At 30.3% G+C, this 71,468-nt stretch overlaps 8 protein-coding genes, 1 long non-coding RNA gene and 1 pseudogene across 14 annotated transcripts in view; 7 read left to right on the forward strand and 3 right to left on the reverse strand.

The window, feature by feature from the left end:
- The window catches only part of LOC100775682 (BEL1-like homeodomain protein 7), a 4,474-nt gene extending 2,383 nt beyond the window's left edge, over positions 1–2,091 (forward strand). For both annotated transcript variants that reach the window (XM_006595855.4, XM_006595856.4), the window contains exons 3-5: positions 278–630; positions 717–777; positions 1,121–2,091. In XM_006595855.4, coding sequence (XP_006595918.1) covers positions 278–630; positions 717–777; positions 1,121–1,756 — 1,050 coding nt within the window. In that variant the 3' untranslated portion in view covers positions 1,757–2,091. The remainder of the gene's footprint in view (positions 1–277; positions 631–716; positions 778–1,120) is intronic.
- Positions 2,092–7,361: 5,270 nt separating this feature from the next.
- LOC121173488 (uncharacterized) lies at positions 7,362–7,679 on the forward strand. The gene is made up of 2 exons (XR_005888496.1): positions 7,362–7,454; positions 7,599–7,679. It is a non-coding gene; the product is annotated as an uncharacterized lncRNA (long non-coding RNA).
- Positions 7,680–11,793: 4,114 nt separating this feature from the next.
- Positions 11,794–14,098, forward strand: LOC100795020 (peroxidase 9). The gene is made up of 4 exons (XM_003545217.5): positions 11,794–12,057; positions 12,381–12,572; positions 13,257–13,422; positions 13,527–14,098. Exons 1-4 carry the CDS (start codon positions 11,794–11,796, stop codon positions 13,937–13,939), a joined length of 1,035 nt encoding a protein of 344 aa, XP_003545265.4. The 3' UTR covers positions 13,940–14,098.
- An 821-nt stretch (positions 14,099–14,919) lies between these two features.
- On the forward strand, positions 14,920–19,119 carry LOC100796076 (uncharacterized; annotated as a pseudogene).
- A 2,221-nt stretch (positions 19,120–21,340) lies between these two features.
- On the forward strand, positions 21,341–24,625 carry LOC100785863 (26S proteasome regulatory subunit 10B homolog A). Its single transcript, XM_003544264.5, has 10 exons — positions 21,341–21,634; positions 21,779–21,898; positions 22,186–22,322; positions 22,462–22,623; positions 22,789–22,875; positions 22,966–23,052; positions 23,127–23,264; positions 23,886–24,077; positions 24,152–24,250; positions 24,362–24,625. The coding sequence occupies exons 1-10, from the start codon at positions 21,532–21,534 to the stop codon at positions 24,434–24,436; spliced, it is 1,200 nt and encodes a 399-aa protein (XP_003544312.1). The 5' UTR covers positions 21,341–21,531; the 3' UTR covers positions 24,437–24,625.
- A 327-nt stretch (positions 24,626–24,952) lies between these two features.
- Positions 24,953–28,495, reverse strand: LOC100789395 (TLC domain-containing protein 5). 2 transcript variants are annotated; one of them, XM_006595858.4, is made up of 6 exons: positions 28,118–28,495; positions 27,687–27,827; positions 27,033–27,152; positions 25,559–25,654; positions 25,434–25,457; positions 24,953–25,332 (listed from the first exon to the last, which is right to left on the reverse strand). In XM_006595858.4, the coding sequence occupies exons 1-6, from the start codon at positions 28,334–28,336 to the stop codon at positions 25,231–25,233; spliced, it is 702 nt and encodes a 233-aa protein (XP_006595921.1). In that variant the 5' UTR covers positions 28,337–28,495; the 3' UTR covers positions 24,953–25,230. The 2 variants fall into 2 exon arrangements, with proteins under 2 accessions (XP_006595921.1, XP_025981260.1); XM_026125475.2 differs by having other exon boundaries at positions 24,963–25,457; positions 28,118–28,491.
- Positions 28,496–30,221: 1,726 nt separating this feature from the next.
- On the forward strand, positions 30,222–34,044 carry LOC100796605 (protein YeeZ). 2 transcript variants are annotated; one of them, XM_026125558.2, is made up of 8 exons: positions 30,222–30,585; positions 30,668–30,760; positions 31,089–31,167; positions 31,288–31,366; positions 32,220–32,259; positions 32,354–32,488; positions 32,780–32,917; positions 33,670–34,044. In XM_026125558.2, exons 1-8 carry the CDS (start codon positions 30,425–30,427, stop codon positions 33,890–33,892), a joined length of 948 nt encoding a protein of 315 aa, XP_025981343.1. In that variant the 5' UTR covers positions 30,222–30,424; the 3' UTR covers positions 33,893–34,044. The 2 variants fall into 2 exon arrangements, with proteins under 2 accessions (XP_025981343.1, XP_025981342.1); XM_026125557.2 differs by having other exon boundaries at positions 30,237–30,585; positions 31,062–31,167.
- A 1,501-nt stretch (positions 34,045–35,545) lies between these two features.
- Positions 35,546–39,544, reverse strand: LOC100795191 (uncharacterized). 3 transcript variants are annotated; one of them, XM_003544281.4, is made up of 6 exons: positions 39,187–39,544; positions 38,422–38,489; positions 37,961–38,296; positions 37,188–37,219; positions 36,119–37,078; positions 35,546–35,989 (listed from the first exon to the last, which is right to left on the reverse strand). In XM_003544281.4, the coding sequence occupies exons 3-5, from the start codon at positions 38,289–38,291 to the stop codon at positions 36,137–36,139; spliced, it is 1,305 nt and encodes a 434-aa protein (XP_003544329.1). In that variant the 5' UTR covers positions 38,292–38,296; positions 38,422–38,489; positions 39,187–39,544; the 3' UTR covers positions 35,546–35,989; positions 36,119–36,136. The 3 variants fall into 3 exon arrangements, with proteins under 3 accessions (XP_003544329.1, XP_006595923.1, XP_040865225.1); XM_006595860.4 differs by lacking the exon at positions 38,422–38,489 and having other exon boundaries at positions 39,187–39,525; XM_041009291.1 differs by having other exon boundaries at positions 35,546–37,078; positions 37,961–38,489; positions 39,187–39,525.
- Positions 39,545–42,187: 2,643 nt separating this feature from the next.
- On the reverse strand, positions 42,188–43,729 carry LOC100101889 (bZIP transcription factor 11). The gene has a single exon (XM_003544287.5). The coding sequence runs from the start codon at positions 43,162–43,164 to the stop codon at positions 42,664–42,666; it is 501 nt and encodes a 166-aa protein (XP_003544335.1). The 5' UTR covers positions 43,165–43,729; the 3' UTR covers positions 42,188–42,663.
- A 22,254-nt stretch (positions 43,730–65,983) lies between these two features.
- Positions 65,984–69,131, forward strand: LOC100797134 (alcohol acyltransferase 9). Its single transcript, XM_006595861.4, has 3 exons — positions 65,984–66,082; positions 66,220–66,816; positions 68,095–69,131. Exons 2-3 carry the CDS (start codon positions 66,373–66,375, stop codon positions 68,995–68,997), a joined length of 1,347 nt encoding a protein of 448 aa, XP_006595924.1. The 5' UTR covers positions 65,984–66,082; positions 66,220–66,372; the 3' UTR covers positions 68,998–69,131.
- Positions 69,132–71,468: the final 2,337 nt, after the last annotated feature.

Below are 71,468 nucleotides of genomic sequence, written 5' to 3' on the forward strand. Positions count from 1 at the left end.
TATGTTATTTTTTTCCCAGAAAAAAGTATGTGTTGAAAGTGCTATATATTTACTAAGATTCCCAATACACTACTGTGAGTTGTTCACAGAGTAAATACTTTCTCCGTGGTTGATCTTCAGTTATGCAATTTAGTTTTATGCAAATCCTACATTAGTGTTTGATTGAACTGTGTCTACTTAGATACTAAAACAAAGATAGTACTAGTGATGACGGTGATGTGATGAGAGTGTTAACTAGTGACTTAACTCTTAATCCTTTCTTTTGCTCTTCTGGCAGGTGGATAAAAGATACAGACAGTACTGCCACCAAATGCAGATTGTGGTGTCATCTTTTGATATGGTTGCTGGATGTGGAGCAGCTGAACCATACACTGCACTTGCCTTGCGCACAATATCGCGCCACTTTCGGTGTTTGCGCGATGCCATTAGCAGCCAAATTCAAGTGACTCAAAGGAACCTCGGAGAACAAGAGGGAATACCTCGTCTCCGCTATGTTGATCAGCAGCTTCGGCAACAAAAGGCCCTTCAGCAACTTGGTGTAATGAGACAAGCTTGGAGGCCTCAGAGGGGACTTCCTGAAACCTCTGTTTCAGTACTCCGTGCATGGCTCTTTGAGCATTTCCTTCATCCGTAAGTTCCCCTCCCCTGTTCTTATTTTATTTTTAACTTATGATATTAGATCTAATAATTGTTTCCCAAATTTCATTTGCTACCAGTTATCCTAAGGATTCAGAGAAAATTATGCTAGCAAGGCAAACTGGCTTAACAAGAAACCAGGTACAATAATTAGTGTTTTCTAAATTGTAGAGCATTGTATGTATAAGTGCATGTTTGTGAATGATTAATTGTGGGGAAATAATAACTTTTTCTTAAACTTTTACAAAGCTGATTTGCACTGTCATCTAATTGTAAATTGTTATGTACGACAAATTTGTTAACTTTTACAATAACTGTTTTATAAGTTATATTAACGATGATTTCTAATTGATTAACATTGCAAAATGTTTAAATGTATTCTGTGAAAATTTGTTTTTGATGGGGATCAAACAGTAAAAATAAGTGACTGCCTATAGTTTTAGTCCTGTGACATGTTTGCTAATCTTTATTTGATTCATTTCAGGTGGCAAACTGGTTCATTAATGCAAGGGTGCGTCTATGGAAGCCAATGGTTGAGGAAATGTACAAAGAAGAATTTGGTGATTCTGAGATGAGCAGCAATCTATTATCATCAGAGAACACACTCAAAGCTCCAAGAGATGATGTTCAAGCTTCTGACAATAAAAGGGAAGAGTCCCAGGACAACTTAATAAACGTTGATGATAGTGTTCAGCATCATGGGTTGAAGTTAGATCATGCCTCGGAATTGGACAGAGGGATCCAAAGCAGTGATCATGGAGAAAATGCCATGGATCCTAGAATTGGAAAATTGCAAGGTGACCAAAGGTTCAACATGAACAACAGCAATAACAATAGTCCTTATTATGGTGATGGCTGCGTAATGGCTTCTACTCCTGCCACATATGATTTACCAGAGTTAGGTAACATTGCTGTCGATGGCCACGTGTCGCTTGCATTGGAATTGAGGAACTGTGAAAGCCAAGGATTTGGTGTGTCAAATGATGACATGCATAAACGACATAAGAAAACATTGGCTTCTTCCCCAGAGACTGATTTGCTAGATTACCATTTCACAGACCCAGGAAAGCAACAAAACAAATTTGGCAATCCTCACCTATTGCACGAGTTTGTTGTGTGAAGAAGGGTTGGAGAAAATTCTAAAGTTTTCAAGGGAACTAAGGAAATGTGTACCACCAAAGTAGTAGATAGATAGACAAAAGCCTATGTTGTTGTTGTTAACTTGGTTGCTCATTCTTGTTGTCCACAGTTCATAAAAAGCGATGTAAATCATGAACCGTACAAAAAATATACACGTAGGTATGTGTAGATATATTCTCTTGTAATATCGTGGATGGATGATTGGTTGTATCATGTGCAGGCAATTTTTGTAAGGACAAGGAACTTATCTTGTGCATCATGATGTATAAGGGAATCTTGTCAAAAACGTAAAAGGAGTACTACCATCTATCTGAATGCATTGACTCTTGTGCACATTATTGTAGTTCGTGTCTTTCATGAATGACGATGCTTCACAATTACATGAGGAGTACAAACACATTAATTATTAATATTGTTAATACTATTTGCCATTTGGTTCAGCAGTTAAGGGTGTTTCTGGAAGCCTGATTGATTGGTATTGAACCCAAGTTTTACATTTTCTAAGCAATGAGAATTATGGGCAGGGTTGATGGAATTGATATCCAAAACACTCGGATTTGTTTTAGATTTGTTATGCTCCTTTCGTTCCTTTCATCCGTGTAAGATATCAAGAAATACAATAAATTTTATTGATCTTAATAAAGTTATGAAATTTTTTATTTTAATGTTTTCATTTCTATCTCATAATAGATGTATGTGTAAATTAATTATAGATTAGGTGAAAAATAAGAATATAATTGACAAAAGAATAATTAATGTTTTCTTAAACTTTAAAAATGACAAATAAATTGAACAATTTTTTCTCCTAAAAATCCAACTATTAAAAAGGAACCTAGAGACTAATGGCTTTCATAAGTCTAATTTTGAATTATTAAACTTGATGTAGACGTGTATCTAAATTAATTTTAACCAAAGATTTTGCATTAAAATATCTGTGGCATGGTGAAATTGATTATGGATGCAAACAAATCAAATAGGTATTTCACAAATCATAAAAGAAATTCTTTTGGGGGGTGAGCAAAATATCCATTAATCTCTCTCCTAATGGAAAATCAAATGGACATTAAATCAGCCTCAGCTAATCTCATACTATATTGAAATTGGATTGAAATTTTGGGCCAATATAATCCTAGCTAGGAAGATTAGTAAAACCAACACCTCATGGAAGAATCAATGTTTTCATATTTTCAAGTGTTACAATGATGTGGTGCAATGATATTTGAAAACAATGTGCGTTAGCACGGTTCAGTTAGTGTGTGATTGAGTACAAAGTGAAAGCAGGTGCCATAATTTAAGAAACAAACTAAAAAGGTTGTTTTAATAAAGTAAAGTAAAGAAAGCATTTTCTTTCTTATTCTGCATCCATATTATCTATGAAGGTTCACAGTCACAGATTGACAATCCTAGAGTGAAGAGTGTGCAGAAGCCAGACCAAAGTTTTGACCTCTGCTTTTTGCATGGCACAGAGATCAAATGAACATAGCACAGATTTACTCTGTTCCGATTCAACTTTTTCAGTCTTCAAAAGCTGGAAGGTTGATGCTTTCGCTTGTTGTTTTATGGTCGGGGAAGGTTGGGGACCATGTTGTTTTTCTGTCATTTTCTACGTTGCCAATTTACTTGGCTTCCAAGATAGGGCAGAACAGAACACTGCAGCCTCATAGGTCTGAAATGTAGCTGAGAAAGAGAGGACCCCCTATTGCTATCTTAGAATTATTTAAGGCATGTCAGCATCCTATTGAACTAGTGCCAAAAAAGTTAAGCCTACAAAACTTCCGTATTAACCTAAACTAAGTATAAAAATAATTCACCTATGCTATGAAAAAATTACAAAGGGTAAGTTTTTGAGATAACAGAAGGCATGATTTTACTAATAACACCGAATTGTCTTGGCTATCCACTAATATAAAGTAGCAACATTTATTTTTGTTGTTTCAATCAGGATATTCAAGATTAATCGTGAAAGATAAGATTCATTTAATTAATTAATCTTTTATGATATATATTTTTTTATACACGTCATAAATTGAATTTATGATCACATAAAGGAATAAGATTATGAGTCATGTCTTATTATATTTTATACATCACTTTTTTATTAAATTATATCAATACACTTTTATATATGTGTCTAACCCAATGATTATATTATGTGATTATATATATATATATATATATATATATATATTTTTTTTTTTTTTCTTTCTTTTTTTTCTTTCATATCTAGCATTTGTATGTCTGACATGTTTACTGGTGTCAGGGGACCTGCAGTTTGCAGCTAGCTTGGCATTCATTTGTTTTCTCATTAAAGAAAAGTCGGGTTTTATTTTTGTCATGTGAAAACTCTCATTCCCTAAACAGCCCTGTTTTCAAGTTTTCACTGGTATTTTGAAATAAACTTTCATTTTTCTTATGTACTAATTTAAAAGAAAACTTATATTTCTTCGTCAATTTTGTACATTTTTTTACAAATAAGAAAGAGCTAAGAAGAAAAGAGAGAGGAAAAAAAAAATCTGAAATAGTAAGAAATATGATGTAATAGACTAAGAAAAAAGTCAGTATTGGTATTTTTTTTAATCTTTTTGTAGGGGAGTGAGAAAAAATGTGTTTTGCGGTTAAAAATGGTCTTAGTTTGTACTAGTATTTTTTTCCCATTTCTTTAGAAGGTAAAACCTTTAACATTCATTAAAACTAACAAGATTTTTTTTTATATATTTCTGCCAGTAATGGGAAAACGAAAAAAAGTAATTTTCATTTATGATTTTTTATGAGAAATGCTAGCAAGTGTACACTTTCTAACAAATTATTTATAATTGATTGAAATTTATCAAAAATTATAAAATTTTGTTAGATTTTTTCTTATTTATTAAGTCATTCATAATTTTGTAATTTTTAATAAATATTAATCAATAATAAATAATGCATAATGCATAAAAAGAGTTTATTACTAAAAAAAATTATTACATAATTGCTATGAAGCTATGTATTTAGTCCACAAAACAAAGGTCCCCTTAATCAAATCAAACTGCTTTCTTTATCCGGAAGCAAACTCTCCAGAATGAAGGACAGGATGTATCATTTATGTGTATTAAAAATGGGTATAATTGTCAAAATATGTGAGCTAGATCAACAAAATTAATTTAATAGTAATATTTAATTTAGTCTGACTTAGCAATTGGAACAATTCAATTTGATCTACCCAATTCGGTTTGAAATAGATCTTGGTAAAAAAACCTAACTTGTGTACTGTATCATTCTACTGCTCTTGCTTCCTACACCTTCTAGTTTTGCTTCCTGCACCCTGTTAGGACTGAAACGGACAAAAATACCCCCTCACCCTCTTAAAGGCACCAGGCATCCCACAACCTTGGCATAGTGTTATGAAAAGTGACCCAATCATCGACTGATCGAGGCATTGAGTCAATGGATCAGAGGTCGAATCAGTAAGTCACTTATTATATATATATATATATATATATATATTAAAAAATTAAAAATGTATAAATATAGTTAACAAAAAATGTGATCAATCCATAGTCTATATTTCAATATTACATAATTATTTATTAACATAAATTATTTTGTTGGATATTATCATTAAATTATTAGAGAAACTCTTGTTATTTTTTCCTGTCGAGTACAAAAATTATCAAATGATCATGAACAAGTATGATGAAGATGTACAAAAGACATAAATATTAAATCATATCAAGATCTAGATAATAATGATTAATTATTATATATTTTTATCAAGATCAAAATAATATTATAGGAGCATATTATATGCTAGTATTCAATAATTAGCTAATAGCTCAACATGTGTTTAGAAATTGTAAAAAAGCCTATAAAAAAGGAATTGAAAAAAAAATGATTGATCGGATCAAATCAGGTTAATCTGATCTGGTTCACTAGTTTTTGTCAAATCTTATCAAATCAAACCGGGTTAATCAGGATCAACTATATTTTCGGTCTGATGACTTAACCGAACTGATCAAGTCATCGCCTCCTAATCCGATTTTCACAACTATGCCCTAGTCTCCTCTTCCTTTTCTAATTAGTAATAATTGGTAATTATGAATTGCCCAAGCACCTCATTCTCCTTCTGTTCTTCCACCTCCCTACTTGTTTTTTTTTTCATTATTTGTCGCAATGCATTATGTAATGTTTGTTTTGGAATGTTAAAAACATATTTAGGAACAAGCATTATGTAAAGGAAAATTATTTTTTTGTGTTATGGATTATGTAATCCGAAATTATGTTAACATAGTTCCAGAAAAGTCTATCCGTAAGGAAAAAATTATTTCTTGTATTATAGAAAAGCTTATCCATAAGGGCTTTGAAGCATGATATGTTATGGAAAAGTCTAACCACAAGCCAATTGAAACTATTTATAGGCTAATCTGGAATATATTCCAAAATGTCAGTTATGGAATATTAAAAATTTATTCCAGAACAAGCATTTCGTAAGAGAAAATTTATTGTGTTACGGATTATGTAACAATTTCAGAAAAATCTATAAGCAGGGATTGATTTTTTGTTGTTATGAAAAAGCATATCCATAAGGACTTTGAAGCATGATGTGTTATGGAAAAGTCTATCCATAAAAGCTTTGAAGCATGATGTGTTATGAAAAAGCCTATTCATAAGTCAAGTGAAATAATTTATTATAGACATTACAAACAAATTTACACCCGTAGAAGACGAATATGAATACGGGTAATACCCACTTTTTTTTAACGGGAATAGAGAATATATAAGTCTTGCTACAACGAGTAATAATACATTGAAAAATACACATTCATTTTCACAATGATTGTTATAATGTTCAATTCTAACATTTTGTTACTATTTCAACAGCCAGATAACAATTAATAAGATATAGTAAAAATGGGACTAGAATCTCAATTATTAGAAAAAATCTTTCTCAATCAACTAAAAACTATTTTTTTGATAATTTATCCCTTTCAATTTGCATTTTTTTATCTCTATTTTTAAATTAATTTTTAATATTTCAGATGATCAATACTACTATTTAACACGATTCAGGAAATTTGATTTGACATTTTGAGGTAGTGAATAAAAGTATATTTATAATTTTTAACCAAATAATTGATCGTAATTAATATATCGAAATTAAGATTGAGTACTATTAGTATTAATTAGAATTTTTGTCTATGGATGAGAGGGTTAAAACCAAATAAAATATTCATAATTTTTTTTTCTCTTTATATTTTTAATTTTTCATATCTCACTAAATAATTAACATCAATCATTAATTTTTTTGTAAGAAAGAGATGATGTTGTATGCATATCTGCTTTAAGTGGTGATGGTTTACAACAATTTTGTAATGCAGTTCAAGACAAGCTAAAGGTGCAAAGTTGAAACCAATCTGGATATAATTTAACATATCCCATCTTACTATTTGATATCATTTAATACATTTGTTTGAACGAGTCAGATGGTTAAGGGAGAAGAGAAGGAGGAGAAGGTTGCGAGTTTGATCCTTCTGCTAACAAAACTAATATTTGTCGATAAAAAAAATCAACTATTTACATTTCCTAATCAAAATTCTATTATTCATTAACTGTACTCCATGGTTTGGGTGGAAGCTTTGGTCCCATTTGAAAATGGGGACCTACTCAGTACCATACACCAGGTTGGAATGGTTGAGAAAACTGTGAGTTCACACCCTTGCCAATTAACCAATTCTGGAACTGGTCTTCCCTTTCCCTTTAAGGCTGGCAGATTTTACGTTATCATTTCATGGTTTTCCCATTTGTTATTGTTAAATTTCCTTATATTTCACTTTTAATTTATATAGGAATATACAGAGCAAGGGACATATATCAAGGCACATGTGCCCCTGCGTTTTGCAAGAATGCTTACACCCATGAGGCAACTTAGCGTATCGCGACCTTAACTTTCTTTAATATATCTAATTTTTCAGCATAACATGTACATATGTAATTATTGAAATCATGCTTGATGCGGTGGGATGGCAATGCAAGTTTGTTTGCAGCTATAGTTTGTAGCCTTGCATATCCAATTTCCATTTGGATTCTTTCATGTTATTGATAAACATGGCAGGGTTATGGTGAAAGAGAAAGACAAATGGGTCTTCCAACCAATCATAGTGAATCCTTGTTTGATAAAAAGAAAAGAAGGTACACCTATCTGTCTTTAATGTGATCATATCATGTTACCCAACATGAGGGAATTCAAATCCATCTTATTCTTTGTTTCAATTTTTTATATTATTTAATTAATTATTAAGACAGCATAATCTGTAAAATTCCTAAGATATTAGCATATTTCATTCAAGTAGAAAATTTTAATGCCTATCGGCGATAACACATGAGCAACGCCTCTAATTTCTACAATACAATACACTATTAACGTGAGGGACAACTGTTCCTTTGGAAAAGGGGGGAAAAGATGCATATCTAATGAGACTAACATCCAATAAGATTAATCTTTATTTTTAACTAAAATTTATAAGAAATGAATATTGTGAAAGCGTAGATATATTATAATTAAAATTTATAACAAATAAATATTTTTGAATTATATTTTAAATTTAAGATGAATAATTTAAATTATAAAATGATAAAGATAAGCAATTACACGAAAAAAATAATATGTAGTGAGATTACGCCACTCTCAAAAAATGATTTTTTAAAAAATTAATATTTGGTCTATGAAGTATGAACGCCAATGGCAATAGTGATATGATTTGTTTTCCTGTCCCTATTCTAAGTTCTTGTCGTGCGTTTTCTTGATTTCTCATATCGATCTTGAAAATAATAATAATAATAGGAAATTTCATAAAAAGTAAGAAAAATTTACAAGTTCATGATTTTATTAGTAAATTTAAAATTATATGAAAGGAATCAACTAAAAAAATTATGTATTGCTTATTAATAAAAAATAAAATTAAGAATAATTGAATATTAGTAAACTGGTTCCATTTTTATTGATTTTCCCGAATCATTCTAGCTTTTCACCGGTCTAGGCAATAAAACTTGCTGACTGTAAAATGAGACAGCATAACTTGCATAAGTCATTTCTTTGGACCTTGCAATAACAAAAATACCCCAGTTAGGCTTTTCCTAATGTAAATATAATTGGCAGTGAATAGTGATGTAATTAACACGGGAAAGCAAGCTCTGCAATTACTTGGATTTCAAACGAAAGAAAAAACAAAGTGTATGCATGTGATATTCAGTTAAGCAATGCGCGTATGAAATTCATAACCGAGTGTGGTAAAGAATCGGTGCCATCATGACACCCGATGTGAACATCTTCTACCACTCAGAATAATAAACTGTAGAGGATGTTAGCCTTTGGAAATTTTTGTATGTATATTGACAAAATATTAAATATAAACGTAGTATAAAAGATTGTAACCAATGGTTGAACAACTCCATGCAGTACAATTCTCTTCTTAACTGCACTGGATCCATATCCACCATATTTTAAATCTCAGTGCCATCATTTACACCAAAAAATATATATTCATCTGTCTTTCTTGTATCCAAAGAAGAAACCTATCTGACAATAACGTGGTGTCTGTATCTTTTCAATAGATGAAGACATTGCCATGTACTCATGTTTCAGTTTTTCAACGCGTACAAAGACTCTCATATCATTTCCATACGCCCGCAAGAGAAGAGACTCTGCTTCTTCTTCAGATTGAATAATAATGCCCAAGAAAATAATTAAATTCATTCCAATTCCATTGTCCCTGTAAAATTGCCAATTTTTGGTTTTGGCCTGATTTTTAAAACTCCTACTTTTCGTTCATACCTTTTCTAAATACCCAAACTTTCGTTCTTCAGTCTATTCCTGTTAAATTGCTGTATGATTTGTCTAATAAGCGGGGCAAAGCCAGTGTGTTCCATGACTAAGGATACCTTTTACAAAGATCACAAGTAATTATACAAAAATTTATCAGATTTCAACTAAGGACGATCCTCACTTAAGATAATCATTTTCATGTGATACATTTTATATATTCATATTTAATATTAATTATATATAATTTAATTAAATAATTAGACAATGCTGCTACACCCCGAATGAATTCCAACATTTTATTCTAGTTTTTTTTTTTTGACGCAACATTTCATTCTAGCTTTTCACTGGTCTACGACATAGTCAACAATATAAAAAGCTGACTGTAAAATGAGAACTGCATATAATCCATTTATTTGAACCTTGCAATAACAAAAATATCCCTCGATGGGTTGTAAAATATAATCAAAGTTGGCAGTGATGTAATTGTGATCATGTGAAAAACAAAAGTGTACGTGATATTCAGTTAAGCAATGCGCGTTTGAAATCATAACAGAAAGTGGTAATGAATCTTTCAGCCATCGTCACACCCGTCATGAAGATCTTCTACTATTCAAAATAAACTGTAGATGATGTTTGCCTTTGGAAATGTATGTATTTTGACGTAATTAATATTAAATATAAATGTGGTATAAATTAAAATTTGTAACAAATGGATGAACAAACTGCATGGCTGTGCAATTCTCTTGTTAACTGCACTGGATCCATATATATCCGCTTAATGCTTATGCTTGGAAGTGGGAATCATATTCATTTTTCTTTCTTGTATTCGAAGAAAGAAACCACAATATATAGAAGAAAAAGAGAAAAACCGAAACACAACTATATACCTAACTGTAATGCGGTGTCTATATCTTTTCAATTTCAATAGATTGATAATATATGAACACCTATGTTTTTTAAATACCTAACAAATATCTCTTCTTTCTCTGCATCTCTCTCCTCATGTCATGCCTATAATACCTATACTTTTCTTATTTTTATCTTTCTCATTAGGTGTCAATTGACATAGTGAGTGTTCATGTATAATTTTTCATTTCAATAATAGATGAAGACGTTATCATGTTTCAGTTTTTCAAACACGTAAAAGGACCTTTTCATACCATCTCCATGCATGCGCCAACAAGAGAGGAGATTCTTCTTCAGGTTCGATAGTAATGCCCGAGAAAATAAATAAAATCTAATCCAATCACTTATTTTAATAAATAATATATAATGTAATATGTGCACTATTAGTGAAAAGGTATTATAGTTATTAACTTTTATAATAATTATATCAAAAATCATATTCACCATGTATGATTCCTAAGCGCAGTATTATTACTATTAAAACTTTTACACTGATAATAATCTCTATTAAACTCTATTTCTTAACTTATTTTACAGCTGAAAGTCGTAACTTTCTAATATACTATTTTGACCCCAATTATACTATTTCTTTTGGTGTGGGTGGAAACATTGACACACAAAGTAAAAAACTCTCTTAGCAGATTTTTTTTCTTTCAATAACAACATTGGAATCTGAAAATTAAGAAAGCTTGAATAACTAGGCGTTGGTTACTCAATTATGCTACGATTCCTCGTAAAAAGATATAATGAAACTTTTGGGACTTGAATAAAGTCTTCATCACGTTAACATGTAGTCAATTTATCCATTTTTATATCGACAAAAGTTAACCGTTAGTTTTTTTAAATGAGAGGATTTAAACCTGCGATCATTTTCTTTTTCTTCTTTTTTAATCATTTAAGCAATCTAGCTTATATCTCCTGTAAATATACTTGTACATATAAAACAATAAAGAGGTCCAGATTTAACTTATTTACGTCATAATAATACATTATAACAAAATGAATTCCTCACTTTTTTGATCTGGTCCAAGAGCAGTTGATAATATACCAGAAGCACTGTCAAAACTAAACAATGCATAATCAGAAACAGTGCAAGGACACACAACATATTGAATATTGTTGAAACAGTCAAAGGCTTGGTTCCTACATTATGTGATTTGGTAAAGAGAGTGGGTGTGGTCTGATATCTTGAGCAATATATATATATATATATATATATATATATATATATATATACCAAACAAGTCTTTCCAATGGAACATACAATCACCAAAATCAACAAGCTCTTCAACTCAGTTGCAATACTAGTCACCATGCATTTCATCAAACTTACTCTTCTAGCAATGGTAGCTTTTTGCCTCTCAGTGAAACTCTCCCTGGCTAACCCTGGCTTCCATTTTGGCTGGGGTGGTCATCATCATGGGGAAATATCTTTTGGTCTTTCACCTCAATTCTATCAGTTCTCATGCCCTCAAGCTAATGACATTGTCATGTCAGTGTTGGAGAAGGCCATTGCTAAGGACATGAGAATTGCTGCTTCTCTACTTAGACTTCACTTTCACGATTGCTTTGTGCAGGTTAATTAATTAACTACACTTGTCATAAATAAGTAGTCCTACATGAAAATTATTACAATAATAATAATAAACAAAATCAAATTCTTTTAACAAAAACCGTTGAGAAAATTCTTTTTGAAGTTATCTTTTTTGCCTTGAGCTATTTTTTAGTCTAGATTATTTGCAATTATTAGAGAGTAATGTTACTCATACAATGAAATTTTGTGTAGAAATTGCATATTTTATCTTATGAATAGCATTACTCGTTATTAATTTGTTCAGGTTCTTTTGTGTGGATAGGTTGATGGTCTAAATTTTCTTGTTCTTTTTCTTTTGAATGGCAGGGCTGTGATGCATCAATTTTGTTGGATGATAGCGCAAGAATAGTGAGTGAAAAAAATTCTGGACCTAACAAAAATTCTGTCCGAGGTTTCGAAGTGATTGATAAGATAAAGTCTAAGTTGGAAGAAGCATGTCCTCAAACTGTGTCCTGTGCAGACATTCTTGCCCTTGCTGCCAGGGGCTCCACCGTTCTTGTAAGTGCACAATTTTTTTAGTGTAAATATTCATTTTGCATGTATGAGAGAAAGTGATAAATTAATTCCTGAAAATGAAAAATTCAAATTTCCGATTGTATCAAAACTATGATAGATTACTCTTATGAATAATATAATAATAAATTGATCTCTAAATTTTATAATTTAAAGTTAAATTAATTCTCGAAAAATATAATTTATTATCAAGTGAATTCTTAAATATTATAGTTTAATAACAAATTGTTTTGCAAATCTAACAGTAAGATTAATTTGTTACATTTTTTGCACATTCAAAGATTAAATTTAAATTTTTCATTTTTTAATGATCAATTTATCATCGTCTCACATTTTCAAAGACCAAAATAAATATTTATTCATTTTTTTATTCAAATTGAGATAATCGAGTATGATCCTCTTTGCATGTTACATAATATAGATAGGTAGTTTACCATAACATTAGGAGAAATCTTAATAACACTCTTTAATACACTTTGCCTAACATGCTATTTATTATTGACTAATTTTTATAGATAATAGGAAGTGTGGATAATATGTATATGGAAGTTTAGGTTCAAACCTCATTGCTACGTGTTGTATACACAAAAAAAACATATTATTAGCATTATGCCATTAATGGTTATTAGAAATATGAGATTTTGAAACTTACTTGATTCTTTAAAACAGAGTGGAGGGCCTAATTGGGAGCTCCCATTAGGGAGAAGAGACTCAAAAACAGCAAGCCTAAGTGGCTCAAACAAAAACATTCCCCCACCAAATGCCACAATTGAAAATCTCGTGACATTTTTCAAGCGTCAAGGCCTTGATGAAGTGGACCTTGTTGCTCTCTCAGGTGGAACTTCAACTTCGATCTCATGCCATGCTATGCTTAATGGTATTTATTTCCTAGTAATGAATGAGTTACATATTTTAACATTTTTATTCTACTTAATGTAGGTGCACATACCATTGGGGTGGCAAGATGTGCCACATTCAAGCAGAGACTATACAACCAAAAAGGAAACAACCAACCGGATGAGAATCTAGAAAAGTCCTTTTACTTTGATTTAAAGACAATGTGCCCAAAATCAGGTGGTGACAACTTCATTTCTCCCTTGGACTTTGGCTCCCCAAGAATGTTTGATAATACCTATTTCAAACTCATACTTAGGGGGAAAGGACTGCTTAATTCAGATGAAGTGCTTCTTATGGGAAATGTTAAGGAAACTCGTGAATTGGTCAAGAAATATGCACAAGATGAGAGCCTCTTCTTTGAGCAATTTTCCATGTCCATGATCAAGATGGGGAACCTCCGTCCTCTCATTGGATTTAATGGAGAAGTTAGGAAAAATTGTCGCCGTGTTAATTAATCAAGCAGCATATAGCTATATTTATATGATGACTCATTTAAGTGTTATAGTTTTACCTGCCAAACAAAAGAAGGAAAGAATTTGAAAGTGTTTAACCTTTGGTAGTTATTAGTTTAGAGGGTTTGCATTGTGTTGCTTCTATGTTAATTTGAAATCTTAGTAGTGTTGAAAGGTATTGTCCAATGTAAGGACTTATGCAAATAATAATTTTAAGGAATTTGACTCCTTTGAAGCAAGATATGATGGTGGAAAAAAAAAGTCAAGAAATAAATTCGCAATTTACTATACCTTGTTTTAAAAACATAAAATTCAATTTAAGAATTGAATTTGATTATTTCAACAGTTCAACTATTAATTGAGTATTTTTAGCTTAGAATTATGCAAAATTTTAACATTAAATATGTAAAGAAAGAAACAATGAAGTCACCTTATCCGGATCCCCCCAATTCAATTTACTTAAATAAGTAATACTAACAAAATACATTCTATCATATACTATTACTACTACTTTTTATTATTAATTTACTTTTAAAAATTCAGTTTAATCATTTCAAATCATTTTGTAAAATAATCAGTAACTTATAAATAAAATTTAGTTAATAATAATAAATGATAAATAAAATATATTGCGATCATTTTACTTGCATAATGTATAGACAAAATTTGAATGTAATTTTATTTTTGGTGTTGCTTTTAAAATTAAGATTTCATTACATTAGTAGTTTATCTAACTAAATATGTAAATATTTGTTTAAATTAATATGAAGTTATTTTCACTTATTCAGTAATTTCGAATTTAACACCGTAATTCTTCTACTAAGGATACACTTGCCACTTGATGTTGGTGAGTTAAAAAAAAAACAGAAAATACTCACTAGAAAGTAGAAAAAAGTTTTTATCCTTCCTTAAGGTTAAGATTTAAAAGCTATACAGTTGGGTTGGGTCATTTTTCAATTGCTCAGATAAATTAGGTAAATAGTTAAATTCATTACGGGGAGTGCAAGACAACAGATTAATCCTTTCGATAAATTTAATAATAGAATTAAAGATTAAATTTATATTTCATTTGTGCGATGATAAATTATTATACAGTCTGGGAGTGTTCAAAATCTGAGATTCTGAATCTGAAGTTGAGAGTTAGAAGAAGCCAAAATGGCGAAGCATTCGCAGGAGCAAGACATGCGCGCTAACACTCATGGCGCTCTTCTCCCTCTCCTCCTCCTCCTCCTGCACCCAACCTGAGGTTCGGAATTTGGAAGCGCCTCAGGCTCGGACTGAATCCAAGTTACAGAACCCTCTGGAATTCATGAGGTCCAAGCTCGTTCTCATGGTCTCGCACGAACTCTCTCTCTCTCTCTCTCCGGTGGACCTCTGTTGCTCATGGAACTAGCGTTTCTGCTACGCTCCGCCGGATCCGACGTCGTTTGGATCACCAATCAGAAACCTCCTCAACCCTACGATGATGTCATCTACACTTTGGAGAACAAAATGCTCGACAGAGGAGTGTAGGTATTTCTCAAACAAACAACAAAAACAACTTAGACGCTGTTTTTTTTTTTTTTTTTTTAAATTTCGAAGACAATTTCGGGTTTACAATAACTCACGCCTGCTCGACTGACCTGGACTCCCTTGACAATTTGATGTAATATTCAATGCAAATCTTCATTATGTGAATTATTGAATTAAAACTCTGATTCTAATTAGAAAACATTAAAAGCACCGAAGCGGCGTGTTTTGTTTGTCATCTACAATGGGCGTTGCTTAACAAAAAAATATTGTTTTGGTGTGCCAAGTGTGATTTTGAGTTGCTTATATTGCTCATGAGTTGCTTAACTTTGTATTAAATATAGGAGAGAGAAATAGAATATTTGTGAGTTATGCAACTTGTTAATAGAAATACCCATTGGAGAGAAAATTAAATGAGTTGCTTAAGATTGAGTGACATAAATTGGGTTGCTTATATCAACACTAGTGGAGATGCTATGAGAAGTTTCAAATTTGTTGTTTATGTTGATTATGTTTAGTGTAAATAAATATTACGCAGTTTAATTAGGTAAAGTTCTAATTCTAATTGAAAACACCTAAAAATACAGAGTAATGTTATTTTTACAACTATGAATCATGATACAAAAAGAAAGAAAGAAACAAGAGAGAAGTAGCAAAATTATTAGATGGTTTAGAACCACTATTGTCTTGATCAATCTCCACATGATGCATAATTGGATGCTATTAGTTATATAAAGGTTGGTTGAGACTATAAACACAAGAGAGCAGTATGAGACCATCTAATAATTTTTCAAGAGGAGTATGGGATGTAATAAATGATATTGTAGGGAGCGATAGAGACAGAAATATTGTTGTATGATTAACAATATTGTTGTATGATTAAAAAATATATATAAGAAATTAGTTGTAAGTGTTGTTTGTTGTTGAAAGTGTTAGATTTGTTATTTGTATGTGAATGTGATTGATTGATTGACTGGGCGGTGATAGGTGGTGGATGCGAGAGGTGAAAAGGCTATGGATATGGCTCGTAATGCTGACCTGGTGATTTTGAATACTGCTGTGGCTGGGAAGTGGCTCGATGCTGTTCTTAAAGAAAAAGTTTCGGAGGTTCTTCCAAAGGTTTTGTGGTGGATTCATGAAATGCGAGGGCATTATTTGAAAGTGGAGTATATTAAGCACCTCCCTTTGTTGCAGGTGCCATGATCGATTCGCATACGACTGCTGAATACTGGAAGAATAGGACCAGGGAGTGTTTAGGGTATTTTTGTTTTGTTATAGGTTGATGTGTTGACTCTGCTATTTTCTGTTGTGAATGTTACTAAGTGTGTGTGTTTGGTCCAATGCTGTAGGATTAAAATGCCTGAAACCTATGCTGTGCATCTTGGAAATAGTAGGGAGCTTATGGAGGTTGCAGAAGATATTGTGGCCAAGAGGGTTCTTCGAGAGCATGTTTGGCAATCTCTTGGAGTGAGGAATGATGATCTACTTTTTGGCATCATAAATAGTACAATCTCCTCCGTCTTTGATGTTTAGTGTGTGTTTGGTTTGACTTCAGTTCCATACATTTGTCTATAATTTTGTGTCAAATATTTAGAAAAGACGTAGAAGCTACTTCATGGAGCTTCGAACTAATGCGTGTCTAAACTTACTCATGCATAGCCAACCACCCAGTTAGTTACTTGCCATATTCTTTTAATATGTCAATTTAGTTCATTGGATTTGTTTGTTTGATTTTATCCCATCTAAAACTTTCCCTGTTATAGCAATTAGTAGGTGCATTACTTTTAGTTTTAGTAGATATATTTTCTTTTGTTGGGAAGGGGAACAGGGAGGTACTGATTGCACATAAGGAAGAGCTCTAAAATTTGTAATTTGCTTCATCTCCAGAATTGTGTTTCTAATATTTTTTTTGTTGTTATTTGCCTTTAGCAGTATTTGTCCTGGAATAACTTGATCAATTATATGTGTATGTCAAATTTAGTTTTGGTCATCGCAATATGAATTAATCCTCCCCTCTGTATATACCCGTCAATTCATTTTGACAATTCTCTTACCATTCTATAATTTGAGCACCGGGATGATATAATTGCAGGTGTTTCACGTGGTAAAGGGCAGGATCTATTTCTTCGGTCCTTTTATGAAAGTTTGCTGCTAATCCAGGAGAAGAAACTACAAGTGCCATCTTTGCATGCTATAGTTGTAGGGAGTGATATGAATACTCAGACAAAGTTTGAAACGGAATTGCGTCAGTTTGTCATGGAGAAAAAAATCCAGGACCATGTTCACTTTGTTAACAAAACCCTAGTTGTGGCTCCTTATCTGGCTTCTATTGATGTTCTTGTTCAGAATTGTCAGGTATCTTATGATAATATACCCTGTTAAGTTGAGCATGAAACATAATTTGTTTTCATTCTATTTTGCAAAATGAGAGGTGCTGCCTGGATTGTTAACCTTTATGCTCTAAGCAAGACTTTTTTTTAAAAAAAAACGTATTTGTTTTTGTCTTCCCTATAAGTATTAATGCAAAGTTCAGTGAGAGACCTGATTAGAGATTCCATAAGTTAAAGTCTTGTTTAAGTTTAATGCTTCATACTTCTAGAAACTAACAATAAGTTTTGCGTTGCTACTATGGCTTTTGGATTTTGTTACCGAACACCTTGAAATATTATGTCATTTCTAAATCAGCTTCTCTTCATATTACGCTTGGGGAGAATGTTTTGGGAGGATAACCATTGAAGCAATGGCATTTCGCCTGCCTGTACTTGTAAGTATAATTTGCCTTCTCAACATGTCTTTCCTTTTATATGTTTTTTGGGTTTTAATTGTTGTAGTCGTGCCCATTTTTCCATATATGCTAGTGTGCTTTCTTTTTTCATTTCTCTCTTAAATATCTATGATGTTGCTGTTTTATTAATTTCCTTATTCAATGTTGTTGTAATAATAGTTTATGGCAAACCGAAAAAATTATTGGTTGAGTCGCGGACAATGTCGCTTTCTTTAAGAGGTTTCATGACACTGCCAAAAAATGTGCAAGTAGACTATCAACCACGAAGTCCCCAGGATAAAACAGCCCAGATCACTGTATAAGATTTCCATTGCAGTGAGGGAACCTTTTCTAGAATTACATCCTTTTGTATGACTTGAAAAATCACTCTAAAGCCACCCAAAAATATGACTTGAAAAGTCACTCTAATAGCCAATCGAAAATATGACTCTGAAAATGACATCAGGCTGAAGCAGCTGCAGCCGCCGCTCTGACCAGATCGAAGCGGCATTTCTACGACGAAGACAATGACTATGTGGAGCAGGAAGCCAGCGTCATTCAGGAGGTGAGAAGGTGAAGCAGAAGAAACCGTAGAAGCCGAAGGTGACGGTGGTTGAAGCTGCTTCTATAACCAGTGCCGATGATCTCGACGCGTTTCTCACTTGATCCACTGTTTGGTTTAGGTGTGATGGTGATGGTGATTAGGATTTTCCAATTTGGGGGTGGGGATATCTGATTTGGGAGTTAGAATTTGGGGCTTTTTGGTTGGAGGTGGTGGTTGTTTGGTTCAGGAGTGGTGGTGATGGCTCAGCTGGGGGCTTGTTTTTTTATATTTATTTATAATTTGTGGCGTTTAAAAAATGTCACAAACTATGTTAGTGTATTTTTTATTTTTTTATACAATTTATAACGACTTTAACCTCCATAATTTATATTTCAAATTGTAAAATAAAAAACAATACCACTTAGGATCAGATATATTCCAACTTAATTCTAAGTCAAAAAACAACATATTTATAAAATATGAAAACAAAAAATAGACCAAAAATTTTATAAGGCTGAAAATAATTTTATTTTCATATTTACTATAAACATACATAAGTCTAATTATATTTAAGAAAAAATACTCTGGACAATTCAAGGAAGAATCTTTAACCATATGAAACCTAATATTCATGAGGCAGGATAAGGAAGAACCTTAATCATATGAACACTTGTTATAACTTTTTTTAATGAAATCATATATAATTTTACGACTTCAATTAATTTTTTTTTATTTTTATGACTTTAAAGTTGTAATCAATTATTTTGCATGTTGAAGTTGTAAATTTACAAACAACTTCACTATTCATGGCTTTCAAAGTGGTTGAAATTAGTACCACTTTGCTATTCAATATTTAAATATATTATATATTACAATATTGTATGGTGGGAAAATTCATTATAAGTGTTAAATTAATTTTGTTTTAGTATTTAGTTATTATTAATTTAAGGTTTAGTTAGATAAATCACTATACCTGTTAAATTAATTTTGTTTTAGTGTTTTACCAATTAAAATAATTCATTACATAATAATATTTTAGGGTTTAATCGTTTAATAAATTATAACTCTTAAGTTAATATTAATTTAGGGTTGCAGAATTTTATTATATTGTTTAATAACTATTTAACCAAAGATACAAAAGCATAATCATCAAGTTGTATAAATTTTGAGTTCATATCATCGTGTATAAATACTTTGCTATTAATGATATGATATGATTTTCTTTCCGTAAAAAAGAAAAGTTGTATAAATTTAGTTTTTTAATAATATATATTTAAAGAATTATATTACTATTAGCTATATAATGGGTTAATGACTTCTAAATAACATGTTTTAATATTAAGCTATTTTTATTTATTTAATATTTTTTAAAAATAAAACTAAAACTAAAAATCTATCTAATTCAAACTGTTTTAGCTTAAATTTAAATTTTAAACTAAAAAAAGATTAAAAGATGAATTAAGATAACTAAAGTGGTTACTTACGCTTACATAATACTCACACAACACAAAAGAGTTTATAATGTAATTCGGAAACAAAGAGTGTATTATATTAAGATTTTTAAAAAATATTTTACCATAAAAAATTGATAAATTTTAAAGATTATATTAAGAATATTATGACTTATCATATTTTTTTATTGAACTTTTGTAATAGTTTGAATTTTAATGTCATATCATAAGAATTTGAAGGATTTTAAATGATTTTACATATTTATAAGACTCGAAAGGATTATGTAAATTTTAAAAAAACACATTCAAAATTATAAAAATAATTGAAAAAAATAATAAGAAATAATGAAGTTTGGATAAAAAAAAATAAAACCAATATAGTTTTTTTTTTTATTTTTTAATAGCTAAATTAATTTTAGTTTTATATTTTCCTATATTAATCCTTTTTGCAATAATATTTTCTCATTCACACTTTTGAATTTGAAAAATAGATTCAAAATTATATGTTATTTTTTTTATTGCTACAATTATTTTATGATAAATTCAATGACATGTTTAAATGGGACACAAGGAAGTGGTGATGGTGAAAAATTTGTAAGAGACCTGTTGAATTATTATGTGTATGACGAAATTAAAAGTGACAATCACGAAAACATTAAGTTGAATAGGTGATGAACATAGTTAGCATAAGAAAAACATAATTAACTTTAATACATAAAAAAATATTAATTTATAAAACAAACGCAATAATATAAAGGAAATGAGTATATTTAACATTTTTTTATTCCAAAAGAATAGAAAAAATATACATGATACACACATTTTAAAGAATATTAAAGAAAAAAGAATATATGTGTGATGAGAAAAAAAAAGTTTTAACCAATAGAAAAAAAAGAAATTTTTTTAACAAAATCTCAAAAGTTTGAATAAGATTATTTGATAAATATAAAGTTCTTTTTAAAAATCGAAGTTCTTCTTAAAAATAATCTATTAAAATTTATATATTTTTAAATACTAAAATACTTTATATAAATTATAAAAAATTCTAATTAAATATCACTAGATTTTATTATCGTGTTAAAAAGATTTAAAAATCTTAATTAAATATGAGTGAGACTTAATTAAGATCCTGACTAAATGTCACAGGATTTAAAAAAAAAAATTAAAATCGTTTAAAATCCTTTTCCAATATATCCCCAAGGAGTGTGTTTGTTCCACCGTTTTGATGCATACAACACAACACAAAATAAGAGACTTCTCTCATCTATCGTTATAATTTACTTTGATACGAAGCTCTCTCGATCTAATTTTCCGATTAACACTAACAATGACGGATGCAGCTGAAGACGCTACACGACGCCGTAATGCGGTGGCCGAGTACCGCAAGAAACTTCTTCAACACAAGGAATTGGAATCCAGAGTACGATCCGGTTCGTTCCTTTCTCAATCTCACTTCCCTTCCTTCTCATGCTAAATAGCGTCTACATTTCGCTCTTCTTTTCATTCCGAGTACTTTTTCTTATCATCATTATTCCCATTGATTAGGGTTTTGTTGTGAATTCTGCGAATTGCAGTCAGAGAAAATTTGCGTGCCTCGAAGAAAGAGTTCAACAAAACTGAAGATGATTTGAAGTCTCTTCAAAGCGTTGGACAGATCATTGGCGAAGTTCTTAGGCCTCTCGACAATGAACGCTGTAACGATTTATCCTTTTTCGTTTCCTATTTTGAATGATATTTCGCTATTTAATGCAATACTATATACTATAGTAATCATATAATGAGATTATGCACACAGGACTTATGTTTCGTTTTTCAAGTGAAAAATCTGTGCCTGTTGATCCTGGATGATAATGTATAATCTAATTAGTTGATATATCTCTAATCAATAAACTATCTTCTCTGTTGTTTTTGCTTGGATGATGTGAACTTAAGCTTACGTCGATGATTATTGTATGTTTATGTTGTTTCTGTTATCTCTCAGTGATTGTTAAGGCAAGCAGCGGACCTAGGTATGTGGTTGGCTGCCGCAGTAAAGTAGATAAGGAAAAACTGACCGCTGGTACAAGAGTGGTTCTTGATATGACCACGCTAACCATAATGCGAGCTCTTCCACGTGAAGTAAGTTTTTCTGTTTATTTGCTTCAGATATTTATTTAATTTGGTGTTCTTGTTGGGCTATCTGATTTGGTTTCTTTCTGAAAATCATGTCCTAGTTTTTCGTGTCTGATGGTCAATATGATCTATCGCATGTTGACAGGTTGATCCAGTAGTTTACAATATGCTTCATGAGGATCCTGGTAATATCAGTTACTCTGCTGTTGGTGGTTTATCTGATCAGATAAGGGAATTGAGGGAATCAATTGAATTACCTCTGATGAATCCTGAGCTCTTCATTCGAGTTGGAATTAAACCTCCTAAGGTGATTACTTTTCACTGTACTACTTGGTCTTTGGCCTCTATTGTATTTGTTTTGGCAGCATTGTCACCTAAGTATCCACAATTTCTTTTGGTGGATGTGTGTTTAGAGGAGCCATGGTTTATAGTTTTGTATCTGATCGATTTCTTCTCAATTCTTGTCTCCCAGGGTGTTCTCCTTTATGGGCCTCCTGGTACTGGTAAAACATTGTTAGCTAGGGCAATTGCCAGTAACATAGAAGCTAACTTCTTGAAGGTCAGAATTGTTTCATTTCTGAATTCCATTGTGTTTTAAGGTTTTGTTTAATCTCAAATGTAATGTTCCTTATCCTACATGTTGGTGTAGGTTGTTTCAAGTGCAATAATTGATAAATACATTGGAGAAAGTGCCAGGTTAATTCGAGAAATGTTTGGCTATGCACGTGATCACCAGGTAGATTCTTGAATGAAGTTTCTTTCATATATTAAAATGGAATATGGTTCTGAGTCTCCATTTTGTTTGTTAAGCCTTGCATCATTTTTATGGATGAGATCGATGCCATTGGTGGTCGTCGTTTCAGTGAGGGAACAAGTGCTGATCGTGAGATTCAGAGAACACTAATGGAGTTGCTTAATCAACTTGATGGGTTTGATCAACTTGGGAAGGTATATCTTGCTTCGTAACCCCATTTAGTTTGTTTTGAAAACCCATAATCACACTTTACTTTTAGAAACACCTGCTCCCTTTCCTAACAAATTTGAAGGTAAAAAGACTATGTTGTATTTTTAATCTCTTTTTTGGTGGGGAAGCTATTGGATGGTGGACCAGTGTGGTAAGCTCGCCGAATAAATGCATTTAATGTATCTTATTTTTCAGGTAGTCTATATTTTTTTTTCAGTGTCAAGGTTTACAATTTTTCCTGAAGTATTAAACTTAAGAAGCAATTGCAATCGTGAATGGTAATGTTAACAAATGAATTCTGCACTGACCATTTATCAAGCAAAAGAACGAGTGGCCTTTTTCTAGTAGTAATAATGAAAATAGTTGAGCTGAAATTTGAGGAATTTTCTCTCTATCAACTGTGTAACATTTAGGTGCAACATGTTTAGTACAGACTTCTTTCACTTATGTGAGATATAATTCACATAAAATGTAAAGCATATCAACCTTCAAACTAATGTGTCTTCTGGATATTTTGGTATTCTCTCTAAAAATGATTGTCCTAGCAAATTCTAATGGTGGGTTGACAACAATTAACAACATTGCTTTCTGAATGGATGTTGTAGGTTAAAATGATAATGGCAACAAACCGTCCTGATGTACTGGATCCTGCTCTTCTGCGTCCTGGAAGATTAGATAGAAAAATAGAAATTCCATTGCCAAATGAACAATCAAGGATGGAAATTCTTAAGATTCATGCTGCTGGGATTGCTAAGCACGGTGAAATAGATTACGAAGCTGTTGTGAAACTTGCTGAGGTGGGTCCAGTTTGGATTAGTTTTGTTAGACAGTTGGTGCATGCTTGATGTGTTTTTTGTTGCAAATTGCTCAGGGCTTTAATGGAGCTGATCTTCGAAATGTGTGCACGGAAGCTGGAATGGCAGCAATTCGTGCAGAACGCGATTATGTGATCCATGAAGATTTTATGAAGGTGAGTTCTTTCTTTGAGGAAAGCTATTTTTCTGTGTATCAATTATGTACAAAGGGATTACTCCTCGTTGCTCATAGGCACAACAATTTGACTTCCTTCTTTGGTTCCCAGGCTGTTAGAAAACTGAATGATGCAAAGAAACTTGAATCCAGTGCTCACTACAGTGCTGATTTTGGCAAAGACTAAAGGCTATTATAAAATTCTGAGCCATGGATATCTAGGGTGTTCATCTTTTGAGCCAGAAATACTTCATGCAATTAGGCTAACTCAGACGGTCTCTTTTAGCTATGCCTTGTATTGTCTGACTTATGCAGTTCCATTGGGAAGATGAGCAGTTGAATTATTTGCCTAAACTAATTGATTATTATTTTGGTTTTCTTTGGGATTATGCTCTACAAATTACTGATCTTTGAATTAGAGTTTATGCGTCTCCCCATTTATGGTTGAAGACCGCTGGTTGAGTGACTTTGCGTTGCAAGCTTCAATAAATCTGATTGGTGTTTAATCTAAGCGGCAATAACAAGTTTTATTCATTGGAAGAGGGAAGGGTTACAAGTGATGCTACTGCTGTTATACTAGCTAGCAACACTCTAATCTTGAGTTTGGATTTTAGTTTCACCTTTTCCTTTAATTAACCAAAACTCAATCAAGCTAGCTAAGCTGTTATTATAGCTGTGTGGCCTTTAGCAATCTGAAGTGTTCTTAAGTTGTGAGGTCTAGGAAATATAAAGTGGATCGGATGATTAAGGAAGAAGAGAAGGAGGAGAAATCGAGCCTGTTAATAAAACTAACATTTTAACAACTAATATTTGTCAATAAAAAAAAAAGGGAAGTCTAGCTCCCGGATGAACCAGATTTGTCCACTAGAAATAGTGTAAAATTAATGTACATGTCCAGGTGCACAAACCAATCAAATTCAGCTGTCAAACAGCTTGAAAATTACATTCTCACTGTTGTAATAGCCTATTAGGTACGTCATTTCAGAACCACGTCAGAGTGAATTGGACAATATACAATAGCCAACATGCATTTAACTGATTGAAGTATCCTTGTGTCTCGCTCCTTCTTGATGATTGCCAACTCTATTGTAATTTTGAGTTAGTAGTCCATTTTTCGATGTTGTTCTTTTGGTTAATTTGTGTTTCATCATTCTTACAATTTTGAAGAACCAGAATGCACTTACCAGTTGCAAACCTAATCCCATAGCCTGAAACGATACGATAGAAAGAATTAAACAAAGGGTGAGTGGTTGGTCGAAAATATTTTAGAAAATAAAAGATGGTTTCTCTAAAGAAAAGCAAATTATACCTTTATGAGAAGTGGATAGTTGGCAGATAAAGTTACGTAAGTGAGACATGGTCCGACCACCATCCTAGCAAATGTAAATATGGCAGCAAATAGAATCTGTGCCATTACGTGAAACTCAGCTTTTAGTTTTAATTAAATAAAACCATAAGATCCATTTCCAAACATGCTGAGTGATTTAGTTATTCAACTATATTTTTCCTACCCAAATGTAATCAACATATTCTAGGTAGTTTACACACAAAAAGTGTCATATGCAATATGTTATAATTTATCTTAACATTGGACTTCATCTTGAGTTTAATTTTTAAGCATTTAAAATTATCTAGTATGGTTAGATTTTAGGCTCATCCCTACAAAACTAACTTAGGTGAGGAGCTTCTAAGTTTTATAAACTCTTATTAGACACTATTTCTAGTTAATGTGAAATTTAAATTTTTCTTCTTCTCAATATTATGAAAAATAGTTAATAAATCTAAGATAAATTTTAGTATCAGTTAAATTTTAGGCGCAACTCTTCCTGTAAAATCGATTTCTAAGATAACATATACATTAAATTTGTAATAATTTTTTTTTCACGTATTACGCATAATCATGTGTAATTTGAACTTTTCTCAATATATTCCTTCATGTAAAAAATAATTAGGCTTGGTAGGTAGACAATATGATAACTAACCTAATAATAGATCTAGAATAAATTATAATACTATTTTAGGAATGAGTTTCCTCATTTTCATTAATGCTTGAATGTATACAAAGAGAAATGTACCCAAGAAAAGGTTACAACCAATTGAGAGACAAGTGTGTATTGTACACAGCTCAGCAGAAAAACAATACTAACACATTCAATTAATATTGGTAGTAAATATCGCAATTATTCAACCGTGTGTAGATATATTATATAATGAGTTGACTTTTTTTTTCACTTTTAATCAGATGTACTTTAAGAGCTAAAAACTATTTTTAACTTTAGTGAAACCGAACATTACTTCTTATAGGAAACAGCCAGTCCAAGCAAGGGCGTATGTGTTAAATAAAAAAAAAAAAAAGCGTGGATGAGATAAATGCCGACACTTTAATCACTTCCTTGGCAGTGCCAACAACAATAAAGGCAGACATAAATATTTGGTATGGCCTAGAATAGGGGTTTGGTTATTAAAATAACCACAACTAATAAATAATTAGATTATAAGTGATTATAATAATTATAATTATAATATAATATAACAGTTATTATTTTAAAAAATCGGTTATATAGTCATTTATGAATATAACTATGTTTATACAAAACCAGTTATATAATTGCTTATAAATAAATAAAATAAGTTATTTGAAATGATTATTTCTATAAAATTGATTGTGATTTTATAATTACTTTTATATAACTGGTTATTATATAACTAGTTATGATTATTTTTTTCAAAACTAATTTTTTTTGGGCACCCCTAGTCTAGACTCTAGAATTTTAATTACTTACATCAGCAGCCAAATTAAGGAGAGTATCTCTGTAACCAAGCTCTTTTAGAAGCTCCCTCAAATGCAAGAATGGGCTTGATATCTCTGTTATCCATATTGTCGCTACCATTTCTGAGCCACACTGCGCACAGATATGGCAAGAAAATCACTAGATAATAATGAAATTCCCGAAACAGAACACATAAAATTAGAGAAATAGTTCCAGCAAAAAAGTTCTAAAAAGGAGGCAAATGGACCATGTTGACAAATTGTGAAAGAACTAACTACTCCAAATTTTTACGAACAATCTAGAGGACCAAATATTTTAATCAAATTGTATGTCGGATTTTATGAGGAATTCATACTGTGGGTTTTAGATGAGCAAGACTCATTTCTCATTATAATAGAAATAAGAGTTAGATATGTTTTTGTCTTTTATTTATGAAAATGTGTGATATGTGATCCTATTTTTATAAATGATGGATCACAAAGACACAATTTTTGTATAAAAAAGAAGGAAAACAACACATTTTCATAAATGAAGGATTAAAAAGAAACAATTTATTTACGAAAGACTAAAAATAAACATTACTCTATTTACATCAACTAAAAACATATTTAACTATAAAAACAATATATAACAAACCTTGGAGAAATGATTTAAGTGTTTGATTACCTTTTGATGGGAGAGACCTGCTCCAATTCCAACAATGCTTACCAAATGGTGGACGGTGTTGTCTAGATTCACTCTTTCATCCAATTGACAACAAGCTAGATCATAAATTAGATAAGAAAGGCTCACGGCTAGGACTTGCATCTGCTCAAATCACAGTTCAAGCATTCCACTTTTAGAGTCAAATCCAAAACAATTAAATGAAGTGTGTATTTAGATGAACGTTGATAAAATTGATTTTGAAATGAGGTGATTTATATTTAAATATTTTTATTATAAAATCAAATTAAAAATAAGAATTCAAAATCAACACAAAAGTTACTCAAAATTACTTCTTCTAAACTCACAATCAATTCTCTAAGTGAAATCAAACATGCATTAAAACATACTATAGGTTTCCCTCAAAAGGGCATGGCATGCAGTTAATCCAATACCTGTTTGGGTGAAGATTTTGATCCCACAGGACAGATTGGACACCTCCAATCTTTAACAGAGAGCCAAGCCAACGTTACTGCTAAAGTTGCATGGAGCGTCGACACAACGCGGTTGCAGAAATCAAACGAGCGTTTGGGAAAGATTCTTCTCACTAAGACAAAAGCTGATGTCCATGAAACAACTCCAACAACAATTGTCTTTATAACGTAGTCTTCCATTTCTCTATGCTGCAAAATGTGTGTTTACAATTGAAGTTTCAGCAAATGCCTTACCATATAAGCAAGCATTCACTAATTAATTAAATTGACACACATGACACATATGCACAAAAGTATTATATGGTTCAAAATTGAAACCTGTAACTATGAAATGGCACTATAGAGGACCCGAAGAAATACTAAGTTGCATTCCATGTCCCAACTGTCACCAGAATATGGACAGGAATATGCACTTGTCATGAAATTATGACGCAACTACCACATTTATTGTAAGTATGAATGGACAGAGATGAAAAAAAAACAAAATGTTACTATGATAATTAACCAACACCATAAGGGTGGACCAAGACCAATCATAACTGAACGAAGGTGATATTATGCAGAATTGCTGACATGTATGAAAGCAGTGGTTGCAGTTTACTATATTTGGGCTTTCTAGTTTTGTTGGTAAGTTATGTGACCGTACTTTCGCTTATTTAATTTATTGGTGGAAGGTAAGCACGCGGGGAAGACTTTACATTGAAGCCAGACTAAAGTGAGTTGTTGGTAAGCATGATTTAGCAGATGAAATAACTATAAATTCATACTGAATGTGTGAAGCTACAATGAAAGGTTGAAGGAGATTTCTATTAAAAGTTCAGAACATTGGTGATCATCTACACATTAAATCTTCATCTATTTATTTATTTTGCGTAAGGGAGAGGTTTTCATTTTCTTAACTGATAAGTGATAACTACACGAGTAATGACACAAATTCTTTATTATTTGAAGGATCTTCCTAATCAGGCCTTCATTAAGAAAATAAAACAATAAAAAAAACCTAAAAAAAAAAATCATTCCAAACATGATTTTATATTCAATAAAGATATTTCTTGCTTTAAATTTCTTAACCAATATTCTGATTAATCTTTATTTTCTTTTAAACATGTCACTGATTTCTTTTTATCTCTCTTCCTATCAGATCATAAATCTTATTATATCTATATTTTTTATTCTCTTTCTAGATGCTATATGAGAGTTTGGAGTGTGCATTAAACTTTTTTCTAGATGTTATATGTACTTTTTCACCAAAATGATACAATTTTTTTTATTTAATTATCAAAATGAATAGATTTTTAAAAAATTACGAAGAATGGATAAGTGTTTTAAAACACAATTTCATACCAAGGAATCATGTTTTAAAACATCATTTTTTTTAAAGGCTGAAAAGCAAAGTTATGTTTCAACAAATTTCAATTTTTACTATTAAAGCATTACTTCATTATATTTTAAATATTATTCCATTACTATATTAATTAATTATATTTTATAAAAATTATATATAAAATATTGAGAGTTAAGTTTTTGGATAAAAAATTTCTCCTTGCATTATTGATAGATTTATATAATTAAATAGACGTAACAATAATTAATTAATCCTGTCGAAACAAATAAATAAATAATGTTTTTGAAATATTAATGAAAAAACTTATACATATTAAAAATATAAAATCATTCAATGCTCCAATTATCCAATAATATATAAAAATACCAATTAAATAAATTTTAAAGTATTTTAACACAAAAATGATTAAATGTGGTTATATTATGATAATTGCTCCTTTTATTTTGATAATTAAAATTAACACAAACATAAAATATCAATTTTAGTTAGAGACAAGTTTTGTGTCAATTTTTTTTTTCTGAGAAAGTCTTAAATCAATCTTTAAAATTATAAGAATACACGATATCAAAAATTTTAATTTTATAAGAATACAGAATTTAGTCTTTGAAATTTTAATTTTTTTATTAATTTTTAAGAAAGATCATTGACCTTTCTCATACAAAAAGATAATGACCAACAAGGTTTCTTAAGCACCGTTGGAGGGGAAAATTCTACTGGTCAGGTCCGGACGGAGATGTTAATCATGGATAATACTATGTATCAATAATATTATACCCAAAAAAAATGTAAAAAGATAATAATAAAAAAAACTTTTACTGAAAGTTTAGGCTAACTCGGTCCAGAGTCTCGAGTCTACTACCGTCTCTGTTTATGCTTCTTCTCTTCGAAAAACTTGATGATTTTGTTGAACCCCAGATTTTGGAATGGAAATAGGTTTATCGATTCCTCTTCAGCGTGGCCATGTTCATGTTGCGACAAGTTTTGGTTCGACAACCCCAACGTTGTCTGAAAAGCGCAGCATGTTCATTCTCGGTATGGGATTCATGGGGCAATCACTTGCACGCAAACTCCACAACCAAGGATGGTTAGTTACGTTACATTCTCTTCTCTTCAATTTTCATTTCAAAGTTCTAATATTCTCTTATTGGATTAATGATTATTGGTAGGGTCGTGTCTGGGACTTGCACAGCCCATGTGAAGAAGAAGCAGCTCCAGGACATGGGGTTTCATGTTCACCTTTTCGATGCAAACCACCCCGAGTGAGTCAACTTCTAATTTTGCCTTCAAGTTTTCTTTTTTTCATGAAAAAAACACAAATTGTTATGTGGGTGTTAATTGGATTGGATGCCCGACTTTGAGGACTATAAAGGGCACTGTTTTGTGTATCCCTGGATGATGTTTTGCTGCATCATAAATAAATACTATGAAATTGAAAACTTAAAAATGTATAGTTGATAAGAGCATTTCGTGGTGAATAATGGTATCTTTGATGATTGGGTCTTTGTTGGAGTTAAATAAGGTTGTGCGATCCATGTAGCTGATCTCATCCCATGGGATAAGGCTTTTGTTGCTGTTGTTGTTTTGCAGTGTGGATGTCCTACAAGTACTGAAAAATTACACTCACATTCTTGTTTCTGTCCCACCTCTTGTGGGCATTGGAGATCCGGTATAATTTTACTGTAACAACTGTTATATGTCACCATTCTGTGTAGATTTTGTACTCTGGACTCTGGAGTAATCTCCTTCGGCTTCCCCTTTTTTATAATTATATTTTATTGATTTGTAGACGCTTCGGCATGAAGAGCTTTTAAGAAGCTCGATGATCGATGGGGATCTTCGGTGGCTTTGTTACTTGTCTTCAACTAGTAAGTCTTAATTGAAATTAGTAATGAGTTCAATGTTACAGTTTAGTCATGCACTTAAATGAAAAATTACTGTTTCATGCTTTCTCCTTTTTCTTTTCCTTTGCAAAAGAAAATGGTTTGTGACCTAGAGTTGCTGCATTATCTATTAGATACATAAAATGTTCGTACAACACTTTGGCATTTTGGAGCAAGTAACCTTTGAAATTCAGAAGACCTCTTCCTTTCTTGTTTGATCCTTGCAATACTCTTCCCACTGGCATTAAATTGCTGTGCTACTTAGGGCTCATTGATGATAGAAAGTTCTTCATTCTTATAATAGTTATAAACTCAAAGACATTATTAGATGCACGTTTTAAACCATTAGGGGAATGGCTATTTATAAGATGATTTTGCTGATGTGCTAATGAAGAATATTTTATTGTTATGCGCACTTCTTCTGTTAAGTTGATCTTACCAGAAATTAAGAGTTTGCTCAGCTGGTTGAGGATTTAATCTGTAGTCATGAGGTCAACTAAATGTCCAAAAAAAAAAATATTTAGACCATTTATTGAGTAGATTGACCTAAGGTTTGTAAGATTCCTTTAAAGCTAGTAGAAAAGATTTCATTTAAATAAAAATGATAAAGAATATAGTAAACATAAAAGAAGTTAGCATGATTTAGTGTATGCATAAAGATACTGTCATAGGATTCAATTCAGACATTTAGTTGCCACACTGGTTATTAGCAGGTATACTTAAGGCTTTCTAAAACTAGGTTTTCCCCACTACAAGCCAAGTCTACTGCTGCTTTGACATATTTTTTCTAATGCTTTCAAATTCAAATATGATGACAGAGACACTTTCTGCCTTGCAGGTGTCTATGGAGACTGTGATGGTGAATTGGTGGATGAGGAGTAAGAGAGTGTAACTAAATAAATCACTTGCCTTCCAAAATTTCTGAAACATCTCTGTTAGTTGTCTCTTAGTGTGTGCATCATGCTGTCACAGTTATCCAACAAACCCGAAAAGTGAGTCAGCTAAATTAAGGTTAGCTTCTGAAGAAGGCTGGTCAAATTTGGCCCACAATCTTGGGATCTCACTGCTTTTATTTCGACTAGGTGGTATCTATGGCCCTGGTAGAAGGTACTTACCTTTTGTTATTGTAATTTATTTTTCAAGTAATGCTTCTATTATTAGTTTCTTTCTAGGATCTGCAAAAGCCTATAAAAGTTTTGTCTGAGTTGGTTGCAATGGCAATCAATTCAAGCCTGTCATTCCGAGGATATACCATTCAATAATTGTCATATGACATTTTGACACTCATCCTGAATTTAAATTTTAAGTTTGGGTTTATGTTTACATGGTAGGTTGTTCTGTCACTTACCTGTCAATTTAGCATATATATCTTTGTCTTGAACATTTCTTTTGTTTTAGTGCTGTTGATACAATAATCAAGCAGAAGCCAATGTCAGAAGGTCAGAAGAGGAGAAAAAACCGAAAATATACATCCAGAATACATGTTGATGACATCTGCCAGGCACTGATGGCTACTGTTCTTGCACCTCCCCCCAGGTGAATTTCCACTACGACATTTATCACCCTTCCTAGTTAAATGTTTCTAAACTAACTAGGCTAAAATTTCCAAGAGTAAAGCAAACTGGCAGGTTTATCAAACAATATATTCTACCCTTCTAGTCATGTGCATGTTTAATTTACAGTAGTGGAAGGTTATGACAATTACCATGAACTGCCTACGTGGCTCAGAAACACAAATCTTGAATTTTAGATTTATTTCAATGCCTTCATCATGTGTATTTACTGTTGCAATTTTAGAAAACAAAATGATACAATATAAAACAGATTAAATGTTCACATTCTCAAAATACATTTGAATATTTATCCAAATAAAGCAACAACTGTTGCAAATAGACATGATGAAAGCATTGACTGAGGTGTTTATGTAACAAGAACAGACCTTTAACTGGAGATTTATTAGAATTTCTTCATCATGAACATGCAAACCATACCCACTACCGTTTAAAATGCTTACCATATTGAATATTCACAAAGTCATACAGGAATTTATCGACAGCATTGACTGTGACCCTGATCACAATTTAAAATCCTAGTTAATATTTCCTATCTTCCTCATTGCTCTTTGACTCATTCTATGGACCCGAATAAGAATAAAGTGTACAAGAGCAATTCTTGCAGGAGCATTTAGTGCCTATGAGCACAACAACCAGACAAAAACTTGGGATGTATTTAAATAATGATAAAGTATGTGCTGAAGTTATCTTATTGTTGAGGTTTTTTACTTTCAGAGAAGTTTACAATATCGTGGATGATGACCCTGCTCCGAGGGAAGAAGTATTTGAATATGCAACGAGATTGGTGGAGAAAAAGTGGCCAGGGTTGAAGTTACAAAGTGTGGAGCAGAGGCAGAAAGAGTGGTCAAATGTGAAGAATCCAAGGGGTGAGAAGAGACTGTGTAATGCCCGAATGAAGAGGGAACTTGGGGTGCAACTACTTACAAATCAGGATTGAAGAGTATAATTCACCAAATTCAGACTCCATTCCACTCTCATTGATCAATACCTTATTCCTGTGTCGTCATTATTTATATTACTTCATGTTCAAGGGAAAATGCTATTTGTAGAACTTCATATTTAATTTTTTTTTTGTTAAATTCCGTTAAATTCTTTTTGTAATTAATTTTAACTTAATTAAATAATAATCACATTTATGATTTAATAAACTCATTTTAAATGTGCCACATCATCTAATAGACAGCCAACAACAATCAGATAATGGCCAATCCAGTAAAATTAACAAACGAACCAGGAAAGTTTAAAAATCAAGGAGATCAAACGTTACAACAAAATTTTAGGACTAAAATTACGAAAATGAAAAAACAGTGTAGTCAAGTTTATATTAGTAATATTATGACCTTGTTAATTCCAGATGAAATATCTAGACATTAACTCACATATCTTCAAACGATTAAATAAATTATTCAGTTAAAAAACAAACAAACTCCAATGTGCATAGTAAACTACGAGCTATCACAATTTATTTTGTCACCACAGATAAGGATTTTATTACACGCGTATCTCCATTGTAAACAAACATTAGCAAACATATTTATTTCTAAATCATAATATTTTTTTTACATAATTTTAAGTAAGGTCCATTTATATAGTGAATAATCGATTTTAATTTCAAAATTAATTTGGAAATATAAGATTCATCTTGATGTTAGAAAGGAGAGTTAAGGATGAAGGGAGAAGGATGCACGGAAAGGTCGAAAGTTTGAATTCCCCTCACTAATAACTTTGCAACACATTAAGTGTGTGTTTGAATATCATAAGTAATCGATTTTGACAGTAAAAATTGTGATATCACCATGGGATTGACCACGATTTTGCTTCACCGTGCCACCTTCCTGAACACACTAAATTGAGTTGCACTTTCCTTGGCTGTTATTTTAGTTTACCTGCATTCAAACCCGATTCCTCGTGGATTGTGAAATTCTTCTTCCATCGTAATAACCACAGAAATCAGAAATGTCACTAGTCTTTGAAGGCATTATAAAAGTTAAGTTACATTTCTCTCCCTTAACATATATTTAAAATTATATTTCTTTGCAAAATATACACTTCTCTCTATTTAATGATCAATATCTGTAACCTAAAAATAAATATCAATGTGTTATATTTAATTTTATTTTAATATAAATGATCATTTTAGCTTGTATGGTAATCCTCAACAAGATTAGTAGTTAATTTTAAATATTTATTATTAATTTTTCATCTTAAAAACGAAAAAAAGATTTTAGATAAAATGTTAAAGTTGTTAATGGAAGTATTTAAAATATCATTTTTCTTTCTGAAGTATTATTAAATTATTTTTAGCTATTTTTAATTTTATTCTTAATTATTTTAAATACAAAGCCAAATGGAAATCTTTTTAAAGAACTGAAACAAAAAAAAATTAAATTTGATTTTTTTTCTTAAATCATTCAAATATAAAACTTTTTTTATATAATCAATTATATCAATAATTAAGCATATTCATGGTTTGTAAGCATGATTCACCGTGCGATGCCAATGATTAGTATGTTTTTCCCTTCCATCAAATTCTCTCCCCCTTTTGGCCATAACAAAAAAGAAAGAAAGAAAGAAAAAAACAGCCAGCACAAAAACTTAACTTCTAAGCATCATATTTGAGCCAACATTAAATCAATTACAACATTCAGTGATCCTGTCTGACAAATGACAATCTTCAGATTCGCCTTGTTCTCTCAAGGGCAACATAACTAACTCCTTTCACTTGACTTAACAATTGCAAAGTTATGTTAATTTATATTCATTGAAAATATAAATACAAGAGTTAAAACACATTTAAGTTTCCAGCGTATGATTGTTAAACCGTATTTTGCCTGCGCAAATATCTGCAGCAGGTAGAATGAAGCAAGTCTGCCTCTGTTACCATAAAAACAAGTGAAGCATAAACATCTTCATAAATGTGCATTTGCATCCTCTGCCACCTTGTGCTCAGTCACTGCTTTGGCTCAGCATCATTTGCCAAGGGACATTTATATTCATACAGTTCATATGAACCACATCAACCTGACTGGAATTTCTGGTCAAAAGTAAAAATTAATTATTTTAAAGCATTCAAAGTTATCAGTAAAGTTAGACTAGATCGAAAATATTAATTCTAAATTGATGGTGTTATTATTACTATAATTAGAGAATGATTGACTCTTACAGCAAATGGAACTCAATCTTAACGATATCTTGCCCAAAAGCCTTTCTTCCTGGCAGAATCATTCTCGGACAGGGAACGGCTCCACTTGGATCCAAGTGAAAAGTGCCGCCTCAAGAATGGCTTTCCAAATGAGCTCCTTGCACTGGAGCTAGGTTCCATTTTTGACACTTTTCCTCTCAAATCAATGCCTTTTTGACGATCAAAAACATCAAAACCACCATCAAGGTAGCTATCAACTACACGGTTTCTGGATATCTTGTGGTTCTTGGCCTTTATGTCTGATTCAGCCCGAAGACCTTTTCTGGACAACAACTTTGACAAGTGCTTATCTCCAACCATACAAATTGGACATGCTGGATCATACCTATCTGCCTCCGATGTCATAGCCTCTAAACATTCTGCATGATATGAATGGCCACAGACCAGTACAGCAACAACTGACAGGTCACTGTTGGAAATAAACTTCTGGTTGCTCCATGTTGATCTCTCAGTCAATAGCTTTGAGCAAGCCCCACAAGATTGTAGTTCCATGGAGGGAGAATACGAGAACCTGCTACTGGATCCACTTATCTTGTGACGACCAGATCCGAAACACTCACTATCAAAAGACCACCTTTCCCTTTGTGATGATGCCACCAGCTCAGAGAAGGTGCGCATTGACCAGCCATCAGATGATCCGCATATGGATCCAGCTGTCATTTCATTGCTGCAAGTTGAGAGTACAAATGATGGCCTACCTTCAGAAATTGAGTTGTCTGGCAATTTCAGATCCATGATTCGACTATCAGAAATCTGTCTCAACAGAGGGTGTGCTGGAGATCGATGTGCCCATCTTGTTGGGGTAGAGCTGGGAAGATGGTGATAATTGTGATTAGGCAAAGGATCTGCTGTAGGCGTTGAGAAGACTGAAGGTATTGAAAAAGAAAGATTTGGTATTGAAGATTCTGCTGGGTTCTTCACCTAAAGAGAAACATAAATTAAGAGTGAGCCTAGTACTATAGTAGAAAGCCTAAAAATCAAATTATGCACCACAAAGCTCATGGTTCCAATTTAGTTGCTCAAAACTAACCACTGTAGAAAAATTGCTTGACATGGACAGATCTGCAATAAGCACATAGAGGAAGAAGAGAGAAAAATCAATGCCAAACAAAGAAACAACAACCCAAGGAACCAAAGTGCATAAAGGAGAGAGCATCAGGAACTGAATGTCAATAACAATATCTGGGACCATTCTACACAGCAAACTGAGTTTGAAAACCTTACACTAGATGGGAAAACAGCAAAAGATAAGGTCAGGCAATAGACGATATAAAGAAGACACGTGTTTAAAATAGATATCCCTTGAAGTTACAATATAAGAACGCAACATCAAAATTTTTCTTTTATTGAAAGATATTTAAAAATCCCCACCTATTGTGTCAGAAACCTATTTACTTGTTATTTACTTATATTCATTTATTTGTGTGTTGCAGTGTCGGGCCTATTATTTGTATTCATTATCATAGCCTATGAGTATGAGTAAATGGTGCATGTTTTAATTTTTGGATAAGCATCCTCATAGGGCTTCAATATGAAGGTTGACTACCGGTAACAGAGGAGTATTCTCGTGGGAAAAATTGCTCCACCTCTAAACAAAAAGTTTACACAAACAGAGACTGTATTTCAACTGTTGTATTATAGATGTTAAATCCTCTTTTATGTAACTAAAAGTAAGAGTACCGCAAAAAGAAGGGAGGTGGAAGAGGCCTAAATGTTTTAACTTTTAACCAAGACCCATCAAACATTGTGCTTATGGTAAAGGACAAAAGAATAATAGAGTTCAGGGTTTAGTTTAGCATTTACCAGAAGTGGGGGTCATCAGATTTGCAACCAATGCCTCATCAACAGGGGACTTCAGAAAAATAGGTGTTACAGAATTCTCAACAATGCTTCCACCATCTGATAAATTACCTCTTTCAGAACTTAACGAACCTTTTAGCTCCATGCTGACATTTCTACTGTCCACATGGGAGGTGTGATAAGAAGGATTCTCAATTTCACCAGCAAAACGCCCCCGGCTATCCCATTGAAAGCTCCCCGATGGTGAACACACAACATCTCTATGCAAACTTTCACCTCCAGTTCTGTTAGGAAGATTAGGATCCTTTGCAGCAACACAACAAGCTGATCCCATGATAGCTGCACCAAACATAACAGTCAATCTAAATTTCTGGCACAAAGACAAATGGATTGAAACACACTGTACAGACAAATTCAAGAATTGCTGATAACTTTCTTTAAGAAAAAGAAATCCAACAGTTTACCCGAAAATCACAATAGAAAACTCAAAAGCCACCTCAATTTCCAGCAAGAAACAATAACTTACTTCCTCCTGAAAAATAAACAAAAAGGAAAGACGATTAAACTGAGATTTCAAGGTAACTTAAAAACCTTCAAGAGAACAAAAGTTCCAGATAAAGAACCACGTTCTAAACTTTAGATTTCGAAAGCTCTAGTCTGACAAATCTAATTCAGCCAACATTCCATCAAAAAAATCAATCATAAGAAAGAGTTTCTATTAATTGCATAAACCAATGTAACTCCAAATGACCACCACTGTGCTTCAGCCATGAACACAACAGGCTTAGCTTCTAAAACTAAACGGAAAAAAAAAGGAAGAACAATTAAATATATTCTATCTGTAAAGTCTGAAAAACTACTCAATCATCTTGTAAGTTCATTTAAAACTAGTTCGAGTACCAGATTTCCACATAAGCAACACGATGCACTAATCACGCCCCGTACACACAAACACCGTCATTATTCACAGTTCAAAACATAAATCAAAGCCAATGCAGAGAAACAATAACCTAATTCGATTCCATTTTTCTTACCACTTCCAAAATCAATGAAACTCACAAAAACAATAAAAAAAATCAATCGTCTCTAAATCCGTTTCTCCGTCAAACTTTTTTTCTCGAACCTCAAGGGAATTTCTAGGGTTTCGAAACATTCAAAAGCTAAAAGAGTTGATGCATACGAATACGAAACAGAGAAACGAAAGAACCATAAGCATGTGCGAATCTTACTCGGAAATTAGAAACTGAGAGAAAAGACGGAAAATAATTTGGCACAGGTCATCGTCTTGCTGACTGCACAAACGGAAAGGGACGGCGCTTTATATAAACTACGTCGCGTGCGTTTCACAGTTGAAGCGTCGCGTCGCGGAAGCACAAACCGTTATGACGGCGTTAGGGTAGAGGTTGTTGGAAAACGAAAATGGTGCCTCTGCTTCTTTTCTATGACTGTGACTCACTGCACCTTCTCTTCTCTCTTTTATATATATAATTTTTTTTTTCTTCTGCAAACTTCTGTTTCTCTCTTTTGCCTCTTCCTCTTTCCACCTCTGTTCTTCTCCGCCTTACTTGCTCTTTAATAATTATTTTATTATTACGCGAAAAATGAAAATTGCACGTTGAATATTACTAACAGTGGATGAGAATTTGACGCTTTATTTTCCACCACGTGGACCGCACTGTAAGCTCACATGGATCCAATTTCTTTCATCCAGATAGTAATAATTTTGTTATCAACCCCAACGTGTGCGTGAATAATTCATGCAGTTAAATTTCATGATTCAGTAATGTGGTTGAATTGTTGTAAATTTTTATATTATTTTAATAGTATATAATAATGTTAAATATTTGGAAAAAATCATATATGATAATTTTAAGTATCCAATTTGAAATTTGTCTTCAATAAAAATACACTAATATTTGTTAAGTTTATAATAATAATAATGATTTTGTAGTAATAAAATTCCGCAAGTCTGAAGGCGGGGAAAGCATTGACGAAGATCCATGGTGGTAGTCAATTTATGGTATACGACTATGACCATTTATAGAAACAACTTCAACTTGATATTTTGTGTGCATATGTTTAGAAACAATGCTTTTAATTATGGACCATGCACCCAAAATGAAGATGACTTGACATTTCTTATCCATCATGGTAAAACCGTTTTGTTCATATTTATTAATTGTACATTTATGTATGTATGTTGTTCTTAAAATCGACGTTGACTTTGGTTGTATGTCTGCTTAAAATGCAACAAAATCTCTTTCTCTAATAAATAAAGGCATTTATTGAAAAAACAAAAGCTTTAAAATTATTTATCAACTCTTCAGGTCTACAGCTCTTTTTTTCCTTGGTTTTGGGTACATTGTTGACAGTACAAATTGATCCTGCATTGGGCAGCGGATATGCATATCTTCAACGAATAAAATTTTATACGAAATATTGCTGTGGTTTATGACGTCAAAAAGGTGTGATCTATACTTCCTTACTGTCTTTGATTTAATCATTTTCTTGAATATATTATTCAACTAAACAATGAAATCAAAATATAAAAGTACATTGCTATGATTGCATTTCCATCTAGTTTCAAACTTTTAATTTATTACTTTATAGTTAACATTCATTTTGTATAAAACTTCAGTTATCATCCAACTGTCCACCAAAACCTAGTAGTATAAAATAAAGTGAAAGTTAAATACTAAGATGCTGTTTGTTTGTGATTTTATTAATTTACGTGTAAAAATAGTTTAATGATATACTAACTATATAAGCTTTTCAGAAAACAACAAATAGTAATTTAATATTTTTAATTGGAAATTAGTATTTTCTTACAAAGAATTATTTTATAAAATTACTCTTTTAAATGGATCATAAGTACAAAAAACAATAATTTGTTTTTTATCAACAAAAATAAAAAAGAAAAAAAGATTATGTAGTGATAATATAAAAAACTTTACTCGTCATACAATTATAATATATATATGATAAATTTATTAATTTTTAAAATAATTATTTAAATCAATTCAAACAATAATTTATAATTAAATAATAATATAAAATTACAGTATTATAACGGTACATAAATATTAAACTCAACCTAAAAAAGCATAATTATATAGAATGGGGAAAGAGTCTGAGACCCAAAGTTTTTGTAGAGCCCAAGCTAGCTGAGTTTGTTTTAGTCTGGAAACAATAAGGCCGATTGCAATTTGGGCCCATTTCTTTTTCTGGGGGTACTCGTAATCCATTCCTAACAATCTTAACCATTAGAGCTGGGTTGTCTACAAGTGACAATCAAGTTTACTAGGACAATGTCGAAGAAATTATTGCACGAAATTAAATCCTCGTAGTCCTAGATAATTAATTCCTGACCATATGAATGGAAAAAAATTGTTGAGAAAAATAAAATTTACTTTGATCATCTTTATACTACCAAAAAAAAATTACTTTTCAACTATTGACTGAAGATATCCTTGTTACAAACAAAAAAAAAAGCTGTAAATTCATTAAAATACATGTTTAATTTATTTTAAAAAATTGGAGAAGCTGATAGTCCAGTCCAAGACAAGAAAAAATAAAAGTGTTCTGCAAATATCTTCAATAGTAATATTATAACTTTTCCAATATTCATATTTTATTTGTAGTTGCAGCTTAAGCATCCATTACAACTATCGATGCATAGTTAAAATAAAGAAATACGTCATATGAATATAACATATATAAAAATTTTGTTTCTATTCAATTTAGGATATGAGAGAGTGAGGCAGAGAATATAGTTCAATAATTAATACAAATAGATGGGAATATCTATTGTCAATTCGCCGCTTTCGTGTGTCTAGAAATTTTTTATTTAAAAACTTCTCCTCCTTTTTTTTGACAATTTTTTTTTCTCCTCTTCTTCCTCCTTTGTTAATCAAACCAATAATTTAGAGAAAAAAAAACTACTATAATTAAACAAAAGTGTTAATAATTGACACTCTTTTGTCAAATAAAATAATTGACACTCTCAAGTACAGGTTGCGCCACAAAACTGTAGTAAGCTTTCTTTACTTTGTTGGTCAGGAAGAATTTTTGTATATTAATTTTGCATTTCTCTTTATTTTCTCATGGGTGCTATTCACACACATGCTAGATAATTGTATCCATCACTTTATCACTTTAGTTTTTATCAAAAGACAATTAAGAATGAGACTTAGAGTTCACGATCTATGAAAACAACCAAGACAAGGCACCTTTTTCGGGGGCAAGAACCAATACCATTTTTATATAAAAGCACACCCATAACATTACATATCATATTAATGATATAAAAAGAAAAGAAAAAAATAGAGAAGGCACACTTGCACAGTTACGCTTACACCGACATCCATTTTTCCAAAACATTGGACAGTGGCAAGTACCATGCCACTTTGGTGACCTGACCTGTCCTAACCTAACAACAACAGAACTATGCATAAATGCCACTATGTGATTTGATTCCACTATTTAATCATATCATATGTAGCAAGCAAGTTCTTCTCACACTCCAATAATATAATATTCTTAATCAATCAGCTAAGAACACCAATTAACAAAACCCAATTCTTAATAAACATTGCCTCACCCTAGTAGTAGGTACCACTAATATTTACCTTACCATCACTCATGAATGATTCCACCGTGACGCAACTCCCAACAGAACAACACACTAGCACAAAATCTTAATTTGTTCACCACAGAAACATGTTGTCTGCAGTGGCCACAATTGGTTGGTTAAGATATGCCATGTGCATGGGATTCATGAAATTATTGTTATTATTGTAATAATTGTTATGATTATTATGATTATTGATATCATAGCAATCCGTGTGGTAGACCCCGTTGGTGGTGTTGATGAGATCGATGATATCATTGAGTGATTGAAGGCTTTGGGTGAGTTCAGTCTTCTGGGCCCAGAGAATGGAATTTTCAGCCTTAACCTCGAGATAGTGTTTTGTGGTGATGTCCACTTTCATGAGGGTTAGGCTCTTTTGTTTCTTGAGGTGGTCCACTTGTGCAATGAGATCATCCAAGTGCTTCTGCTTTCGCATCCTTGATCTTCTCGCGGATTCGCGATTCGATTGCTTTCTCTTCTTTTTTCTTTGTTCCATTAGAAGCTGCAAATCCTCCTCAGAGCTAGAGCTCTGAAGAAGAATATTGGACATGCTCGATGTTCCACTGGATGAGGCCATCACATAAGATGTATAATTTACAATTACACCAAAGTGAGTACTATACACTAGAAAAAGAAAAAAAAAAGATTGGGAAGAGAAATTATTTTTAATTTAGCTAATATAGATAATAATTAGTACTATTATTATTATTATTATTACTAAGATATATATAGAATCATATAATATAAAAGGGCAGTGTTGTTGGGGAATTAACTATGAGAAAACATAGAACCAGTAGAGGAAGACAACGGAGAAGGATTGAACTAAGTGGGTCCTGCGTCTAAGGGAGGAATTGATCATAAACCCGGAACGAAGGATTTCACTGAGGACTGGAGACATGAATGTCAAACTCAAATATTAACATACATAATAGAGGTATATAATATAAGCATCAAGATTAATTCAAAGGAGGAAGGAAAAAGAAGCAGCTTTTGTGCTTCAAAGTGAGAAAAAAATGGGAAGGAAAGAAGTGAGTGCAGGGGTTTGCTAACACAGAACTAGCAAAGAAAAAGAAGGGCGTGTAGTGTAAGTAAGGGGTGTGGGAAAGGAAGAGAGGAGAAGAGGAAGTAAAAATGGTAATAGAGGGGTCAATTTATAAGAAGAAAAAGGAGGGATGGGGAGAGTGAAAAATAAATAAAGAATGGAAAATGTGGTGGGGGGCGGTGAATAAAAGCAAATGGCATCGGAATATACTGCAAGGGTGGGACAGGAAGAGATTGGCCATGCTTTCTGGACAAAACTTTCACAACCCTCCAATTCCAGCTAGCCAGGTTAAGATATTAATTAAAGAATTTAAAGTAGAAATATTTTTATTAAGAAGTCAAAAATTATGTTGTTCATCATCTTTTTTGTATTCTCTTATCATTTATACATTAAATATATTTTTTTAATTTTTTAAGTAATATCTTAAAGATAATAAGATCCTTATTTATTTTTAATACATTGTTATAATATTGAGTTAAATGACTTGTACTTACAAAAATTTGAGGTATTCTTCTAGTTGCCTCTCTTGCTATGGTCGAATGATCTCTTAAAGAGGATAGATGATGGTACCTATAAAAAAATACTTTGATGTTGATGTTAAAGAAAGATTTAAGGGTTCAATTGATTGGTGTACCAATACAATATGATTTGTTTATTTTATTATCTAACATCATATCATGTTGATGTAGTATATTTTTTTATCTGGAAGAGAGAACTAAGTTGAAAAGTAACAACATAGAATAATTGTTCTCTCTCCTTCTCTCCTCCTTATTACCACACTATCATCACATTTGTCATGCTTGTCGCCACCAATTATACTTTTATCTCTATTATCACTATAATTATTATTGTCATTACTATCATCTAATCATAACCATCACCTTCTAGTGGTTTGTATCATTATATGCACTAAATATTACATAGGATTAAGACTTAAGATTTTTCTTGGTATTCTCTCCAAAGCAAAGGAAGGGTAGTATTGTTTTTTAAAATCATATGTTGAGTAATAAAAGTTATAAACTAAATAATAAATTCTGTAATTTTTATGATTTTATAATTTTCATTACTTGATCCACAATTTTAAAAGGTATGTAACAGTTAGAAAATTTTAATTTATATACGTCTTTATTTACCATGCCATCCTATTCTTTAATATAATTACTATGACAATCTATTTTCTATTAAATAATTGTATAAAAATATTTTATATCATATATAATTTATATTTTTCCAGTCTTAAATATAAGCAACAAAAATTATTTTTTTTATCGCAAATATAAATAAAACTTAACTAATTTTATTTTACTTAATGAGATTATATTTAAAATATTATTTATTTAATTAATAGGATTAAAGAATTTTTATGTTTGATATCAAATTTGAATGAAAGATAATTTTTAAAAAATTATTTTTTCTTATAATTGAAACTTGAGGAAGTAATAGTATTATATCTATGGCTAACAATATATATAATTACACTCCTAAGGATAACACAACACTTTTTAAAAAGGAGTATTAAGTGATGATACTTTTGAATATTTCAATATAAATATTTTAATAAATATAATTGTTTTTAGTTAAAACTAAAGCTAGTTACAAATTTTATAATTCTTAATGTAAACTATTAAAAAAGGAAAGCAGAGAAAATACTTTGAAAGGACCTATATACCAAGTTCTCAACAAAAATGTCTTTTTTACATTTCTATTTTTTATATCTTATTCTTACACCCCTTTTTTAATAACAAGAAAATGAGTTTAATATTTAACTAAATCTAATATGTTAGTGATGATACTTTTAATGAAGTCTCCTCTCCTAATCACATATTTTTTATTTTCAAAACTCAAATCTAATATCTTGCTTAACCAAATCAAGTCTAATATCATTCAGAATAACTATTTATTGGTGTCTTAGTGGTACTTGGGATCACTCTTATCAGTTTGTTCCAGCTATGTATTTGGTTTGATTGTTTTTGTCAAGGCTGAATACAATATTATCTTCTTATTTAAGAGATAGTTAAATTAATGTAGTATTTCTAAACATTATTTTCTTAAGAAAAAACTGTTATAATTTTTAATTTATTGTAAATATATTATTGAACGTGTACAATATATATATATATATATATATATATATATATATATATATATATGTATTATTTGTAACACCATATTATTTAAATATAAGATAAAAATATAGTTCATATAATCAAGAGTATAGTTGAAATATACGGATATAGTTTAAGAATTTTTTTTACATTGTAATCTAATTATGACTTGTTACATAGTGTTAGAAATTATTAATTTTTATAGCAATTATTTTAAAAATTATTATATATGACAGTATCCAAGTGTATCAAAATCAAATTATTATTGTCAAATACAAAATACAGCTAATGCTATAAAATGAAAATTCTATAACTCTAAAATATACTATTTTTTTTTAGTCATGTGACATTATTAACAGATTAACTATTAGCTCTTAACTTTCAAGACAAGGTAGGAATACCTGATTTAGCTAAAACTAAATTCCTAAAAAATTATTTGTCCGAATAGAGTGCATAATAAATCTAATAATTAATTAATATAGAAATAGCAAAACATATTTTATTGGCGTAAGTTGACATGTTCCTCGCTTTGGAGCCATCACTTTCTAAGCTTAACTTAATTTCGTCCAAATATGCTATAAGTGGCTAGGATATTTCCCTTTCAATTTCATTCACTTCCAACAATTACAGGCAAATCCTACATCATCGCCACCATGAAACATAAATTAAAGAAATGGAAGAAATTAAAATACATAAAATGAAGAAAAAAGCCTTCTTATTTTAATTTGCATATCGTTCTTCACTGTAAAACGTCATTTTTTAATTAGTTTTTCAAAATACTTAGTACATGGCTTTTGGAGTACTCTTTGCAGCTCGCGTTTTGTTTATGTGGTGTTTTGTTACATCTTTATTCTCTGCCGATCGGTGACTTTTGGTGAGAAGTTTCTAAAGCCCCAAATGTATGTTAGCTATATAATATGTTCACTTGCTAAAGACCATTTATGTAATGGTTAATTTACCATGAATTTGAAATTTTGTCAAAATTATTTTATTTCATTAATCAAATATACCAATGGAAAAATTCTATCGAAAAAATTCTTAATCAAATTCAAATATTTATTAAATGATAAAGGTCACACTGAAAAAATTGTAAAGAAACATTCAAATATAATAAAGTAATAAAATAGTATTTTTTTTAAGTACAAAACTAATTATTATTTTATTATTTTTAAATTCATTTTCTTTTACTATTTTAAATGTACAGTATCATAAAGATTACATTTCAAATTATTAATTAGCAGAAAATTATAAATTTAGCCTGAACATTATTTATTTAAGTCTAAAACAATATTCTCACATGAGAGGGCATTGATCCAACACATCTGGCATAAATATTAAAAAAATCTAGATGGCTTTTGTGTGAGGGGTATCCATATAGGCAATATTTATCAAAAGGAAAATAATTATTTTACATTACTTTTGTTTAACTTTTGTTACACCTACTTGTTTGACAAAAATGAAAAATATGCGGGTTTTTTTTTTTAAACTTTGAAACCTAATTAATGTAAAAAGGCATTATAAGTTTATAACATTATTAAATAGACATAAAACTAACGTCATTGGTAATACGGAAGATCAAAAGACACCATTTTGGGTAAAGCTAAAATTTTAATGTAAGCCATTTAATTTATTTAGTAAAATTCAAAAAATAAACATTTATATTTGAGTATAGTGCTTTGACTTTTCGAAATGTAAAATTATTTATTAAATTTAATAATTATTTTATTTTAATATTTTTAAGGGTTAATATAGCTAATATATTTAATTTTTTTTATAATATGTAATATATAAATTTTAGATGACATATTACTGATGAAAAAATCTATAAGTCGAATCAATAGTTATAGGAACTATAATAATATTATATAAATAATATATGCATTTGGAAAAAAGTACATCTTTTTTCAATATGATTAGGTATGTTAACTAAAGTATTATTTTTACTTTTATCTTTTGAATGTAATTTTCAATTCTAAAAGTAAGCTTAAACCGCAATCGTGTGTCATATTAATGCTTGTATTCGTGTAATGCACCAGATAAATTATTTTTCAATTTTAAAATTTATTATGAATTTATTTAAAAAGAGAATAGTTCATTAAACAAATTAGTATAAACTTTTTTTAATTATCATAAGTAGAGCCCTTAGTTCTGTAAAAAGGTCATAAGATATTTTTACAAATTTTGATTCTTGGATACGATTATCAACTGATTCAATTTAATCCCTTTTCTGTCGCTAAAATGATTTATGAATGGACTTAAACATTTAGCCACTAAAACATCAGTCGCTAAATGAAGATTTTTTTTTTTTTTGTATTGAAAGTATAGCAAAACTCTTATATTTAAATTTAATAATAAAACAAATTAATTATATGAGATTTTATTACAATAACATTTAAATGTGCTTTTTAGTTTTGTATACATTCAAATCATTATAATATTTATTTTTATGGGATAAAAAATCTTGTAATTATATTACTCTTTTTCCTATTATTTTTTTACACTTTAAATTACTATTTTTAAAACCTTCTAAAAACTAACTATAGAAAATAATATTTGAAAGGTTAAAATTATCAACAGTGAAGAATGAAATGAATAAAATAATAAAACTGTCTGTTATAAAGGAATAATTTCTGATAAAACTAATTTTTTTTTATTCATAACAATCAAAGATAAGTATTAGAAAATGATTTATAAAAACTCACAAATCCTGTTGAATTAATTGAGTTAAAATCTTTTGATAAATGACTGTATCGAATGTTGTAAAAAAAGAAATTAATAATATACGGAATATTGTTTGTTGACATCTTATTTTCTTGTCTACCCACACCCCTAGATATGTCATCTGTGTGTATTCAATATTTCTTCTATTTGCGTATTAATTTAATTGATACATAAAAATTTTTAGGGCCCCTTAAAAATAATTAGAATAAAATATATTTTTATCCTTTAAAATGTTTTGAAATGTTAATTTTACTCTCTATAAAAATTATATACACTTTTTGTTTCTACATTTATCAAAATAAGGTAATTTTAGTCTTTAAGTAGGGAATACAAATTTGTGTTTGTTTTAAAAAATATAAGGACTAATTTTTTTTTATAATGACCACAGGTTGAAAATTAAATTTATGATCTCATGCATATTATTCTAACCCTCTCCCCACCCACTAGGTCAACCCTAGTGATTAAGGTGATTAGGGACTATAAAATTTTATAAAGACCAAAATTAACATTTTAAAAATCATGCATCAAAACAAATATTTTAAAGACAAAAACCATATTTTACACAAACTTCTGTTACGTTATTCTGGGATTATATGTGGTAGGCATATAGCCAGCTTATTTTTCTACTATAACATTAATTAGCTGATGGACTTTCATCAATGAACTTAGGTACTTTTATTTTACAAACTCTGTGTCTTCTTCTGCACCTAAGAAGGTAGTTACATGACACACCATTATAACAAAGAAGGAAATGAAAACAGAAAATAAGAATAAAAGAATAGAGAGTCGCTTGTATTAATTTGGGAGAGTGGGGTTTCCATACATAGGAAGGGTTCACCTCAATTATTGTTGATAAAGTATAAAGTTGATGAAGTAAGTGTTTGTGATAATTTGGTGGTAGTTGGTGATGTGTGAGAGAGAGGAAAGTGGTCCCTCCCAAGATAGAAACCTCACATAAGAAGTGCATTGCTCAAAGTCGAGTTCCATTTGAAAGCAAGTTGATGAAAAGCACTAGCTAGCAGCTGGTTAATTTCAATTCGTTGGGAGTGCGGGAGCACATGTACAAAGGGTGAGTTTGATACTAAGTATAGAATCAGCTAGTGTACGTTTAATTGATACAGTGGTCACAATGGAAAACAATGCCCATGCATAACTAGCCCAATAGGGACATTGCTATTCTAAGCTAAAAATATTATCTCTAGGGAAATAAGGATTGAGACCATTTGAGTGTGATCCTCTCAAGTAATAAAATGCTTTAATGTTATTTTCATTACATTATTGTTTTACACATGAAAATTTCATAACAAATTAAACATAAGAAAGAGGAAATCTTTTTTGTTTGATTACAACATATATTCTCCATGATTTAGAGATAATTCTATTTCATGATCGAATATCAAATATAAATTAAATAACTTTTTTTTAGCCAATATTCAATTCTGAATTTGTTACGTACATCAGACGAACCGCTTTCACTAAATTCAATCCTAATTGGTTAGAGAAGATAAAACAAAAGGAGAGGAAGAAAAAGTGTGTAATAAAATTGATGGTGTGTGTATGCAGAAGTAGTTGTTTTGTGAAAAACATTATATGAAAATGATTTTTATACCTTCTTACACACATTATTAATTATATTAAAAGAGAAAAGAAACTTATATAATAAGAATTGTAGCTTCTTTTTAATTAATTAAATTGATATAAAAAATAAAAAAACTGTATAATTTAATTTAATTTTGAAGATAATACTATAATTATAATAAAGGTCAAGTATATTTTTGGACCCTCTAAAATTTTTGAAATTCGACTTTAGTTTTTTATAATTTTTTTGTTTATTTTTTTTCCTCTAATTTTTAAATGCGTACATTTAATCTCTCAAGTATTATCTATTTTTTTTCCTCTGTAAACCACTGTCTTAACAACTTTAGTCTCATTCCTTGACAAGGAACCCCTGTGTAATGCAATTTTTAGTTTAGTATAATAATTTTATTAAATATAAATACAACAATTTTATATAAGTTTTACGAGGTTTCATATTTTTAATTTAATTTTTTCATATCTTAAATTGTATACTTCCGTCCTGTCTTTTCCTTTTTTTTTTATTATATTTTCAATTATATTTACTATTTTTTTTTACTCTTGGGCTTCTCTCTTTTTCTAATGAAGTATGCACTTCAAAAGGGTGTTGGAATTTTTTAAATTTTTATATAATTCAATTAGAACGCACTGAAAACATAATTTTTTATAGTATCATCAAATTATAGATTATCATGCATGATAAATCTATTAGCATTTACAATAACTATTTTAAAAGTGATGTTTAGAATAACTATTTTAAAAAAATTACACTAATAATATATAAAAATTAAACTCATATTTATATAAAAAATAGTAAAGATAATATTTTATTATTTTATATAAATCTATAAAAATATGAAAAATAAAATGTAAACGATGTATTTATAATTATTTGTTAAAATAATATAAAAACACTTTTTTTCTCCAATCCTTATATCTGTTTATTTGTGACATAAAGTGTGGTTTGGTCGTTGTAGTCCAGTCTAAGGAGCTAGTTTTAGATGGGGTAATATGTATATATATATATATATATATATATATAACTTTTTACAATATTTACATATTATATATGATTATTTTTTTATTTTTTTCTATCACATTAATCATTTTTTACTTTCATACATACGTCTATTTTTTTCCTATCTCTTTTTGGGTTGTATAAATAATTATATAAATATAATTTATTATAATAATATAGTCAAGTCATGAATTGTTCCCACTTCAAGGAAAAGAAGTCACGAATTGTTTATCTTGACGAACCTAACTTTTCTGAAATGACAGCAGTACCCTAAAAGAGAAATTGTTATGACGTACGTTTTCATGCAAAGACAATTTTTTTCATCCTAAGATTTCCATTTCGTTACGTTTCTTTCAGAAACTCGTGAAGTAATTACTTAATGCCAAGGGAATTATGGCAAAAATGATTATTTTACATCTCAATGGAGTGTGTTTCAAATTTAGCTCATGAATGAGTGTGTTTCAAATGTAGCTCGTGTATGAGTGTGTCTTTTTGGATCAATGTTGCCAAAATTATTTTAAATTAAATTGATTTCATAAAATTAGTTTTGATTAAAATTAATTTTAAAGTTATATGATTTAATTATGTTTGGATATTTTATTATAAAAATAAGCTAAAAAAAATCAATATAAAATTTATTATTGAATGCAAGAATTACTTAAAGTTAATTACTTTAATTATGAATCGATAATGAGTTGATAATCAATTCTTCAACATCAATTAATTACTTAATGTTAATTACTTTAACTAATATTAGATAGAATACGAGGAAAATTCTAACCTAACTATAAAATCAACTAACATAAAACCTAAAAATCTTCAAAATTAAGTAAAAAAGATATAAAGCGAGTATAAAAAGTAGAGTGCAAGGGAGTGTTTGATTTTTATTTTAAAAAACTACTTTTAGTTTTCTAAATGCAACTAAATAAGATTGTTCAAGAGTGTGATATGGATGCAAGGCACGACATAGAGTGTGAAACTGATGAAAAAATTGGACGTAATGAAAATAGAAAATAAAAATGATAAGAAAATAATTCCTAGTTATTTCTATATTTTTCTTTTTAAAAAAATACTTGTTTTGAAAGCATTGTCAAAACTTAATAGATTTTAGATGATGAATTTATCGTGATGTGAAATTATTTTAGAAAACAGTTTTTAAAACCAAAAAAGAGAAAGGAATCAAACAAAGCCTAACTAAAAAGATCAAAACTATAAGCGATACGATGATATATACACTAGCCATCAAGAACAAAACTTTCCTGGTGTAGTTTGGCCCCAGACAACAACACAAAGTTTGACAACGGCCATGGAGAAAAGTGACTATCTTGTTGCCAAATAATGAACAAAAAAAAAATGCTAGGATCATATCGTGGTGCCAAAAGAATATACCAGAGGGGTTCTCATTTAAATTCACGATGAACTTAAACAATTCACTGAAAGTTAGGAAGTTCTCATCAGCCCCATTAAATAGTTCATTTCATACTTCCATTGGCCAAATCCATCAACTTTTTTTTAGGAAAGTAATTCGTCATTTGCTTGGTATTCGATCCAGGTATTAAAATATACTCCAACTATATACTCCTTTAATCAGATGTACCTCCAATAGCTTTTAACCAAAAAAAAAGGTGTAACAATTGTGTTGATTTGAAAACAATCTTTATGTTTCACAAAAGAAGAAACGTGGGAAGAATTTTCTGGAAACAATCACACACAAAAAAAAAAAGAGCGGAAAAAACTCAACTTAATGTCGAATTTTCAATCACAAAACAGATCCCTCGCAGTGCAATAATTGCAACCATCTCTTTATGTTTCTTTCTAGCTACACCTACGAGCTCTTCGATTAAAAACATTTGGAAAAAAGAGACATAGTTTGGAAAAGGAATTGGTGGTCGGTTTGTTGGGCCAATGAAGTGTTTTTCCACTTTCCACAAAGGGGTCCCAAATCTAATCTTAGTCGTGTTACATCATTAATAAGAAGAAGACTCATGTTTGCATTCATATTTTTGGGTGCCCGTAGGTAATTCTATTTACGCCATTTAAGAATATATATATATATATATATATATAGTAACACTTCCGTCTCAAAATAAGTGTTATCTTAAATTATTTTTCAAAGGCCAAGAAAAACTAATAAAGAAATAAAAAGAAAAGTAATTTTATAAAATTAATCTTATTAAATAGATGAAATAAAATAATATTAATAATTAGATTTAAAACTAAAGTGGAATTTGTTAGGGATATTGATAAAAAAGAATAATTAATATTACATTTAAAAATCAAATACAATAATTATTTTTAAATAACTTTTTTTGCAAATATAACACTTAATTTGAGACGGATGGAATCCAGACTACAAACTATATATAGAATTTCAAAATTAAGCTTTAATGTGACAAAATAACCCATCATCATCCAATCAAATTAAAATTAAACACTAGACTAGCACTCTAGCAGCATTGTGTAGAATGATGACCTAATTAAAAAATAAACATTACAATTATATTATTATACATCCTGGATCATTTATAGTTAGCTACTTAATTAGCTTGCTTCTTAATCAAATGCACTTGGTTTGACAGATAAGTAGTTGATATAGAAGGTAACCAACAAAATTCAGTTTGTATAACATGCATCCATGTGCTGCTGTGGTATGCATAGCAAAAGTGCCACTCAATTGGTGCTCCTTTATCATCTTTTTTAAGGCTCCGTACAAGCTCTATGCCTTTCATAATCATTCCTACTAGCATTGCAAAAAGAAACGCAATGTGCAAATGTACCTTGGATTGTTGTTTCCTTTTTTCCCTTCTTCCCTTCTTTGAATGGTACTAGTTAAACAGAATAAAAATAGCTGTTTATTTATATTGAGAAAATAAAAAGAGGAAACAGATTAAGAAATTAGAAGTGTAAAACTCACTGCACGTGCGAGGAACTCGGTCCGTGGCCAATGCTGTCATTTCATTCCATTGTTCATGTTCACCCTGTTTAATTTATGTACTTAGTACTCAATAATATTTCAGTTTCGGTTCCCTTTAATTTGTTTCCTTAATCACGAAGGCAATTATTAATAGCCCATGTGATCAATTTTTAGTAAAGATATGTATCTTTGTGGGGTTTAATGTCTCCTGAGAGTGGAAATGAAATGCGAAATGCACGGTTGTTGCATATATGTAGTATTTCTTAATCCCCTAGGTAATCAAAAAACTATTTCTTCCTTTGTTTTCAATTCATGTTGATCCCTCCTAGCTAGCTCCATCCATATGTAATTAATTTGGTTTGAGATGTCAGACGTTAATTTTGACCCAATTTCAAGGTATGTTGTGATAGCTATTCTCTTTTCAGCATGGTTGGGCCTATGATAGAGACGAATTACTGTATTTGCAAAACATTCTAACACTTAAAATTAACAAAATAATTGATAGACTAACCATATATGTAATAAATACATGCATGATATTGATGACAATTAACTGTATTTATAAGGTACCTAAGATGGACTAGAGTACATATGACACAACACAAGGACTAAGGTCTATGGCTAGTTTTTACATGTTTTGGAGTAAAACATTATCAATTTAGAATTGAGTTTACCTACTTGGTCCAAGTATCTTTAGGCCATTTGAGCTTACCACCATTTATGGGAAGAGGTGACTTTTGACCCAGTTAAAAATTAGGCTTGAAGTCCATTCATTAATTAAACATGTAGAGAAGAACTATATATTAAAATTTGAAGTCAAGAGTAAATTAAAGAACAGTGATTCAAAGATGTATATAGATGCATATATATATGCACGCATTCCCTGCTGTTGCACAGAATTTGAAATCGAATCAAAGAAATCGGGAACCCTGGAAAAAGCTAAAGAAACAAAGGTTAAAGGTAGGGAAAATCTGGCTGCTGAATGGCATATATTTGGATTTTATGTTGTTAATAGAAGGGAGGGTGAATGAAGAAGCAAACAAAGAAAAAGTCACAGATATAATACTAAGAAGAAAGAATATCTTTGAAGAAACTGACAAAAGAAACACAACCAGTCAGCTAACTTTCCACTTTTGTTGTTTGTTGACTAATAAGAACATTGCTTTTTCCATCTTTTTTCATGGCTCCAATCCAATTATATGATCATCATGCAAATATCTCATTTGTCACTCCCTCGTATATATTCATATGGCATGATGGTATTAGCTAGTATCCATGTAGGAATTAATGGGAGCACACAGCAAGTGTCATCACTCATCATGCATGAGTGAAATGAAAATACATATATGCTATATAGTAAGCGTGAGAGATTCAATCTAAATGTTGCTAAGAGGAGCTTCACCCCATTAGATTCCATCAATTAAGCATACCAAGTATAGCTAGGAGGTATCATTCATCGATCTGATTCTGAACCCGACATGGTTCAAGGAAATTTGGAAAAAGCCATGCACATACCAGCTGTCTTAATTTGAAAGGAGACAGAATATGTACATTACAAATTAATCTGACCCCACGTGTTGAACCACTAGCACTTCAACCTTCTTAATGACGCACTTAACATTTATCATAATCATTAATACTTGCTTAGAAAAGTTGCTTTGGTTGCACTTCCTAGGGAGAAACGGGACTAGAAGTGGGTTGTTGGCTGGGAAGACGTGTCAAAATTTTGACAAATCAAATGTTTCCTAGAAAAAAAAAAAATTGTTTCAAAATAATTGTTAGTGTAACTTTTTAATATAACATTAATTATTTTTTTTTACTTATACCCTTATAATATTGACGGTAAACAACAAAATCTATAAATAAATTAATGATGATATAAAATTAATTTTGTAAAATTATCACTTTCTTTTTTATTTATTGTTTTTTGTTGGTCTATGGAAAATAACCAAGGATGATAATTATTTTGGGATGGAGGGATGAGTATTTTAGTAGGTGAATTATATATAATAAATAAATATTTTTATATAATTATGATTGTAATTTATAATAAATAAATATTTTTAAATATACAAATTATATCTCAAATTTATAACATAATTTAAATTTTTATATAATATTAATTTGAAATTGAAAAATTTATAAGCATTTGAGAAAATTAAATATACAGATATATTTAAAAAGCCGGTGATTAGAAATAATTGAGAGAAATATTTTTAGACTTGGAGCAGAGAAGATATGTTTTTTTTGGAAAGCGGAGAAGATATGTGGTGAAATGCACTTCTTTAAGAAGATGAAGAATGTTGAGAATCTCTACTTAAAAAAGTGGGGAGAATGAAAACTTTACTCTTCAAATTAGAGATTCTAACTTATAATATAATATTAGATTAGTTTCACAAATCTACAAGTAAATCACAATTCACGTCGTCTCCTCAAAATTGGGCCGTTTCTCCCGTTATTTGTTTCCAAAGTTTAAAACTCAGTCCTTGGAAGCTTAGTAGAAAGAGAAATAAAAATTTCAATGAGTTCTACCCTTGAGAAGGACAATTTTGTCTTGGACATCAATAATTCTCTAGTATTTTTACAGAAAAAAAATAAAATTGAAGAGCCTAAAAAGGAACTTCATGCGTGAGGAATTTAAATGTTTAAATACATGGTCGTGATTTTTATTTTTTTTGGCCAATACATGGTGGAGGGTTTATAAAATTATATTTGTAAGTTAATACAGAGAAGTCAATTAATTAAGGCCTTGCTCAACAGGCCCATTCTTTTGCTTTCCTGGTCACTGGGCTAGCCTGATTAGAATAGAGCTCAAACGGGCCTGTTACATCCATTTGACATACCATAATATATAGTGTAAATCGCCAACGTGAAAGCGTTTGCTAGAGTGTTTTTATTCTTAATATTTTCAATTAAAATATATTTTAATGATAGCCAAATATATATATTTCTTTAGGTAAAATATTTTGAATCTTATAATGGTGAAAACGGAGTTGTGTGTATTCAATTATAAAAAATATTTACATACATATTTATTGTGCTAGCCTTTTTGTTATTTGTTATGTGAATTTCAAATGGTGAAAATGGAGTTGTGTCACTTGTGTGTGTTGTGCTATATCGCTGATTGTGTTGTAAAAAATTTTATAGTTAAATACATTGCATTCTTTATTACCAGCAGTATAGAACAACACGCACATTAAGTTACATGTTTAATTTGAATTTGAATAATTAGAATATACTTGAATCTTGTTAATTTTGTGTAATGACTTGTCACTTGTGTGATAGTGAATGTTATTTGAAGGACCATATATTGTCAGAGATAAGGCTCCTTATGATTCCTTTATATGATAAGATATGTTTTGGTAGGTCATATCATCACGGATTATTTAAGATAAGCTGTAATCTATATTTATATTAACACTGTCAAGTGACTACCACATGTTGATTGGACAGTTTTTTTTTTACTATTTAATCTTTTATTTCAATTTTACTCATTTTATTATTTATTCTTTCACTTTTTTTCTTCTTCTAAAATCCATGCAATGCGGATTTCGGGATAGGAAAGGAGAAGGTAAAATTGACACCTTTATCCTTTATCTTTCACCAAGTTAATATTATATCTAATGACATATAGCAAGAAGGTCTAGCTGGTAAGCATGTATGAGAGTAATCGTAAATTTGTTAATATGAGTGTTTAATTTTTATGGATAAAAAAATATTTAATGACACATTAACTTGTGTTAAAGTACTCTATTATTCCTTTTGTACACATGAGACACTGCCTTTAATTAGTGCAATTTGCGAATCTCATGGAAACAAAATGGATGTGGTGAGAGTGCCTCTGCCTCCATATCCAAGGGAGGAAAGATTTGTCTTTAGAAAAATGTGAACCGAATTTTCATTAGTACTTATGTTCTTTGAATTGGAATGGATATAGGAGGGAGAATATATTATATTCAATCTAAGCAGTGTTTGACCGGAATTGGGTTCACTTGTTTCTCTTTGAAGTCAAAAAAGGTAAAAGTGAAAGAAAAGCTAAAAGACTATTAGGAAGATTACAATCAAACTTGCCTAAATTGAAAAACGGTCTTTACTTTTTTAGATCAGCAATAAAGTCTCGTGTTGGGTTGCTTGTTTTAGAAAATTTCAATACCTTTGCGATGGGGCCGAATACAGAGATTCTTAATGTGTTTATTTACCTAGCTCTTTGCTGCTACCACAGATTGGTTTAAATTTTCAATTATGATATATAATTGCACACTTTCTAAGCTCATGAATTCAAATCCTTTCACGAGAGTAGAGCTACTAATTAACAATAGAGCGACATATCTTTACTACTAGGGACATATCCATTGAGTTGATATTGTTATTAACCATCCCTTGAATCTTGTTAAATTATGGTTAAAATTTTCTAAATAAGTAAATAACTATTAGTATTTTAATTTTGCATCCTTACGTCCTTAGCAGTTGGTTGGTTGATGATACCCAAAGGACCAACAAATTAAAGTTAACTGATGGGTTCTAGAGGTGATTTTCATCTCAACTTTTTGGAAGCAGTTGACCTATCCCGAGCCCACAAGAACAAGGAAAGTGAGAAAATTGCAGAATTTTTTTTAGTTTCTTTTGGGAGCAAAAAAAGTATGTAGTTTTGGAGAAGAACACATTTTTTTTTTTGGCTGAAGAGAGTAGAAATTTTTTGCTTTCTATTGTTTTCGTACACATTTATTTTACGGAGGAGAGAGTAACTGAGTTACATTGTTTTTATACAATATTTTATAACTTTATTTTACATAGTTGTGAATAATTAAAAATAAATAACTGTCACTTAAATTTATATATTTTACAAATATTTTTTTTAAGAATATTAGAACAAATCTTTAGACTTATGTTTTAGGTTTGGTAGTCAATTACTTATGAGAAATATAATAATATCCTACAACTTTAATTCTAAAATAATTATTTTTAACTAAACGTGCAAGATTAAGATATTTCTAAAATATGCATTTTACTGCTTTTACAATAAAAAATATTTTTAGGAGAACAAAATAAAAATTTTGAGGATATTTATTTATTTATATTTTTCGAACATTGTTCACTTATAAAATTTAAATTTTTATTTTTGGAGAGAAAAGAAAATGTAATAACTGTAATACAAAAAGGAAAAAATTGTTAAACAAATCATTTTGAACTTATTTCCTTGCCTTTTTTTAATGTAATAGAAACTAAAATTACGTATTTCTTTAGAAAATATTTTAAAGTGGATTAATTTTAATACATAATTTTATAATCGTGAACTATTACAACTCATATGTACTTTATTTAATTATAAGATTAATAAGGTGTGTTACACTTAAGTTATTTTTGAAAGGGATCAAAATTGAAAAAGCGACAACTTACCTGAATTAAAATTAAAAAAAATAGACTTACAGACACTAAAAATTAAAAAACGTTAACTTGTTAACTTACAGGACTAAAAACACATTTTAACTTTTTTTATTTATCTTATTTCATAAGGAATGACTAAATTAAAGAAAATTATTTTTTCAGAATTTTCTAAAATGAGACGGTCTCCAAAATCACCTTCTTAATTTTAATGAAAAATTTATTCTATTTATATCCTTTTCTATCAACCCTTTATATTTCCATTTTTTGTTTTCTATTTTATGTATTTTATTCACTTTTTTAGTTTTTTTTAACATTTTCTATTGACTACACCGTAATTTTCTTTTAGATTTTCGTTTTCATCGTTATTTTATTTGATAATATGAAAGAAGAAAGAAAGGTATAAATGAATAAGAGAACAAACTTTAATATTCATATATATATATATATATATATATATATATATATATATATATTGTTTTATTAGTTTTTTTTATTGAATGACACTGGCCTTATTTGTTCATTGTTTTAATTTTTATTTTATTTTTCTAAAATTTGTCTGTCTTCTAAACAAGTTTGAAGATTTTGTCTTTGAGGATCACATTTCTATTTCCTAAAGTGGAAGAAAAGGATGAAAATAATTTCTCAATTATTTCTGTTTTTCAGCTTTTACAACACTTATTTTTAAACCATTTTAAGAATTTAATAGATTTTGGATAAAACTAAAATTACTGAGTATTGTAGAATTGTTTTAAAAAAACCTTTAAAACAAACAAAAAATGAAAAATGGAATTAAACATGTCCTAACTTATTCTATTTTATAATATATTTTATTTTATTTTATCTTTTATATATATATATATAAGAAGAAGTCGTAAGAATATAGACATCTTTGTAATTCCACACTCGTGAATTGACTGGAATTGCACGTCCGAAAGCCGCCAAAAAAAACTTAGAAAAGTAGAAAACGCAAATCAGGCTCTATCTGCTAAGAATATGTTTGGTTTTCCGGGGAGAGGATTAAGGTATCGTGTAAATTCACTTTTTTTTTATCAATTTTAAATATACTTTTAATTTAAATTAAATTTACTAACTTTAATCCAAGCACACAATAACACTATTATATACGTCCATCCTAGCTATTTCTATTAATTGCTATCAATCTCGTTCTCTGGTATATCTATTGCCAACGAAAACTTCCCAAGTTTTCTACATAGAAAAGAAATGCAAAAGGATTTTACAGGGAGAAGAAAAATGATGTCTTATTAGTTTTGTAGATAGTTTGTAAGTAGTATGGATATATGATTCATCAATTGAATTCTTTAAATGTCAAATGAATTTTTTTTATTAGAGCTAATCCTACTTAAATCAAATCGTGTAGATGATAATTTTTTTAAAAAAAATATTTAACATTTTTACATATTTTCTTTTAATATTTAAGATTAGAATGCAATAATAAACAAAAGATCCAAATTATATTTTTTATAGTCCAATCACTTTTGGTCAGTTTAGAAGAGAAGAAAGTAGGATAAAATAAAATAGAAAACAAGAAAACAAGAATCACATTGTCATTTTCTTTGTTCGACAGGACAAAAAATAAAAGAAAAATAAGAGAAATAATTAAGGTCATGAGAAAACAGTTAAAACTTTTTTTCCCTTCTATTTTCGCTTCAATTTAAATTTTAAATTTTCTTTCATTTTCGTTTTCTTTCCAATCTAACAAACGTGTAGGATTCATTTTGAGCTAAAATTTACGTAGTTGCTTATGTCATCATGCATGTATGTTGAAGTGTTGAACAGAACTGGGGCACACTGTTTCCTTTCCAGTCTGCAACTATGAAGTGGGACTGTTGTCAGCAAGACAAGTACATGCATCTTTACAGTTTTGTATGCAGAGGGGGATATGTTTTCCAAAAAGTTTAAATATATTTTTAATTTGTATATGACTTTTTATTTCTAATTTAATTTTTATAAAAAAATTAATATAATATAATTTTTGTATGGAAATAATTTTTAATATTTTTTAACTTTTATATACAGTTAATGCAAAAAATTATACTATCAATCAATTAAAAATAATTTTATCTATATTTTTTTAAAATATTTATTAGAAAAATCAAGAATTTTATATTTACATATAATAATTTATAATTAGATGATGTAAAAAAATCTAATCTCTCAATGTATTTAGTTTATTTTTTAATGTTATTCTATATAAAACTATTATAATATACATATTTTAAATTAACAATAACTATCTCATGTATTTGGATAAAATAATACTCCTATAATATTTGTTTTATAAATGATGATTCATTTTTAATTTAGTTCTTCAATTTCATTGTTTATTACCCTAATAAACGGTATTATATCAATAACAAAAGGTAGGAAATAAATAAAAATGCTTTTGAATAAAAGTAAGTTAAATTGAAATTATATAAACAGTCTCTCTTCCTCATGCATGCACCTAACTTGGACAGTTGGACTTCCGTAAGGGAACAAACTAGTGGTAATATCAAAATAACTTTGTTACATCAAAATTGTAACATCAAAAGTTTTGGGAATTTTTATGCCCATTAAGTTTGTTCCTGTCCTGAATTTTGTAAAAAAATGTAAAAGGATACAGTATGTACAAGTACAAATACATTGCTATAGTAGCAACATTGTGAACTGCGTTAAGAACCAGTGTAGTGTATTAGAGTAGAATATGAACTCGTTTAAGACGTGACTTGCTTTTATAGCTTAATTAGAGACCAAATTTCAACAAGCAGCAAAGGAATCAACGCGTGGATTGAATTATTGGCCTTTGAACTTTCGATGTGAAGTTCTGTAAACTACTTCCGCTCAGCCCAAGTCACATAGATTTGATAACGCCACACTTTTTTTTTTTTAATCGTGAATGAAGCATTTATTAATTTTATTAATAATTAATTTTACTAAAAACTCTGTCGTTTTTAATAAAAAAATACCAAATATCTATTTGATCTCACAAAAGATAAAGTAACACACCCGATCGGTGTTAAGCTAAGATAATCAAGTACCTATTTAGACTCACAGAAGACAATGCTTATTTACTAATAATTACAAGATTAAGTCACCTAATCTTGTTTTGAGGACGGATTACATAGATGACAATCATACCAATCCAAGGTCTAAGGCTCAAAAATGTTGATATAAAAAGGATAATACCTTATATAAGAATCATGATTCATTGATTATACATTTATGTTAAGTCAAACTCTTACTTAAAAGTTAGAATACCTTTTGTATGTATTAGTTTTTTTATCACACCACTTGGAACAAAGTGAGTAAGAAAAAAGGAACAACAAAAGACTCTTCAGCACAAAGAATAGTATTCAGACATACTTTGACAACAACATTTTCTCTATTAACTCTTTTTTCAAGATTCAAATTTAACACCTTATTTCGTATAATCGTATCACCAGGACAATGCAATTTTAGTAACATCGAGCTAGTCTGTGTTCACACCGCCACATTGCAGTAAAATATATGCATGCATAAAAACATTATCTTCACAAAGTTATATAATATTTTCTTTAAAAAAATTTATTTTATTTTTCTCAATTATATCAATTATTTTATCTCATAGTTTTTCTTTTCTTTCTTTTTATTTATCTTTTTATTATACAAAAAAACTATGCAAACTAGCTAACTATATGAGTATAATTTCCCATTTTCACAAAAATAAGTATTTTTTTAGCACAATACAAAAATAATTACGAGATTTCACAAAAATGTTAAAGTGTGTGAGTAGATTTCTTCTACTCACACACTTTAACATTTGTGGTATTTATTATGTGAAATTTATGCGACTCGTGAGTTAGGAACTCGGGTGTTGCATTTTTAAATGATTTTTTTAATCAACTTTACTAGCTCCCTGCAAATTATATTTTTATATTAATTAATATAATTTATTTTGTAATTATTTTAATTATATAATCTATTTTCTTCATTATCTTATTATTAGAACTAATATATATTTGAAATGTATAATTGAGATCCATTGTAAGAATTTTACTATTAGTAAAAGAAATATTTTAAAAAAACTATATTTGCATATATATAAGGATTAATTTAAGTAAGAATAGTTTATCTTACACCTGAAACTCATAAGATAAAAAAAATTGAAAATTAAAATTTCATCCAAGATCGTATTATGCCATGTAAAAAAATTTAGATATGAATTACAGACATATTTTTTTCTATTATGTAATGCTCACACATCATAAATTCCTTGTAAAGATCAAACAAAATCTTGTTTGAGAAACTAGTATTGTACAATAAGATTTTACAAAATATTTTACAACCACAACGCAACACAGATAAGAAGTATTGAAAATATAGGAAAAAAGGTACCAAATAAAAAAAGGAGAATATGATAAGAAGAATATAGAAAAAGAAGGGTATGATAAGATGAATAATGTAACATAAAAAGCTACAAAACAATCTTGAAAGAAATAAAAGAAAAAAGTATGTGATATATAAAATGAACAATTAATGTTAACAAAAATATATGAAAAATATTATATGAATAACGCAAAGCTCCTGAAAACTTTTACATGTAATGCTACTACTCGTGCATGCACTAAGAGAAAATAAATTCATGTGATAGAAAATTTCATATTACCTCCCTCAATTTTTTTTAGAACATACCTACCTCAATTATTAGAGTATAGTTTATATATGAAAAAAAAGAAGAATTTCTACCTCATTTTGGGATGGATTGAAGTGGAGAGAAGAAAGATAATTTTTTTATGGATAAATGGTTAATTTAGTCCCTGAAATTTATATTGGTTGACAATTTCATCTTTGTACTATGAAAATTGTCTATTTAGTTTGTAAATGTCAAATGTCATGATAATTTGATCTAATAGTTAAAATTCTTTTGTCTCTGTTAATAATTGTATACCACGTGACTTAAACTGATTTACGTGACAAAGCAAGTGTATAACACACACATGCTAATTTGTCATTAAAATTAAAAAGTGTAAAATACTACAAAAAATCATTTATTGGACGTTTCCTTTTCTGAAAGTCAACCCCACCTACTAGACCATACCCCACTCCTCTCTCCTTGTTGCCATGATGCAAACCATTCTCGACGCTGGTTGTGCTTCCTCCGGTGGCTACTTGCGAGAATGCAGAGGTTTGCCACGTGACCAGAATGCGACGCCATCCCCACCACCCAAGACCCAGAACACGAGTGCAACGCATATCCATCCTGACACTGGTTGTGTTTTCATCTGGTGGTCGTTGTGAAAACACGACTAGAAGCGACGCGGCAAGAAGCGACGCAACCAGAGCAACACGACAAGAACATGTTGGGAGCACGATGACAACGAGGCACAACTAGTTACGCTTTCGGTGTCTTTCAACGTAATGATTCTACTCCACGAAGAACGACATTGTGCTTTGTAAGGTAAGCACATCCTTTTTTGTAAATGCATTGTCTTTTTCGATTATGTTTGAACTTTGAAATTTTTTGAGTTGTTGAAAGGGGTAAGTTTATGATTTCATCTGTACATAGTCATTATGTTTGTTACTTCGAAAATCAATGCATTAAAAAAAGTAACAATTTAGTCCAAAATGACACGAAAAGTCATTATGCATACGTATACTTACCACGTGGATGAGTGTGAGTCACGTAGATTATGTCCATTAATGGAAATGGAGGGATTTTAAAGATTGAGTCAAATTGTCATGATATTTTATATTTATGGACTAAATAAGTAATTTTCATACTATAGGAATGAAATTGTTAGCGAGCATAAATTACAAGAGATAAATTAACCATTTAATCTTTTTTTTTAATAAATATAACAAGTAATGTGATGGAAAAGAAAAAAATATAGGAAAGTGAGCCAAAGGATATTGAAAAGATCCAGAGTAGATATATAATTATAATCAATTTATAATTGATTTTAAAACGACTTTTTATATAAATAAATTTAGGATAGGATGACATACCAGTCAAGTGAAGAAAAGTTTCTGAACCTAAAAAGAACATTTATAAAAAAAAAACACTTGCATTTATTTTTTACTTAAAAGACGAGGAAAAACTCAAACTTACAACTTCTCACGTGTGAAACCTTTTATTTTGAGAGAGTCTATAGAAATATATAGAGATGGCTTAACTGTTGAGGGCTTGATATAGACATACGTAAGCTATAGCCAAATGTCGGACGAATGATAATATAATTACATGGGCTCATGACCACGCGACTTCTTGAGCTTTAACTTAACAATGAATGGTCTTTCTCCACTTTTGCAGAAGAAGTTTGGTTGCCCTTTTCATTTTTGTCTTACCAAATTTATGCAACTAGAATATATTCTATTCAAGTAATAGATGAAAGGACCATACAAATAAATTCAGTTGATAAGGAATAAATTTGTATCTTATAAAAACGTAAATTTAATTTTTGTTGGTAATGTGAAAATCTTGTTAAGAGTAAGTAATCTATAAGTATTTTATAAACGTTTATGTCTTAAAATTACTCCTGATTCTGATGAGTTTAAGGACTTAACTAACGTAAACTTTAATTTATATATAAAAATAAAGTTTAAAACACCATACACAATTTATGTTGCCCCTGTGCTCACCATAGCCTCCTTTTGCTATAAAAGGAATCTTAGGGTCTACCCACTCTAACCTTATATCCAAAACCGTAAATTTTAGAATCACCCGTCGTTTCTCTTGTTCTTCTCTACAAATAAAAGGTCTCTTTTCCCTCACACTTGTGTACCACTCTTCTTACCTCCCCACACCTTAATTTCTCTGCTTCTTTTCTCTTTCTTTTATTTGCTTCAATATATTACTATCAATGTCATCATTATTTATTCATTTTAAAATTCAGGTATGACAGGTCCAGAATGAGAGACTAATCTCTTAAGATATATTTAAAGGTGTGACATCTCCAAACGGATGGTATTTATATCATCATTCTTATTGCAAATTAAACTTGCATATCATCAATTGAAATCCCACAATTTTTTTTTATATAAAATAAATGTCAAAATCTATGGAGCTCCCAGATTGTGTATATCCTAGGCCACCATTTACCATTATCCCCCCATGTGCTCCAACACCAAAGCATTCTCTCTATCTATCTAATCTTGATGACCAAAAATTCCTCAGATTCTCCATTAAGTATGTGTACCTCTTCAAGAAATCTGTGAGCTTGGATTTGTTGAAATCTTCTCTGTCAAGAGTTTTGGTGGATTACTACCCTTTAGCTGGGAGGTTGATCAGGAGCAGCATTTGTGATTGTGAGGATGATCACAAGCTTGAGGTGGATTGCAAAGGAGAAGGTGCTGTGTTTGCTGAGGCTTTCATGGATGCCACTGCTGAAGAATTGCTTGAATCTTGCAAGGTCCCAAACGATTCATGGAGGAAGCTCTTGTACAAGGTGGAAGCTCAGAGCTTCTTAGATGTTCCTCCTCTTGTAATCCAGGTCAGATCATATCTATCTTGATACAAATTATTATATAATCTAAAATCATATAATTTTTATTAATCTCTACATGACATGTAATCACATAAACATGGATGGATGGATTCCAAAGTATATGCTTCCATTCCAATTCTATGTAGTAATTTTTTCATCCATATACTCTTAAATTCTATGCTGTTGTTATTTGAGTTTTCGGTTTTTTTCCCCTGATTTTCTTATCCATGTGTAGACTTGGAAAATGATTTGTTATTCTTATCATAAATATAACAGAATAAAACAAAAGAATATTTTTTATTTCTCCCTTATTCAATTATATACTAAGTGTGTAATTCATCATTTAATTTATATTCTGATATTATATTTTAATTAATATGTGATGCTATAAATTTCAAAATATTTAAGTTATAATACAAAGCTATATATTTAAATGTTTTTATACCCAGATGCATGAACATGATATCAAGAACATTATATCGGAATTCGATACTGGTGATCACATTCTTTTATTAAAACTTTGAATTTGGGGGAGAAGTAGGTAACAAAAAAGTTGGCAAAGTGAATTTTCTGCATTTTAAAACGAAAAAGCAAAGTGCTAATCCCTCGTTAGTTATTACTTTCAGAAAGCATGGTTAGTGGTGACATCTAGGGACAGGGTGCTTTCAGCCATTGGCCCGCGTGTTTCCCTTCCCTTTTCTAAATAAATTTAAATTATAAAAAAGAGAGAAATTTCAGGATTTTAGTAATATTATTTTCATCAATAATTCAAAGAGTTTTTATATATATGGTGAAGTTATCTCTCCCTCTCTATTAATTTTGATATATTCTGATTCATTTAACTACCGATTCAAGAATCAACTGTATCAAAATTGTTAGATTAATTTGTTTGAGGACGATAATTGACAACTCTATAAAAATGTATAGAAAAATCCGTTTGTCCTCACCTTTTTTATTTAAAATTGGAATAAATGTATATAATTTTTTATAGAGGAAAATGCATCTAATTTATTGAATACATACGTGTTATGTGTTTGTAGACATATAATAAAAAAAATTCTTTTATGAAAAAATATTATATATATATATATATATTAACAGTATAAATATTTTTGTATTATTATCTAATTATATATCATCATGTATAATAATTATTTTAAAATTTATGTTAAAAATTATTTTTAATCAATTAATACTGTATAAACTTTTGTAGATGTCTATCAAACTTTTTTTTTTATCTAATTTTAATTCTCATTTTTTTTTATCTAATTTTAATTTTGTCAGGTGACAAATCTCCGATGTGGAGGAATGATCTTGTGCACGGCGATCAATCACAGCCTATGCGACGGCATTGGCTCGTCACAGTTTCTACACGCTTGGGCCCATCTCACCAGAGAGCCCAACACCGAATTGACAATATTACCCTTTCATGGGCGACATGTGTTAAAACCTCGTAACACTTCCCAGGTGCACTTCACGCACCCGCAATACACCAGAACACACCCCTCCTCTCACGTGGACCTGCACAAGCTAATGATGCAGTCACAGTCGCTGGTTGCCACGTCATTCACCTTCGGACCCTCCGAAGTGCATTTCTTGAAGAAACAGTGTGTTCTATCACTAAAGTGCATCACCACCTTTGAAACCGTAGCAGCGCACACGTGGCGCGCGTGGGTTAAATCACTAAACCTCTGCCCCATGCAAACTGTTAAGCTTCTTTTTTCTGCCAACATTAGAAAAAAGGTTAACCTCCCCGAGGGGTATTATGGGAACGGGTTCGTTCTTGCATGTGCCGAGAGCACGGTGAAAGATTTAGTAGTGGCTAATAACAACATTAGTCACGGATTGAAAGTGGTGCAACATGCTAAGGCTAATTTGGACAATGAAGGGTACATAAGGTCGATGGTTGATTTGTTGGAGGACAAAACAGTGCGTGTTGATCTTTCTACGAGTTTGGTTATATCGCAATGGTCAAGGCTAGGGTTGGAGGATGTGGATTTTGGAGAAGGGAAACCATTGCATATGGGTCCTTTAACAAGCTCTATTTATTGCTTGCTTTTACCGGTTGTTGGAGATGCTAATTCGGTGAGAGTACTTGTCTCTATGCCGGAGAATGTTGTGGAAAGTTTTCGTTATCACATGGTGGTCAAAGATGAAAATGCCTATCATGATCACAACATGGATTAATCTGAATTATGTATTAAGTTGAATTTAACTATATGTACGTGTAAATTAGATTATGAGAATTGTATAATACTCTCTCCCCTTGGATTAGCTTGTGAGAATAAGTTAAACTCAATCTAATTTACCAATTTTAAGAATGATATTTTCTTTGTTCAAAAATAAGTATCATCTTATATTATTTTATACATTAAGAAAAACTAATAAATAGATTAAAGAGAATAATAGATTAATATCTTTTATAAATTAACCTTATTAAATAGATGAAAGAAAATAATATTAATATTAAATTCAAAAATTAAAGTGACATTGAGAGTATTGATGAAAAAAATAATATTATATTAAAAAGTCAAATGCAATCTATTTTCAAACAAACTTTTTTCAAATATGACACTTATAGTAGGACGGAGACTGAAAGAGTAATAATTAATTTCAATGTAGATGAATTTTTTAATTTATAAAAAAATATAATAAAACTTAACTATATATATTCATGAAAATTGGCTGAGGCTATATACGTGATTCTGATCCATTCAATAATTTTTCTTCCCAATATTCTCTTTCTTGCATGTATGGGGAGAACTGATCTCAAATATGGTGACGGTGTGAAACAAAATCTCCTATACTTAAATGTTGAAATTGAACCCGAAGCCATATGCTTAAGGGTTCCCATATAGTTCTTTCCTCACTGTCACTGATATCAACGGCTTAATGTTTATTTACCTAAAAGAATTGAATAAATAAAAATGAAATCTAACAGGTGATATATATAATTTATTAAAAATGGGAGAAATCGGTTTGTTTTTTTTAATTAATTTCAACAATTAATAGGTGCAAATTTTTTGTACTTACCCATATTCAATTTGTTCTCGCTTCGCATATAGTCAATATAGTCAATTTGTCTTCTAAGGAGTAAGTAGTAATGAATAATGATAGAGGATGAAAGGTTTATCTACGCAGTACTATTGGGTAACAAAATGGGTGATAATGATTTCTTGAAGGCAACATTGGCAATCCAGCGCTAGCTAAAAGGAATAATACCACGTGTGTGCCTCCTCTCACAACTCAAATTGAAACACACGTATCGTTTTCGGACATTTTTGTAGGTTTGTAGAAAACTTTAACGTGTCTTGTCATTGTATGTTTCAATGCACATGATCTAGAAATAAACGTTAGCGGTGACATTTAGCTAGGCCAAAATGAAAAAAAGATTCGAAACTAGAATAGTACGTAGTACGCCAAATAATTCAAACTATGTTTTAAAATTAATTAATCTAATGGTCTTTTAACTGTTGTATCCTACGTACTTCTGATAAAATATTATTAATGTATTTTGTGCCAGAATGAGGGGACGCTAGTCTCGCTTGTTGATATATATATAAAATCATCCATCATACAATGATCATGTTCTTGCAGATAAAGAACGATACCTTATACCAGATAAAGATCTATTTGGTCTAGCACTCATGAGTGAGTGGTTTTCTTATCATCATTTGTTGATATACCGTTGCAGAAGTATTGGATTTTCAGTGATATATACGTTTGTCTTCAAAAGAAATGTTGGAATAAAGATAAATAGGTCAAGTTGTGTTATATAATCAATTGAGATGAATGCTGCTGGAGTAAAAATATAAATGCACAATCTTCAAAATCTCGTTGATTATAATGGTTATAAGAGTTATATTTTTCTTTTAATCAAAATATCCTTCAACCAAAAGTCAAGAATAATCTCACGAGATACTAAAATTCATTTAAGAGATTCATTTCTTTAAATAAGTATTTTTTATACATATAGGTCAAAGATCGAACTCATATATTTAAGATACAAGATTATCTATTAACTATGTCCTACCTTGTTAGTACATATGCATATAGGCAACACCAAATGGTAGAGGAATAGGATAGGACAGACACAAGGCATATCGGCTGGATTGAGCATCCGAATCAGCCCCTCCATTTCGCTTTGATTTGATATAATGATATTCGTTGCACTTCCGTCATCTAATTTTTCCTAAAACAATGTGAGGATCCCTTGTTTTGTAGACTTTAGCGGAACAAAACTTTATTCATTTGTTAATTTCAATCTCATTGCTCCACAAACAATTTCATTAAAGAATAAAGGTGATTTCAGATCTTCCAAAGGCCCTTATGGTTTTTTCACAAAAGGGGAAAGGTGCAAGTAATTAATAGTAGTTAGCTTAGTGGCTATTTTTAAGTTTAAGCTTTCCCTTTTGCTATTCTTTCAAAACATGCAAGTAGCCTTGCGAAGAAAAACTTTCTGTTGGAAAATATCCTACAAAGACGCTAGTGAAATTGTTGTCGACATTGTTGAAAAAGATAAAATTCATTCTTTCAAAACATACAAGTAGCCTTTCCACATTGTTGTCGTGTGAATGAAATTGTTAGCCCAAATGGAATTTAGCTAATAACCTTTTGCTCCAACACAAAATCAAAGTAAGATTCAAATGAAGATGTCA

This window comes from Glycine max, chromosome 14, assembly GCF_000004515.6.
Source record: "Glycine max cultivar Williams 82 chromosome 14, Glycine_max_v4.0, whole genome shotgun sequence".
Lineage (NCBI taxonomy): Eukaryota > Viridiplantae > Streptophyta > Magnoliopsida > Fabales > Fabaceae > Glycine > Glycine max.

Coding starts and splice junctions, on each gene's coding strand:
- LOC100797134 (XM_006595861.4), top strand. CDS start 66,373: ATGTCAAAATCTATGGAGCTCCCAGATTGTGTATATCCTAGGCCACCA. Junction 66,817..68,094: donor TTCCTCCTCTTGTAATCCAG/GTCAGATCATAT, acceptor TAATTTTGTCAG/GTGACAAATCTCCGATGTGG.
- LOC100796605 (XM_026125557.2), top strand. CDS start 30,425: ATGGAAATAGGTTTATCGATTCCTCTTCAGCGTGGCCATGTTCATGTT. Junction 30,761..31,061: donor TTCGATGCAAACCACCCCGA/GTGAGTCAACTT, acceptor CCATGGGATAAG/GCTTTTGTTGCTGTTGTTGT. Junction 31,168..31,287: donor TTGTGGGCATTGGAGATCCG/GTATAATTTTAC, acceptor ATTGATTTGTAG/ACGCTTCGGCATGAAGAGCT.
- LOC100795020 (XM_003545217.5), top strand. CDS start 11,794: ATGCATTTCATCAAACTTACTCTTCTAGCAATGGTAGCTTTTTGCCTC. Junction 12,058..12,380: donor TTCACGATTGCTTTGTGCAG/GTTAATTAATTA, acceptor TTTGAATGGCAG/GGCTGTGATGCATCAATTTT. Junction 13,423..13,526: donor GGACCTTGTTGCTCTCTCAG/GTGGAACTTCAA, acceptor TACTTAATGTAG/GTGCACATACCATTGGGGTG.
- LOC100785863 (XM_003544264.5), top strand. CDS start 21,532: ATGACGGATGCAGCTGAAGACGCTACACGACGCCGTAATGCGGTGGCC. Junction 21,899..22,185: donor GCCTCTCGACAATGAACGCT/GTAACGATTTAT, acceptor GTTATCTCTCAG/TGATTGTTAAGGCAAGCAGC. Junction 24,078..24,151: donor CTGTTGTGAAACTTGCTGAG/GTGGGTCCAGTT, acceptor CAAATTGCTCAG/GGCTTTAATGGAGCTGATCT.
- LOC100789395 (XM_026125475.2), bottom strand. CDS start 28,336: ATGGAAGACTACGTTATAAAGACAATTGTTGTTGGAGTTGTTTCATGG. Junction 27,828..28,117: donor CAAAATCTTCACCCAAACAG/GTATTGGATTAA, acceptor TGATTTGAGCAG/ATGCAAGTCCTAGCCGTGAG. Junction 25,655..27,032: donor TCCTTAATTTGGCTGCTGAT/GTAAGTAATTAA, acceptor GTAATGGCACAG/ATTCTATTTGCTGCCATATT.
- LOC100795191 (XM_041009291.1), bottom strand. CDS start 38,309: ATGTTTGGTGCAGCTATCATGGGATCAGCTTGTTGTGTTGCTGCAAAG. Junction 37,220..37,960: donor TCTGATGACCCCCACTTCTG/GTAAATGCTAAA, acceptor TGCTTATTGCAG/ATCTGTCCATGTCAAGCAAT. Junction 37,079..37,187: donor CAAGCAATTTTTCTACAGTG/GTTAGTTTTGAG, acceptor GTTTCTCTTTAG/GTGAAGAACCCAGCAGAATC.
- LOC100101889 (XM_003544287.5), bottom strand. CDS start 43,164: ATGGCCTCATCCAGTGGAACATCGAGCATGTCCAATATTCTTCTTCAG.